General features: G+C 35.0%; 1 protein-coding gene and 2 long non-coding RNA genes across 3 annotated transcripts in view; 2 read left to right on the top strand and 1 right to left on the bottom strand.

The window, feature by feature from the left end:
• Positions 1-30,032: 30,032 nt before the first annotated feature.
• On the top strand, positions 30,033-30,983 carry LOC138338527 (uncharacterized). Its single transcript, XM_069289497.1, has one exon. The coding sequence runs from the start codon at positions 30,033-30,035 to the stop codon at positions 30,981-30,983; it is 951 nt and encodes a 316-aa protein (XP_069145598.1).
• A 3,479-nt stretch (positions 30,984-34,462) lies between these two features.
• Positions 34,463-43,561, bottom strand: LOC104649214 (uncharacterized). The gene is made up of 3 exons (XR_743181.4): positions 42,995-43,561; positions 42,567-42,648; positions 34,463-35,374 (listed from the first exon to the last, which is right to left on the bottom strand). It is a non-coding gene; the product is annotated as an uncharacterized lncRNA (long non-coding RNA).
• Positions 43,562-66,838: 23,277 nt separating this feature from the next.
• Positions 66,839-72,089, top strand: part of LOC101258593 (uncharacterized) — a 7,180-nt gene continuing 1,929 nt past the window's right edge. Inside the window, exons 1-4 of the long non-coding RNA NR_136341.1 lie at positions 66,839-67,003; positions 67,222-67,263; positions 70,901-71,005; positions 71,236-71,615. This is a non-coding gene — a long non-coding RNA (uncharacterized lncRNA). The remainder of the gene's footprint in view (positions 67,004-67,221; positions 67,264-70,900; positions 71,006-71,235; positions 71,616-72,089) is intronic.

Genomic DNA, 72,089 nt, shown 5'->3' with positions numbered 1-72,089 from the left:
TCAGTGTGACATTGGAAATTGACATTCTTAAGCATTTATTCATAGCTCACTTTGAACATACGTTCCATCATCATCATCATTCTCACTTGCACAGTGACATCATTCAGAATAAGATCATGAAAGATTAACATGAAATCCAGTGTCTTCCCCACACTAAAAAGAGGCGACTCACCGCTTAAAATGAATCTAGCTCATGTGAGCTACTCATTCTATCCAGTGTCTTTCCCACACCAAAAAGGGATGAAACCTGGTTAAGGGGAATCAATCTCAAGTCTTCACTAGACACCGAAAAGGAGTGAATCACGGCTATAATTAACCAAGAACATATCATGAGCATTAATCGACATAGATCATGTGAGATAAACATGAAATTCAATGTCTGCCCCCACACAAAAAATGGGTGGAATCACCGGCCAAAGTGAAACTGAACATACCTAGCTCGCTTACATAGAAACCACTAGATAGTTCCTATGATTGCTAGATATAGTGTGATGAATAGGGACGTTATGTGACTACTTATCCACCTCGGTAGTACCCTCGTATCATGAGACTTACACTTGCAAGCACATGCTCGTTACTAGGTTATCGGTGATGTGCTCACTTTCAGTAACATCTTTATGTTGTAGAGTTCACTCAAGCATTATGGAATCTTGCTTCTAGATTGAGATTTACTTACTCTTTTGATGACTTGTCATCCTTACTTTACATTGATGAAATGTGAATTGTCCTTATGTATCATCCTTACTTTACATTAATGAAATGTGAATTGTCCTTACATATCATCCTTACTTTACATTGATCAAATGTGAATTGTCCTTACATATCATTCTTATTTTACGTTGATAAAATGTGAATTGTCCTTACATATCATCCTTACTTTATGTTGATAAAATGTGAATTGTACTTACATATCATCCTTACATTACATTGATGAAATGTGAATTGTCCTTACATATCATCCTTAGGTGTTAATGAGACTACTCTCACACAATCAAACACCTTCATTCATGAGTACTCTTTTAACATAGTAGCTTAGGTGTAAGTAAGACTTGTCTCACTTCCTTTAACACCCCATTATGGTCACTTACTTAAATTAGACCCCTTTAATTATGTTATAACTCACGTTACTTCTTTATTTTAGTGTAGTATCTTCATTTCATAGTTTATGGACGATGAGCACTTGTTTCAATGAGTTACATATTTTCATGGTTCATTCTTGTTGATCATGTTTGGAGTTTTTCGAATGAATGTCTTGCCCTTGGTTATGGATTCATTAAGTTACTTAAGAAGTGTTTATAATATTATTTGATACTCTAAATACATGAGATTTGCATATGATTAGTATTGGCTCAACATTTGGATATTGAAGTACATAACCATTTTTGTTGGTATAGACCAATTTTATGTATGTTTATATTTAAATTGAATATGTGTGAACCTTTAGCTAATATTTCAATCATATCCATAAGATCCTATCAATTAGCATGCATTCGTTTTGAAAAAGTAGTGTTAGCCAATTTTATTGGCATCGAATAGTCAATTCATTCAAGATATGATTTTATAGTTCTCTTTTAAGCCAATTGTAGTTCATGATTTTAGGGTAATATTTTTAAGACACATTGGAAATCATCATATTAAAATTTGATGAATATAACTTCTTCATAAGGTCACAATCACAACAATACAACATTCGGACAAACATATCAACATTTAAATAATTACGGGTGTAACTAACAAATCGTCGATTCATGATTCACATTTTAAGCACATAACTTTATACGATCATAACTTGATAGGTTAATCGACATTCATAATTCAAGAACATTAAACATAATATCAGCCATCACCACATACAAATAACATGATCTCTAACCTATTCAATAGGGAATCTAAAAGGATACTAGGGAAAAGGAGTGCGACGAAAACATGGGAAGAACCGTAGTTTTCAAGATCATTGAATCATTGGTAAGAAATATATCTTGGGTAAAGAAGACCAGAAGATAAACCCATACCTTATATAGAATCAAATATACGACAATAACTCTAAAAAATCTTCAAAAAAAACTTGAAATCGCCCAAGGAAAGCCTCTAGCATTCTTACATTTTACGGTTTGCGTTTTACTGCTCTAGCATCGTGAGTTCTCAAGATTTGATCATGAATTATTGATTTAGGAACATATATTCAGTTAAAAAACTTAAGTCTTAATTAACATAATTGAATAACCAATTAGTTAATTACTAAAGCGCCCATCTTAAGTTGACTAAACATAGGAGAATGTTGCCTTGTCCAAATATCTAGAAATTGGTGTTGACTATGGTTTCGGTCAGTATTTTAACTTTTAACTAATTAATTAAATCCTTAATTTATATAATTCAGGGACCTAGGGAAATTAATAAAATACCCTTAAGTCTTTGGGACCATAGCTAACACTTATGGACCATTCTAGGTTAGGTACTAAGTTGTCCCCTTAACTAGTAGTAGGTTACACACGATTTGTCCTAGATTGTCGGGTGCATTAGGGGTCAAATTCTGTGAGTCCTAGGTTAGTTGTCTAGTTAGGTAGTTGGTTAGGACATAGAATTACTTAGGTTGTGTTGTCCCACATTAAGGGACATGCCCGTGCGTGTCATGCCTAACCGCACTAACTGAATTCTATTAGGGTGGTTTCGTAGTTCCGTTGGCTGGTTCCTTCACGTGTGATGCCTATGTGCTTTCATATGGGTTTGTTGCACTTTCCTAACTAATTTATCTTTATGGATCTATTGGTAGTGTTTACTTATTGTCCCAAGGACCCTTACCATGTCTTTGGGCACAACTTGATTTACATGATCATTTTAGATGGTTATGTGCTATGGTATTTAGGCTTGAGACTTGCATGCCTCATACCTTTTGTGAGTTGGATGAAATATATTTTGTTAGCTTAGGACTTCATTACAAATACATTTATTAAACATCAATCTTAAAATGGGGTATGACAACCCAAAAAGTATATCCCATATTTGTATATAGAAAATTTGCTAATATCTCTTAGCCAATTTTTCTATACTATGCCCAATATTTCTCAATATTGGACATTAGGGTGCCTATTTATTCCTAATAGTCTATACTAAGGGCATATTGGTATTTTCATTAGGCATATGATTTTCCGAAACATTACAGTTTGATTTAACATTTTGCACATGACGATTAACATGCATATTAAATTATTAAGTTAAAGGGCGTGCGTCATGTGGGAGAATTAAAATTTATATGGTGCACTAACTATAAATATCCTTACAGTTGTGAATTTTTCAAAGAGTTATGACTTTTTTCAATAAGTGTGACTTTTCCAAACGATTGTGATGAAAGCTCATGACTTTTCAGATAAGACACAAAAAAATACTTGTTCAACTACCCTTAGTTTACTATAAATAGATGGACTTCCTCTCATTATTCTTTAAACCTCTCCTCTCACTAGGTTATATTCCACTTCAATTATCATTATGTACATATTTTCTACATTTGAATTGTCACATTGAAAATTGTTCATGTGTTTCTATATATAATTTGTTTGTTTTCCATTTTGCATGACTTGAATTTAAAGATTAAGATTTGATAAATATTTCCAGCTAATTAGCATATCATTTCTCAATTTTAGGTTTGTATATACTTTCGTGATGAAGTTTTCTTTCAATTTATGTTTTTAATTGCATGTGTTTTAAGAAAGAATTGGAAGCATTGTATTTATCTCTTCGACATGTGTCTTCAACATGAATTGGGAATCATTGTATTTCTCTCTTTAATTTCTCTTTTTCTTTTTAAATTTAAATGTTTATTAATTATGATGTGAAAAAGATACTATTTGGGTGTTACACCCTCTGTCACGACCCAAATCCGGGCCGCGACTGGCACCCACACTTACCCTCCAATGTGAGCGAACCAATCAATCTAAACCTTAACATTTCAATATAATATCAACAGAAAGTAATGCGGAAGACTTAAACTCATTAATAAAATCAATAACTATTATTATCCCCAAAATCTAGAAGTCATCACCACAAGAACATCTACGATCAAATGACTAAACTAAGAGTATTCTAAAAGCTAAAAATACATAAGAAGCTAATCCATGTCGGAAGTTCAAGGCATCAAGACTTGAAGAAGAAAATCCAGTCCAAGCTAGAAGCATTAGCTCACCCTGAATTTCCGATGTAGTAAGACTGGCTTGAATTACTGTTGAGTCGAAGACGACGGCACATTTGCTGCACTCCACAAATAAACAAGAAGAAAACATAAAATAAGGGGTCAGTACAAAACACGGGTACTGAGTAGATATCATCGGCCAACTCAAAATAGAAAACAGTATATACAAAGTAATATCATAAAATCAACTATGATACTCAACATGTAGCAACAACAAGTACTATATCATTAACAATTACCATCAAGTTCACGCATGAGGACTCAAGCCTCAATACCATACTAATTTGGGAATTTATGTTCATACGATTGAGTATATTAACATCTTTCAATATTCGTTATCTTTAGTTCTCTTGTGTCGGTACGTGACACTCCGCTCCCTCATATTCATTAATCCTCTTGTGTCGGTACGTGACACTCCAATCCCCTAAATCTACGTGTCGGTTCGTGACACCCGATCCCCTAAATCTACGTGTCGGTTCGTGACACCCGATCCCCTAAATCTACGTGTCAGTTCGTGACACCCGATCCCCTAAATCTACGTGTCGGTTCGTGACACCCGATCCCCTAAATCTACGTGTCGATTCGTGACACCCGATCCCCTAAATCTACGTTTCGATTCGTGACACCCGATCCCCTAATCTCATTCTATCAACTCATCAAGCCTTCTCCTTTACCAAGGCATCATCAATCTCATTACTTTAGTTCATCAAGTCTTCTCCCTTACCAAGGCATCATCATTAAAAAGAGATTAGGTTTTTATCAAGATTTGGGATTCAATAACTTCATCATACTTAATATAATCACAATTATATAATCACGTTCATGCAAGCATACAATTTAGCACATAGCAGGGTTTACAATATTATCAATACATATCATTCGCTATTAAGAGTTTACTACGAATATCGTAAGAGAAACCTTAACCTACCTCCACCGAAGAATTGCGATCGACAAGCTATCTTCTCAAAATCCTTGCTATCCACTTCGTTTCTCTCTCTCTACTCGTTCTCTTTCTTTTTCTCTCTCTCTCTTTGTTCTTTCTTATTTTTCTTATTCAAACCCTCTTTCTTTTTCTCTCTCTCTTTGTTCTTTCTTATTTTTCTTATAATTAAGTGTAAAAGATGGCAATAATAACCGACTAATTAACTTAAGGTTATCTCTTTTAACCCCCAAGTAATTAGACTTATTAACATTAACCCTCTAACTTTATAATTAAAGTAGGAATAGTCCAAAACGTCCCTTAAAACGTGTAAAGAAATCCGACCCAGCATGGGATTGCGTAGCCCGTGACGGGCCATCGTGCCTGCGACGGTCCTTCCTGCTGTCCGTCACATGCTACAGAAACTCGATTTTAAGTGAATGGCCTATGACGGGCCGTCGAGCCTGCGATGGTCCGTCCTGCCACTCCGTCACGAAGTTCAGAGAGTCAATTTTGAGTACCTAATTTTAGATTTTCTAAGTGTTTTGAAACGAGACCCTGCGACGGTCCGTCGTGTGGTCCGTCGCTTCTGTCAGTTTTTCCAAAATTGAAGTCTGCTACTCAAAACGACTAAACAGGTCATTACAATAGATACCAATTTACCCATCGTTCGTCCCCGAACGATCACAAGAAGGAAGACAAGGGCGAAAAGGAGTACCTGAATCCTTAAACAGGTGTGGGTATCTTTCTCGCATATCGACCTCCTTCTCCCAAGTTGCTTCTTCAAGCGGCCGATTCTTCCATTGCACCTTGATGGATGCAATCTCCCTTGATCTCAACTTGTGAATTTCCCTATCTAGAATGGCAACAGGTCCTCCTCATAAGTCAAATTTTCATCAAGCAAGACTGAATACCAACGAATAATATAGTTTCCATCCCCATGGTATCTTTTCAACATCGACACATGGAATACCGGATGTACTCCGGACAGCCCTGGAGGCAAGGCTAACTCATTAGCCACCCCCTACTCGCTTAAGTACTTCAAAGGGACCAATGTACCTTGGGCTTAGCTTGCCTCTTTTACCAAACCACATCACCCCTTTCATTGGCGAAACTTTCAACAAGACTTGTTCACCCTCCATGAACTCTAAGTCTCTAACATTTCGATCTGCATATTCTTTTTGCCTACTTTGCGCCGCTAGAAGCTTTTCTTGAATAGATTTCACTTTCTCTATCGAATCCCGCAAAAGATCAGTACTCCAAGGTCTAATCTCTAATGCATCAAACCAACCAATAGGGGACCTACATCTCCTACCATACAATGCTTCAAATGGAGCCATATCAATGCTTGAGTGGTAGCTATTATTGTATGAAAACTCCGCTAAGGGTAAGAAGCTATCCCAATGGCCTCCAAACTCTATCACACATGCGCGAAGCATATCCTCCAACACTTGAACCGTTCGCTCAGACTTACCATCGGTTTGAGGATGGAATGCAGTACTAAGGTCCAACCTAGTACCCAATTTAGCATGGAATGTTCTCCAAAACTTGGAAGTAAACTGTGTACCTCTATCTGATATGATGGATAGTGGAACCCCATGCAATCGCACCACTTCCGAGATGTAAAGTTTGGCTAACTTCTCTGCATTGTAAGTCACCTTCACCGGAATAAAATGAGCAGACTTAGTTAACCTATCAACAATCACCCAAATAGAGTCGTACTTACCCATCGTCTTTGGAAGACCAACCACGAAGTTCATTGCGATTCTCTCCCATTTCCATTCCGGAATGGGCATCCTCTGAAGTGTTCCTCCGGGCCTTTGGCGTTCATACTTTACTTGTTGACAGTTTGGACATTTGGCAATAAAATCTACAATATCACGCTTCATTCTACTCCACCAAAAGTGTTGCTTTAGGTCACGGTACATCTTTGTTGCACCCGGATGTATTGAATACCTTGAACTATGAGCCTCTGTCAGAATAGTGTTGATCAAATCATCAACGCGGGGTACACATACCCTTCCCTTGATTCTCAAAACACCTTCCTCATCGATTTGTGCTTCCTTAGCCTCCCCTCGCAATACTTTATCTTGGATTCACCTTAGTTTCTCATCATCAAACTCTTTTCCCTTAATTTTGTCAAGAAAAGAAGATCTTGACTCCACACCAGCCAACAATCCTCCCTTCGCATTTACTTCTAACCTCATGAAGTCGTTAGCCTGAGTCTGAACCTCTCTAGCCAATGGACGTCTAGAAACTTGCAAGTGGGCTAGACTTCCCATGCTTCCCGCTTTTCTACTTAAAGCATCTGCCACAACATTCGCTTTTCCCGGATGATACAAGATAGTGATATCGTAGTCCTTTAGTAACTCCATCCATCTCCTCTGTCTCAAGTTCAAATCTTTCTTAGTAAAGACATACTGTAGGCTATGATGATCCGTATAGACCTCACACTTAACCCCATATAAATAGTGTCTCCATTGCTTTAATGCAAACACTACCGCGGCCAATTCCAAATCATGAGTTGGATAGTTACGTTCATGCACTTTTAATTGCCTTGAAGCATAAGCAATCACATTCTTCTCTTGCATTAGCACTGCACCCAAACCCGAATAGGATGCATCATAATAAACAATGAAGTTCTTACCCTCTACGGGCAAGGTGCGAATGGGTGCGGTAGTCAACAAAGTCTTGAGCTTCTGGAAGCTTTCCTCACACTCATCCGACCATACAAATGGAACATTTTGCTTAGTCAAGTTTGTCAGTTGGGAAGCAATAGAAGAGAATCCCTTGACAAATCGGCGGTAGTAGCTAGCTAACCCAAGAAAGCTCCTTATTTCTGACACATTAGTAGGTCTTACCCAATTCTTTAGTGTCTCAATCTTAGAAGGATCCACCATCACTCCATCCTTAGAAACCACGTGCCCCAAGAAGGACACTGCATCTAGCCAAAACTCACACTTATAGAACTTGGCATAAAGCTTTTTCTCCCTTAACATTTCCAACACCATTCTGAAATGCTCCTCATGTTCTTTCTTTCTCTTTGAGTATATCAGTATATCATCAATAAATACGATCACAAAGAGATCCAAATATGGCTTAAAAATCCCGTTCATCAAACTCATGAACGCAGCAGGGGCATTCGTAAGACCAAAAGACATCACTACAAATTCCTAATGCCCATACCTCGTTCGAAAAGAGGTCTTTGGCACATCCGTTGCCCATATTTTCAATTGATGATAACCGGATCTCAAGTCAATCTTAGAGAAGACACAAGCACCTTGTAACTGATCGAACAAGTCATCAATGCGAGGAAGAGGATACTTGTTCTTTATGGTTACCTTGTTCAACTGCCGGTAGTCTATGCACATCCGAAAACTCCCATCTTTCTTCATTACAAACAAAACTGGAGCACCCAAAGGAGATGCACTTGGTCTAATGAAGCCTTTGTTCAACAACTCTTGAAGTTGTGCTTTTAACTCTCTTAACTACGCGGGAGCCATTCTATAAGGGGGTATAGAAATGGGGCGAGTACCCGGTACAAGATCAATACAGAAGTCAATATCCCTATCTGGTGGCATACCAGGAAGATCTGCAGGGAACACATCCAGAAACTCACGGACCACCGAAACCGACTCAATCGGAGGCACTTGGGTAGTGTCATCCTTGAGATGTGCCAAGAAATCTAAACACCCTTTACTAACCATTTTCCTAGCACGAAGAAAGGATATGATACGCACCGGATTGGAAGTGTAGTCACCCTCCAACACTAACGGATCTGTCCCAGGCTTGACTAACGTCACCGTTTTAGCATTACAATCCAAAATCGCAAATTGCGGAGAAAGCCTAGTCATACCCAGGATTACATCAAAATCATCCATTTCTAAGATAATCAAATCTACATAAGTGTTGCTCCCCACAAAGTTCACCAAACAAGACCTATATACCTTTTCAACTGCCACAGACTCACCCACCGGAGTAGAAACACGAATAGGCATATCAAGTAATTCACAATGTAAATTTAGACCATTAGGAAATGAGGAGGATACATAAGAAAATGTGGATCCAGGATCAAACAATACAGAAGCCATGCAATCACAAACCAGAAGATTACCTGTGATGACAGCATCAGATGCCTCCACTTCAGACCGCCCAGAGAAAGCGTAACAATGGGCCCTATCGTTTGTCTGTCCATTGCCCCTACCATGTTGTGATGTAGTGGCTCCTGTTTGCCCATCACCTCGACAATTTTGGTGACCACCATTACCTCGACCACCACGTCCTCCAGAATAACGGCCTCTACCATGACCACCTCTACCTCTAGCCATTGGGGGTCTATAACTCTGTTTGGGACAATTCCTCCTAATATGTCCAGTCTCCCCACATCCATAACACTCTCTAGAGTCAAGCATAGGCCTCTCAGAGAAGTGTTGACCGATCTGAGGTGGACCCCCAACTACAGTCTGTAGTGAAGACTGAATGGGTCGAACTGAGTAACCTCCGGAACCCTGTCCTCTAGAGTAAGAACCATTAAACTCACCTCCCTTTCGAAACCTCCTTGATGTCGATGCCATGGTGAATTCATCTGGCTTCACTCCTTCCACCTCTACCACAAAATCTACCACTTCTTGGAAGAATTTTGCCGTAGCCGCTACATGTAAGGCTGAAATCCGCAAAACGACGAATCTGCTCTTGTGGACTGAAACAAAGTTGAGTGGCATATCTAGATAGTGCACAAAACTTAGCTTCATATGCATTTACCGACATCCTACCTTGCTCTAGGCTCAAGAACTCGTCCGTTTTCCTATCCCTCAAAGTCCGGGGGATATACTTCTCCATAAACAAGCTAGAGAATGAGGCCCAAGTCATAGGTGGTGCCTCCGTTGGTTGACACTCAACATGTGACCTCCACCACATTTTTGCATTCCCTTGAAACTGATAACTCACGAACTCAACACCAAACTGTTCTACTATACCCATCTTGTGTAGTAGCTCATGACAGTCAACCAGAAAATCGTAAGCATCCTCTGATTCAGCACCCTTGAAGACTGGAGGTTTCAATTTCAAGAACTTACTGAAAAGTTCATGCTGATCATTTGTCATTATAGGCCCAGTAGTCAGACGTGGAAACGTGCCTATGTCCAATGAGGCATCCATACGAGGAGCCATAGTGGCTGCATGTTGTACCTCTGAAACCGGAGGTGTTGGTGCAGAAAACACTGGAGGGGCCTGACCCTGATTATACAACCCACTAAGATAAGCGAGAACCAGATTGATCATCTCTGGGGTAGGTTGGGGGTGGCAATTCCTCATTTTGCACTTGTTCATTCTCCCCTTCCTCACCCTCTCTTACCACTTCCTCAGTCTGTGAAGGAGTCACCACCCTAGTATCAGACGGGCTAGGTGCTCGTCCTCTTCCTCTAGAGGACATCCTCCCACGACCTCTACCACGGCCTCTTGCCGCTACTCTTCCTCTAGCTACAGCCCCAGTGGCTGGTTCAGACGCACCCTGTTCCGCCAGTGCTGGTGTTGGCGCGGTTGTTGCTCTAGTTCTAACCATCTGCGAAATAGAGTGAAGATGGTCAGATACCAATTTGTATAACCTAGATACCAATTGGATCCAAGTAATAGCACGAAATAAAGAAAGAAGGAATGGAATTTTCCTAAAATCTTATAGCCTCTCAAAGAAAAATAAAGGCGTCCCCCTACCGTTCCTTAAGACTCTACTAGACTCGTTCTTGTGTGATGAGAACAACGAACTTAATGCTCTGATACCAAGTTTGTCACGACCCAAATCCGGGCCGCGACTGGCACCCACACTTACCCTCCAATGTGAGCGCCAATCAATCTAAACCTTTACATTTCAATATAATATCAACAGAAAGTAATGCGGAAGACTTAAACTCATTAATAAAATCAATAACTATTATTATCCCCAAAATCTGGAAGTCATCACCACAAGAACATCTGCGATCAAATGACTAAACTAAGAGTATTCTAAAAGCTAAAAGTACATAAGAAGCTAGTCCATGCCGGAAGTTCAAGGCATCAAGACTTGAAGAAGAAAATCCAGTCCAAGCTAGAAGCATTAGCTCACCCTAAATTTCCGATGTAGTAAGACTGGCTTGAATTACTGTTGAGTCGAAGACGACGGCACGTTTGCTGCACTCCACAAATAAACAAGAAGAAAACATAAAAGTAGGGGTCAGTACAAAACACGGGTACTGTGTAGATATCATCGGCCAACTCAAAATAGAAAACAGTATATACCAAGTAATATCATAAAATCAACTATGATACTCAACATGTAGCAACAACAAGTACTATATCATTAACAATTACCATCAAGTTCACGCATGAGGACTCAAGCCTCAATACCATACTCATTTGGGAATTTATGTTCATTCGATTGAGTATATTAACATCTTTCAAGATTCGTTATCTTTAGTTCTCTTGTGTCGGTAAGTGACACTCCGCTCCCTCATATTCATTAATCCTCTTGTGTCAGTACGTGACACTCCAATACCCTAAATCTACGTGTCGGTTTGTGACACCCGATCCCCTAAATCTACGTGTCGGTTCGTGACACCCGATCTCCTAAATCTACGTGTTGGTTCGTGACACCCGATCCCCTAAATATACGTGTCGGTTCGTGACACCCGATCCCCTAAATCTACGTGTCAGTTTGTGACACCCGATCCCCTAAATCTACATGTCGGTTGGTGACACCCGATCCCCTAATCTCATTCTATCAACTCATCAAGCCTTCTCCTTTACCAAGGGATCATCAATCTCATTACTTTAGTTCATCAAGACTTCTCCCTTACCAAGGCATCATCATTAAAAAGAGATTAAGTTTTTATCAAGATTTGGGATTCAATAACTTCATCATACTTAATATAATCACAATTATATAATCACGTTCATTCAAGTATACAATTAAGCACATAGCAGGGTTTACAATATTATCAATACATATCATTCGCTATTAAGATTTTACTACGAATATCGTAAGAGAAACCATAACCTACCTCCACCGAAGAATTGCGATCGACAAGCTATCTTCTCAAAATCCTTGCTATCCACTTCGTTTCTCTCTCTCTACTCGTTCTCTTTCTTTTTCTCTCTCTCTTTGTTCTTTCTTATTTTTCTTATTCAAACCCTCTTTCTTTTACCCTAATTAACATATAATTAAGTGTGAAATATGGCAATAATAACCCACTAATTAACTTAAGGTTACCTCTTTTAACCCCCAAGTAATTAGACTTATTAACATTAACCGTCTAACTTTATAATTAAAGTAGGAATAGTCCAAAACGTCCCTTAAAACGTGTAAAGAAATCCGACCCAGCCTGGTATTGCGTAACCCGTGACGGGCCGTCGTGCCTGCGACGGTACGTCCTGCTGTCCGTCACATGCTACAGAAACTTGATTTTAAGTGAATGGCCTGTGATGGGCCGTCGAGCCTGCGATGGTCCGTCCTGCCACTCCGTCACGAATTTTAGAGAGTCGATTTTCAGTACCCAATTTCAGATTTTCTAAGTGTTTTGAAACGAGACCCTGCGATGGTCCGTCGTGCCCATAACGGTCCGTCGTGGGGTCCGTCGCTTCTGCCAGTTTTTTCAGAATTGAAGTCTGCTACTCAAAACTACTAAACAGGTCGTTACACCCTCAAAATCAAACAGGTCACACTAAATCTTAATATGTATTTAATGAGTTATTAATTTATTAAACTAGAGTATTTTAGCATTAGAAGTCAGTTCGTATGTTTTGGGAGTGTTTGGAAGTTAAACGCCCAAGACGTCCGAAAACTAGCCGAAGTTGAACTAGTGTGTCGTAGTGTTTTGTAGTGATGTTTTTGGGGGATAGTATGATGTTTAATTTAAGTGTCAATGGTCCTATGCATGGAATGACATGTAAAGGGTATAAAAGTCCAAGAACAAAGCCCCAGGGACTAGCTTAATTGCCCCCGAGGAGGACTCAAACATAGGCCATAGAAGCTGCCATGCAACTTAGTATTGGAAGCGTCTATGCGACGCGTAGCAAGCACTTGGTGTGAAATTTTGCCCCTACGAAGAGGGACCAATACGCACCCTACTATCCTAAAGGAATTTCCAGAACCTAGATTAGGAAATGACATCGCATCGCAGCCAACTCCTAGATTTGGCAGCGTCGTTTTTAAGTCAAATTTGATGTTCGTAAAGGTTCCAAATAGTGAGGGGGTATTTTTGGAACTTTGAGGTTCATGTGTGGAATGATATAGGTAATTTTAAACCTTATTTCACCCACAATTTTAAAATCTAAAGGCCAAAGAAAAAACCTCTCCAAAACTCTTCCTCCAAAATCCTCCATTGAAAAAGCTTTTAAGTTCCAACGAAGAGGACCAAGTTCTTCACGTTTTCTTCAACAAAAATTTGTGGCTTTCTTCATATAAAGATATCCTAGTCATCCTTGAACCTTATTTTTTTCATGGAGCCTAATGGATTTTAACTTCAAACTTCTTTATTGCTTGACTCTATGTATTGGTCTTTGGATAAAAATGTTTTAATGATTAAAATGAGTTGTTGTTAGATTTTAATAATTATTTCAATGTCAAAACTCCAATGAAATTATGTCTATTCTTTTTATCAATTTTTAGCTTATCAAATGGGTTTAATGAGCATGATTAGATAATGTTAAAGTTATTGTTTCTTGAATGTTTAATTGAGTTTTAGCTACTGCTATAAAGTCAATTTTACATGGATTATTGGATAAATTGTGAATAGGTGGTAAAGTCTTGGAGAAAGGGTAAGTTGATATATCTTGGTTAAGTTATGTTGAAGTAACTCTTTAGTGGTATCCACCTTTGGTGGCGGTGTTTACTTGAAGATTATGAAGTTATATGTGTATTGTGAAAATGACCTTGAAGGAATGTATGGTATGTGAAGTGAAGTGATGATTTTATATGTACATGTATGATATGTGTTCGAAGGCTTAATGAGTATCTTGAAGGGTTTATATCTAAAAGAAGTATGTATTTGATATGTGAATTATGATAATGTGTAAATTGCTCAATGTGGGTATGAGCATGTCTACAAATCAATGTTTTGAATGATGATCATTATATGAAGGGTGTGCTCACATGTACTCACACATACACTTAAATGCATGAATGAAGTCAATAAATGAAAATGGGGGACTATAGGGTTGACACTATTCATGAGTAGAGTTTAAGTGTCTAGACCATCCCTATTATTCCTAAGTATGAAAAGGGGGGATTTTTGGGTGAATACTCTTCGTGAGTTGAGATTAAGTGTTTAGTAGCAACCTCACTATTCCCGATGATCTTTTCAAAGATAAGATGGAGATTGGATACATTTCGTGAATTCATAAGGGGTGTTCAATAGTTATCTCTTAACCTATAGTCAATTAATGTTTAAGAGTCTGTGGGTGAGTTATGCTTACGCCGAGAGGATTTGAAGAACGGGCGGGTACACTTCGTGAGTATATATGTTGTGTACAATGTACCTCTTGAGATTGGTGCTCCTCGTTAGTAGAAAATGAGTTACTTAGTAGAAATTTCCTTATATCTTTACTGTGCACCCGCATAGGTGTATCTATTGGAGAATCTTTGAAAATTTTAAAGAATATGACCGTACCTTAGGCGAGTAGGGATCCGTTATTTGGTAAGGGTAGTACCGGGGTTCCATGTCAAGCACTCATGGTCTATATTGGTTAAAGTTATCCCCCCACAAATGTATGTAAATGAAATAAGTGTTTTTAAGGGTGTACTACTTAGGGTAGGTGGTGGAATGGGATGCCACCTATCCATTGCACAAGTACACATTAGGAGAGAGTCTTTGTGTTCTTATATGAAATGTATAAATGGGTCATGGTATGATGTATGAAAGTAATATGACTTTATATCTAATGTTAAGGAAACATGTTTTGATATATGTTTTGCATGATGAAAGATATCTATGTGATGAACCTAATTTAAGGTAATTCCTAATGAACACTAAGTGTAAGTGGTAGTATGTGATGCTACTTTCACAGTGCACTAAGTGTGACTTGGGAGTTGTCTTGTAGGATGGTTCTTATGTGATGTTTCTAAGTATACGTGTGTTTATATAGTGTCTTTGATTATTGAATGGTGACCTTTATAAATGAAATGAATTATCCTTACGCTTTATAGTCTCAAAGATCTCTGAGTAGGTATTGAGGAGGTCGTATGGACGATCTCCTTATGTCTTACTAAGGGGATCCTTTGGACAACTTAGGATAGGGGTAGTTCATGTGTGATTTTACGTTCAGTGTAGCTATGCTCTTATGTTAAGAAAAATGAAAGTTTTACCTTATTTGTTAAATGATGACCTTATAATGTTTTGTAGCTTAATTAATAGAGGATTTTATCAAAATAGCATGACTTGTATGATTCTACTAAATTGTCCCTTTTTCATGATTTTGCATAATGTCATACTTAGTACAATGTTTGTACTCATCCATACTTTTCTATACTTTATAAGTATATGTTGGAGCCGTGTTTAAGGTTAGAACGCAAGATTGGGAATCGAATCTCTCAAGACTAAGTATGTCCTCATATATTCGAGGGCATAGTCTATGTTTCTTTAGTTTCTTATTTTAATACTTGTTATGTATTTTTTTCAATGTAAAAGGGTCGTATCTCTAAGATATTTATGTTGTGTCTTTAAGTTTCCTTGTGACTATGAGAATATCCTTTAGTATTTATAAAAGATGTTGTCTTTATTATTATTGTTGTGAAAAGTTTAAGTATACTTCCCATGTCTTATGTAATGAATGATATCTAAGAGGCTTGTGCAAGACCTTTGAAACATCGAGCACGCCTTGTGAAAACCTAAGGGTTTCCCTAACTTCTAGGATATACTTGAGGGTCGTAACATCGGGTATGAATCCAAACATTGTATAGATCTTAGATGTCAAACTAACATTGTTCCTATGCAAAATAAGTAATAATTGTTATTTTCTCTTATGTATTTCCTTTTTTCCGAAATTTTTGTTGTAGGAGTATTTTTCATTTAATTAAGATTTTAAAAGAACGACGAGTGAATGTATTTTTCAGGTTTATATAAGAAAAGATTATGGTACTTCTTACTTTAGTACAAATTGATTTAATTAATTTTCCATTCCTAGTCCATATTGGCTCTCATAAACAACATTTCCCCTTTATTCTCCTTCAATTTTTCAGTTTTTCTCCTCTACTCTATTAAAATTTATACTTTTGAATACTTACAAGTAAGCATTTTTTATTCTTTAAAATATTTTTTGTCAATTTTTTTATATGGGCAGATACATGTAAGGTTGAATATCGCACATGAAATTTAGGATATTTGATGAACATATTTTTATTTTGTTTTTTTTACTAATAAAACTATAAAAAAAATCTGCTTCAATTATGAATTGCATCAAATTATCTTATTTTCTGTGATGTTCTAGCAAACTAAATTTTCGCATGGTCATGATATTGATTGAGTCTAAACAATAACATATCTCTTTTGATAAATAAAGAAAATGAACATTTTCTAATGACACTTGATGTTATGATTTTGAATGGATTGTGATAAATGTACATAAATATAATGAAATGTAATATAACTGTTGATATTCGTTCCTTCCTTATTTTACCAAAGTAACTTAATTTCAATTTTTCTGTAGCCCTTTATTTCCATTAGTAGGGAGTCACATGCTATTTGGTAGAAAAATCATCCTAGGTTATAGAGAAGATGAACTTAGTAGGTCTCAAGGACTAATCTCTTTTTAAAAAGAGGTTGCTTAGGCAATCTCAAACCCCAAATAATTAAATTTTATAATAAATGGGTGGCTATTGGGATGAAATTAGATATATGATACGTGTTGATTTATTATATTAAATCACATAATAAGAATTTATGATCCTTTCCTCATTGTTTTTTTTTTTATAGAGATTCATTGTAATTACTCAAAAGGTGTTGATTTGGATGGACATAGGCAAATACAGGATATTGCACTCTAGGATAGTGATGTAACTGGTGCGTCAATATATTTGGATTTACGGAATTACATTAATGAAAAGTTATCTTACAAAACACAAAAAGGGAAGTGGTTTAATGGAGGAAGATAAAGAAACTGGATACCAAAATTTGAACTTCAAAACTCACCTCACTTTCTGAATAAACTTAATTTATAAATTATATAATTCAACTTGATAAGAACCATATTTCACTTGGGAATTTCACTAGTATAATATTGTTGTTGTTAGTGTGATTTGATCAAACTCTTTGCTAAAATAAAAATATTTTATTGCATTTGTATTAATCATTAGAAGAATGGTTTTTCTTTTATAATATTATTTAGTGTTTCACATGAGAAGAAGAAAAGTAACCACTATTATAAGTCTCTCATGCATAGTCGTTATATCTGAATCATTAAAAGATGTCAATCATCACAGTTTAGTATGAATGTAGGTTTAATTCCACTAATGTGTTAATGCCTTTACTTTTCTTTCATATTTTTTTTATTTTAATTTACTTTTGATCATTATTTTATGATTTTGAATGGTTGTGAGAAAAATGTATAAACTTTTTAGTAATATGGATTAATTTTTTTGTGTTTTTCCTACACTAAATTAAAATCTAATAACTATTAAAAATGAAATCATTAATTAAAAGTCCTATTTATTTATATAGGTATAAAATTTATTACAAATTCAGCTATTGCACATTAATTCTTTAGTTATAACATTATAAATTCTCTTAGTTGTTATAGTTATTGCAAACGTTATTCACGCTGTTTTACATTCTCTAGTTATAATATTATGCATTCTCATAGTTATTACATTAATGATATTTAGCTTTCATCTTTCCTTATATTAACATTTGACCAATAGTTTTTCATGTTATTATACCTCCTCTATATATGCTATAACACAGTGTTGAAGTATATGTACTATATTTTTTTTTGGTGTACGATAAACATGTGAATAAATATATGACTTCAGAGATTACCTATGGACGGTCAAATAAGTATATTTGATTTATGTACTCTATCAATCGAAAAGTCAAATATGAGAGCCTACAACACAAACGACATCTATTATGTTATTGACACATCCTCAAAGACCTATACTAGAGCCTCGTATGTTGAATAATGATGATTTTAGACCTAAATAAGTGTAAATAATTGGTTTTAGAAGAATTAGAGCGAAAAGGTCAAAGAAAGGTCGTGAAGTCTGACAACTAGCTAAATTGAACAAGTAGACGTCTCTATATTTGGTGAAGGTTTGGGAGTGTTATTTGAAGTCTAAAATTTTTATAAAGATTTTAAATAGGTTAAATATAGTATAGATTGTCCAAATATCTAGTCACGACTCCCCAAGGACCACTGGAAAGGTCCTTGAGGAGTACCCAAACTTGGGCGAGCAAGCTACCGAAGCAGACTGTGTACAACCAAGATTTGGAGGCCCTGCGCGTCGCGCAGCAAGCACAAGGAGGCAAACTTTTTGCCTCGACACGTGGGTCCTTAACAAGGTCCACTGCCCCAACTTGTATTTTTGAAAATAAATGTGAATTTAACCTGCGGAACGTAGCAACTTTAAAGATCCGCTCGCGTCATTTTTAAGATAATTTGACTAAAAAAAAGACCCAATTAAGTGAGGGATATTTTGGTTAATTTAAGGGATAACTATAAAACGTTTTACTGTCAGTTATTAGTCAGTTTTAACACCTAAATCAATTCCACAATGTTGAAATCAAAATTCACTGTCATCTCTCTCAAATTCTCTCTTCCTTCAAACCTCCATTGAAAACGATTATAGATCCAAGAAGAAGGTCAAGTTCTAAAGTTTCAAAATCAATTTTGTTTCTTTATCATCACTATGGTATGGTTTATTTAACTCATGGGATTTTTTCCCCAAGAGGTCCCTTTAAAAGATGATTTCGAATTCCCCCAAATATAGGGTTTTCTCTCACACATGGGTCTTCTTTGAAAAATGAAATTATGAATCAAATGTGATGAAATAAGATGAATTAATTTTGTTTAAGTATATATTTATGGTTAATTGATGATTTCCTGTAGGATTTACCTAGACTCATGTCCCTCCCCCAATTTCATGAAAACCTTGAATCGATATGGTGAATTGTGAAGATCATGAAATGTAGATTGACTACATTGCTGTTAATTATTTAATTGCTTATTTAATTTACCTTTTTTATGTAATTGATTATGTATTCTTTGTAATGTAAGTTTGAAGGCTCTTGAAAGGGCAATGAGGTATATTGATTGGTTCTTCTTTTATTCAATTACGAAGTATGAATTAATTAGATAGTAATGCTTCTGTGTCAATTGTGTCATTGTGATGTTGATGCTAAGTATTCCTCATCCCTAATCCTAAGATATTGAATTAGGCATGATCTATGTATGCATGTTATGGTACAATTATTGTATGATTTAAAGTAGTTTCTCATGATTAAAATAAAGTGTTAATTGAAAGGTTTATTCACTTATGAAGTGGTATCTAAAGTGTAAGGATTTTTCTCACTTGTGATGACCTATGAGCTAGATACGAGAAGAGACTAATGTGATCTGGTAATATAAAATATTATGATTACTAAATGGAATAATTTCTTAGCACCGAAAGAGAATGTAAATGAGGTAGAGTTCTAACTTTAGTAAGTCTAGCCTCCCACATGTGTTTCCTCATGTTGGTAAGTACGGATTCCCTAGTTATGTGTTGTCTCATGAGATGGAAACCTCCATGTCTGGTAAGTCAATGTTTCTAAAAACAATCTTCTTGACCCTTAACTATGTGCCTACATAGGACTCTAGCTTAGTGGATCAACCTAGATAGCTATATATGAATGGTTACACCTTAGGCAAGTGTTTACCCTCTCTTTTCGGTGTGGGAGTAGAACACTAGATTCTATGCAGCTCACATGGTCTCATGTCTGTTATTGCAATTGTCTCCCTAACCTTAAAAGTAAATGAACAATTTAATTATGTGAACACTTATTAGGATTGTCTTAAAGGCTACTACATAGGGTAAGGGAGGGTATGGGACTTCTCTACTCATTGTATATGTGAGATCCTCAGAGATGGTTCTATTAGTGTTCTTTTATTATTATGATTATGATTATGATTATGTTGCTAATCTATGATTAATATTCATTTATTAACAATGTCATGATGTATTATGAGAATATATTTTTAAGTACGAAGTTGGTAGCTTAATGTTATTCTAATCATATGGGAAAACATGATTTTGACTAAATTGTCCTTTTCACATGCATTGATGGTTTTGTGAATATAAATCATACTTAATACATGTAGTTTTAATAATCCTAATTTCTCCCTTTTTTCTCAAACATTTTAGGTTCGGGCCGTTGAAAAGTTCATGGTCGATTGGAAGAATCTTTTCCTAAGTCATTGGAGAGTCCTCATATCTGGGGATGTTTCCAAGGTTCAATCTAGTTATGACGTTGCTTTGTTTATAAACATTCATTCTTTAATTTATCATTGAGACAATTATGTAAGACTATAATGGTGTATTTTTTTGTATTGGTTATGTCCAAATTTTGGTACTCTTGTAGATAGTTTATATGTGAGATTAGAATTTAGACTCCTATATAATTTGTTATGCTAAAAGAGAAGTCTATGTAAACTTTGTATTCGAAGAGTCTATGTAAACTCCATATATAATATGTGAGAAGTCTAAGTATACTTCTATGTAAATTATGTTTTTCCGCAATTTTGACATTTGATGTGCTATGACATATGCTAAGGGCTAATCTTAGTCCTCTTAGAGGACGACGATGCCGGTTACGCCTTGGGGGTATTTTGGGCCGTTACAAGCTTAGTATTAGAGCATAAGGTTGATAAATCATAGTATTGATGTCTCACGAAACCACGTCTATGTAGGGTCTTATTCATAATCATGAAGCGCACCACATTTATGAATGAGAGACTATGTAACGCTTAGAAACTTTCACTCTCTTGTTATTCCTTAGTCGTGCCTAACAGTCTTAACTCTATCTAGTCCTTTCTTCTAATAATTTTACTGTGCTTATAGGCAATGAATACAAGGAGGAACAATGCTCGAACGCTCGAGGAGGAGAATTTTAATGAGGCGGTTCCCCCTCAAGATCCTCAAAACCCTCAAGTTCCTATTGAAGTAGGGGCTTGATATGCTCAAATTATACCTCTCTTGAAAAGTATAAGTTGTCGTAAACAAGTAGAGAATCAAACTAGTAGTTTTGGATCTATCCCATGAGGAAAATGATTTAGACTTAACTTCAATGTGCAATTATGTCTTTTTAGTCAAGTTTCATTATAAAAAAAAGAAACTAAAGGGGGGGGGGGGGGTTGTGAAACAGGTTTCTTTAACACTTCTAAAAGAACAAGTAAGCAAAAGTAAAATTGAGTTATTATCATGTTTTGAGACTAACTAGGGTATATGTGTTCCCCATAGGTTCATAACATTGTATTACTAGAAACAACAATTTTTCCCTAGTCTTTTGCATGTAAAGTGGTAAGTTATGTATCTCCAAATGCCTGTTCCGGCATCTATAGAATTTCACTCCGTACCTTGGACCGGCTAGGTGTGTATAATTTACTAACCCTTACCGTTACCTCATATTAGATATCATAATCGATGTATGACTTAGTTATTACTTCGCACCAATCGACACTAGCTTATTAGATAGTATCCCACTAAATCTATGTTGATAATTGTTTTCCTATTACTACCTCCTTGGTCCGAAAAGTAGCAATAAGGCTAGTTCTAATGCGTGCACTCATTGAAAAGACTTCTAAATTAAATAATCATATCATATATTATTATAAGTGGGAACAAAAAAATTTAAAACTTGAATTACGATTTTACCCTTACTATAAATTAAAATATTATAAAACATTTAACTATTTAATTTAAAGAATAAATTATTTCATTTTAATTAAAATGTTGATAGACTTTTGCACTTCCTTAGGTTAATTCCTAATTAAAATATCTAATTTAATAATACCTATTTTCTATAATATATATATATATATATATATATATATATATATATATTCTCTTTTTTGAGATTTTAAATGTCTAAATAATTTGATTATTGTTTTATTGTCTATCTACAATTACTATGATTAAATTAAATTATATTACATTGGTTAGTAAAAAGAGCAACCCTCCATCTCCCCATGTATAAGATCATGATTATTTCATTAAATATACAAATTCTTCAACTTTTCATCTTCTCTTTTAATTATTAATAATACTCAGTTATGAGTTAATGACATTAATAGTCTTTAATTTCTTATCTTAATATCAATTGTAGAGGTAAAGTTACGTCTCCATTTATAATTCCTATAAATATTTTTCTTAAGAAAACTAAATGGTGAGGCTCGTAAGCCACTTTTATATAAATCTCTAACTAATGGAGGAATATTTTTATTCACCAATTACCTCCTTTTGATGAGATTATTTCGGCTATTTTCAGGTACCATTTATGTTATTTTTTTGTTTAAATATGATAATATTATATAAGATTTTAATAGTGATATTTTGTATCCTACTTTCATCATTATCACTTTAGATGACTATTTTTTCAACTGGTTTGTTGTTTTATGAATTCTTGAATTGATTTGGAATCTTATATTTGTATATTGTATTTTGCCATGTAAAATATCATTTTTTCTTATTCATATTATATCAGCTCATAGATTATCACAATATATTATTCTACTTCTTTTATTAATGTGGATTGTAGGAACACGTACAAAAACTTGATGGGTATTGATGGAGTAACTCATTCTTCTTATTGAGATTTTTGTAGCTTTAATGATTATTCATCCATAATTTTGCTAGATATCTTGTTTGTTTACAATTTATTTTAACTTATCTTTTAATATTATTTTTTATTTAGATTTCAATTTCATAATCGATAAGCTAATTTTTAAAAACTAAGACATTTTCAAATTGATGTATGTTCAAATAGTTTATGTTATCGACGTATATCGTGAAGAAGACTCTTGAATTTGATAGGATATGGATGAAAGAGTCAATAAGAACTCGAAATATTATGTACTAATTTTGTATTTATTTTTTAATCTACATTACTATTGATCAACGTCTTATGAAGCATGTACACATTGTATTTTTTTCCTTCTCTATTTTTTCTGTGTTTTTTCATCTTTATTAGACATCTTAATCTAGTTTTCTATGAAGTCGTTAGTCTAAATACTTGTTTGAGATCAAATTAGCCATTTGTAACTTTATTAAAAGTTTGCTAACTATTAACCAAAGTTTAAAAGTAAAAAGTAGATTGCTTAAAAATATTTAATTTGAAGAATCAAAATGTGCCACTCATTGTTGTTTTATGGTTATACTATTAGTTAAGGGTCATGCAGTGAGTGCCTATCTATGTCATGCTTAGAGCCAACACATTGAACTCATTTTCACCTATTATTGCAAGCGCTTTCTAGGATGGATATTATATATTTTCAGCTATCATGCTTAATATTTCATTATTTTATACTTTTTACAAATATCGACATGCCGGTTCAACAAAAAATTAATTAGTCCCTTGGGGAAAAGAACATTGGCAAGAAAAACCCAAAAGAGGATTGTGAGGTTGGCTACTCATACTTCATCCTAACACTCACTTTCCATTTATCCCACCCCAACAAAAAGATCATGTCATTTTCTCCAATGCATAAAAAAATATAAGTACAGGGTGGTAGGTGAAGCTAACCTGAGATGCATAGCGACAATAATCTCTCAACAAGTGGGGGTCAAGTTTTTCGGAACCCGTTACATCAGTACTAGGGTCACCCTCGGCGGTGCAAACATCAATATCCGCACAACCAGTGATACTCCTCTCACTGGTCACCGGTATGGAACTAGACTCCCCAATAGCCATCTCTTGTGCCCTATTCTGGCATGCCTCCTCATCCACAAAAAATCCCTCCTAGCAGCCTATAGGTCCGTCCTCTCTTTCATCTATGCACGAGCATCATATTCTGCCTCATTTGTATGGCCATAACGGTGCCTTTTTGCATGACCGCATGTATTAGGTTGCAGATTAACAAAAGGATTGAACAAAGCTCCATCATTGTGTCCTCTTCTATCGCGATAGGCACACTATCCGGCTCTGTCCCACTCATCTCTAGAATGGCGTCAATATCCACTCGAAAACTTGACACTGCATCCTGAAGAGTAGTGAGTTCTATGGTAGGGGTTTGTCGTTCTAGCACCCATAACTTGAAGGCGTCAAGGCACTAGTGAACCGCCCAAATTTTCTACTCAGTCTAGTGGGCCACTCTTTTGTCTATTCGGCTATCAACCTCAGCAATAGATTTCTGCATCGCTATATTTGGCGAATTAGGGTCATAATCTGAGCCAATTGTCTCTAGACCTGTGCTAGGGGGACCAATACTTTAGATGGGGGCATGGACTGGGATGAATTCGGGGCTCGACTGGACGCACGGCTGGAATTAGCCGAGGTGGTATCTATAGATTCTGAAGTAGCGTGGTAGCCCCTTGGGAAAACTCTACTGTATCTGCCAAATTCTCACTCAATGGATGCATCCAACTCTAGTCCCGCTCCGTGGTGCCATTTCATTGGCCAACCTATATCAACAGTCCTCACAGGACTATGGAGTGTATCACAGTGCCAGATTGGCACTCCAGCATCCTGCATAAGTGGAAGATGAGATAAGAAAAAAGGTAAGTAGTAGAGTACTTGAAATCCATATCGTGTATCACCGTGATCAGCACCTTAGAAAAATCTATCTCCAACCCCGCCACCAAGGCTGCTACCACCGCCCTATCATAGGTAATGACATTATCATCATTTCTCGGTGATAGGCGGTGTCGAACCAACAACTAAAAGAACTTTGTTTCAAAGGTGAGGATGTCCTTCTTAATCAACCCTTGGGAGTCTAACACCCAGTCTAACCTCTCACTGTCTGTCGGAGATATTGGCGAAGCCATTTATTCATTGTCTCTCTCTACTTTGCGGTCCTCTGAAACACGCCACTTTTGATAATCTCCAACCTGTATTAAAATTCTGGAGTCATGGGGGCCCATTTTGTCTAATTGGTGGGTCCATATATGTACTGGAGGAGGGTGGCCTATGAGATGTCGAACCGGCACCACCAAACTAGTATAAAGGTGAGTTGTTCGTGTTTGGCAGGTTTTGCCCACCTATTGATAGAGCCACTGAGAGTAGCCACATAGTAAGCGTAGAACTCTCTGACTATCTACTCATTGTAGGTACCCATAATCCATGCCATCCAGTCTAACTTATTTCGGTTAAATAATCTTTGTACCTTGAGGATCCGTGTGCAATCTTCTGGTAAGAACAAGATGTTCTACTGTCACCAACCGTGTTATCACACCCTTCTCATTCTTCATTTTGGCATCCCCATATACCTAGTGTTGTCCATCATCGCACCACCTGTTGGGTTCATCAAAAATGGGTGCAGAATCATCTACTCGGGCTGCGGGTGCGGACTCTGTGCTAGTAGACTCATCAGAAGAGGCTTGGTAGTGACTCTCCAATCGAATGGCTACTTAGGAAATGTACCTTAGGCAGTGGCCGCATTTGACCCCGAATGTTTGGTCGACCCTGATGCAGATTAAAATTTGGAGTCTGATACTTCTTCAGAAATAGAGGTCGCCCCTGTCGGTTAGATAGTCAGTTTGCGTTTCTCATCAAACTGGGAGGCAGTAACTATGTTAGGAACCACCTTTCGGGGGGGTGCCCCTAGTGACTCTTGAAGCAAGTGTTGGGGTTGTGCCACCCAGGGAACGTATTCTAGATCTTTCTTGTTATTGTAGTTAGCAACCATCCAATGATAGGGGGCCACTAACTAGGACTTTCCCCTTGAGTAGATGATATCCTACGTAGGAGCCATTTGTACATGTAGAGTAGTTCTTAGTATCACTTCAACAATACTACACACTTGAAACATGTCGGGCGAAGACAATTTGAAAAATAAAAAACATAGTTTAGTTCTGGAGAGTCAGGTCGATGAGCACTAAAAACGGTCCCTCGATCAATTGATGGTCTGTTAATAGGGTTTGTCGTCTGACACTTAGAATTATTTAGCTTAGACAGAGAATCATACTTCTCAGATTGAAATGAAGAACGTCACTGTAGTCTACTTCCGTCGTCTAACACTTAGAAATAATTTTAGAGGTCAAGGAAATCAGGTACTGTGGAGGAAACAATGGACGTGAAGAACGGTCCTTCGTTTCAGACTTGGACAATTTTAGGTTGGTCAAATCGATGGACCCAATCGATGACCCATCGATCGATCAATTATTCGTCGACGGGGTATCGTATGGTTGGTTTGAGACAAATTTCATGCCTTTTATTCACTGTCCAATTGTTTGACATTTTTTGATATACTCATGTTTAGACAATCAACTATAACACCCACAAAACTCATTCATTATTCCTAGAGTTTCGTTTTAACATTATTTGTGCTCTAATTCATCCACATTACGAAACCTTAAGTCATAATTTCAAAAACTACAGATAAAGTGACATTTTAGACAGACTACAAGGCAACATAACTGCATTCTATCATTCAAAGGGACATACTACACATATTTTAGCATTCAATTTTAGTGAATTAAGTCCCACAATCAAGACCCACTTCTGGATTTATGGAAACAACTATGAACAAGAATTCAAAGTGTAATGAAATCGAAAAAACTTTAGTTTGGAGTGGTGCGGGGTTGAGATGAACATTCAAGCAATAACCTACGCTGCCAAACATAATCACTGTGCAAAGAACAATAGAGAGAAAAAAGAATTTGGGAAGAGAGAGTTTGGAGAATTTGAGGGATTCTAATTTTGAAGTGAAATGGAATATGGGTGGATGATGGTGTGTGGTAAAGGAAAGAAAATAAAAGGGAAAAACAGTTTTGGAAGGGAGTTTATCGGCCAGGTCGGGTCGGGTCAGTGGCAGTTTTGATCTACGAAACCTCATCGAGGGTCCACTGATTGCATCTAGACCTAGAAATTTCAAGAGACATACCTGGTATGTATCGACACTATCGACAGTCCTTAAAATGAACAATCGCCCGCCGATGGGGTCTGTAGACATATGCACTAGAATTTTTTTTTCTTCATATTTTTTATTTGGTCCGTGCACAGGTAATACCATTAGGCCATTCCTTTTGTGTCTTTATGGAGAATTTTGAGACACAGACCCTACACTAATCCATACACAACACTAGCACACAAGAAAAAAAATGAAAAAAGATTAAAAACAAAACGAAAAAAGCGACTGTTCCTACAAAGAAAATAAAACCTATTATTGGCTAGACGATAGAACTTGGTTGCCTCCCAAGAAGCGCTTGATTTAATGTTGTTTCATGACATAAGCTCCTTCATATCTAAGACTTCATCAAGGTGATAGGCCTCAACCATTTTATGGACACTCTCCGCATGCGCTAGGTAGATTTTAATCATTTGCCCCATGAGTTTGAACATTGTACCCTCCTTATTCTCCAACTCAACTTATCCATGTGAGAAAACTTTTGTGATGAGGAATGGCCCTGTCCACTTGGACTTGAGTCTTCCTTAAAACAAGTGTAGCCTAGAGTTGAATAAAAGCACCAAATCACCAATCGCAAATTCTCGCTTTTCAATCCTTTGATTGTGATACTTCTTCTTCTTCTTTTAGTAGATGACTAAACTTTCATAGTCTTTGAGGCGAAACACATCAATCTCATTCAACCCACTTAGTCTTTGTTCCACCGTTTCATTCCAATTTATCTTTAGTTTCTTCATGCGCACATGTCTTTGTGCTCTAACTCGACCATCAAGTGATAAACCTTCCCATATACAAGTTTGTATGGAAACATTCCTATGGGAACCTTATATGCATTTCGGTAGTCCGAAAGAGTATCATCAAGCCTTATTGACCAATCTGTTCTATTAGCATTCCCTATTTTCGTAAGAAATTGCTTGATCTTTCTATAGGACACCTCAACTTGCCCTCCAGTATTTGGATGATAAGGAGTAGCCATATTGTGGCGAACCCCATATTTCTCCAATATCCCTTTGAAAAACTTATTACAAAAATGAGAGCTTCCATGACTAACAATGGCCCTAGGTGTGCCAAATCTGGAGGAGATATACTTTTTCGAGAACGTGGTGACATTCTTTCCTTTGTTATTAGGAAGCACTATATCTTCCACCAATTTTTACACGTAGTCAACCGCCACAACTATATACTTCATCCCATGAGAAATCACAAACGGGCCCATAAAATGAATGCCCCATACATGAAATAACTCAATCACCAAAATACGATTTAAAAGGAGATCTTGCCTCTTCGAAATTCATTAATTTCGTTGGAAACGATCACATAATTTTGTGAATTCGTGAGCACCTTGGTGAGTGTTTGGTAAATATTAGCCGCACTGCAAAAATCTTATGTATAGTCTGGATACCGCTATGGTATCCCTTCTCTGTCTCAATAACACTCCAAGAGAAATCCCACTAGCATCACGCATCACCTCAAATGGTTTACTCCAATATGGGGAAATAATAGTGGATGTGGACACGAATTTCTCCTTTAGTTATCCAAATACTTTTCAACACGGTGACATTTGGGTTGTGTAATGCACCGGCCATCATCCAGTTATGTATGATGTCGTATTCTCCGATATGGAAGAGGTCGCTATTGAGGTCTTCATGGATGATTTATCTATGGTCAGTGACTCCTTTGATTGGTGTTTGAGTCATTTGGCTGAGGTACTCAAAAGATGTGAAAATTGCAATCTTGTGCTTAATTGGAAAAAATGTCACTTTATGGTGAAAGAAGGCATAGTGTTGGGCCATCACATCTCCGAGAAGGGGATAGAGGTTGATCGAGCTAAAGTCGACGTTATAGAGAGGCTTCTTCCACCCATATCTATAAAAGGTGTGAGATGTTTTCTTGGATATACAGGATTTTACCGAAGGTTTATTAAATATTTTTCAAAAATTGCAAATCCTTTATGCAAACTACTCGATAAGGAATGTAAGTTCTATTTCAATGAATCCTGTTGAAAAATATTTGGAGAATTGAAGGAGAAATTGGTGTCCGCGCCCATTATTAAGTCTCTTCAGCTCACCACTACAACTAATGGAGAACGAAACCCAGTTGCCCTAGGTAATCTTAACGATGCTCTGCCTCTTGAATGGATAGATATGTATTCTTCTTTTTCTTGTTGTTTTCTCCCATAATCTCAACTACGTATTGATAAAGGTTTCTTCTTCTTCCTCATGTTGTTGGTTCAATCTTGTTGAAACAATATCAATTAAAGCTTTGCTTGAGACAAAATTTCAGGTGTGTTCGTTCTTCTAATCGATTTATTGTTGTGTTGCGAATCGATGTGTATTCTTCTTTGTGCAATTGTTGTCTGTCCTAATCTCAACGACATATTGATAATGTTGTCTTCTTCTTCTTGATGGTTGCTGCAATCTGGTTGAAACAAAATCCATTAATGTTTTGCTTGAGAAAAAAATACAGGTGGGCCATTCTTCATATCGACTTGTTGTTGTGATGTGGATAGATGTGTATTCTTCTTTGTATTTTTGTTGTCATATTAAAGATGGTATTACTTAGTAAGTTGAGGTTCATTATGTAAATAGGAGAAATTAGAGGAGTAGTTAGCAAATAGGTAGTTAAAGTAGTTACAAAATATTCTTCTCTTTCCTGTATAAATACTAACTAAACATGTTAGTTACAGGTAGAAAAGACTTAACAGATTGTATAATGCAACGACGAGTTTTCTTCTTCTTCTGAACTTCTTCTGAGAATCTGCACATTACAGATTACTCAATCTTCATAGTTTTCATGGTATCAGAGCCTTTGGAGGCAGTAAATGATTGTTCAAATCACTGCATATCATCTACATAAGCAACAGACGAACCCATGGCAACAGTTGATAACGAGCTGCCTGAAAAACTAAGCCATAATCATTCTCTGTTCTTGAACACCATTGACAATTCTTGTCTATTGCTAAGTTCATTTCAATTGACTGGAGCTGATAACTACTCAGTATGGAGTCGAGTATTAAAGATTGCAATTATAGGTCGAAATAAGTTGGGATTTATCGACGGTTCATGTAAAAAGGAAGCATATGGTCCAAATCTAGTGAATCTGTGGGAAAGATGCAATGAAATTCTATTATCTTGGATCATGAATTGTGTTTCAAAAGAGTTACTTGGAGGTATTATTTATTCTACAAATGCTGCATCTGTATGGAAAGATCTGGCTAAACGATATGATAAAGTTAATGGATTTTGTATCTTCCAACTACACAAAGAAATTGCCACTGTGAGTCAAGGTACTAGTTCAATTTTAACATATTTCTCTAGATTACGTGAGCTGTGGGTAGAGTATTATAGTCTAACTCCTGTTCCATGTTGTGAGTGTGTAAATTCAAGAGAATTTGTGAAATTTGTACACAATAAGAAGTTACTTCAGCTTCTTATGGGGTTTAATGACTCATATGAACAAGCTATAGGACATATATTGATGATGATACCTCTACCTTCATTGAACAAAACATATTCAATCTTAATTGAAGGAGAAAGTCAGAGAACCATGTCACAAATCTCCAGTAGAGCTAATTGTTCTGAACTAAATGCCATATTCACTTCAGGAAACAATACTAATGCTATGGTCCCTAGATTAAGACCTTACAACAATTCTATCTATGATCCAAATGCATTCTGTGATTACTGTAAAAGAACATGTCATACACAGGCTGATTGCTATCAGCTTCATGGTTTTCCCCCAGGATTTGAAAGAAAGAAGAAGAATCCTAAAAATACATATCAGGGGAGAGGAGGCAAAATATTACTGCTCACAATGAAGTAAGTGATGTTGATATATATGTTAATAGAGGTGTAAATTCAAGAAGACAGGGTTATGGAAGAGGATCGATAAACACTGAACATGTTGAATATCAAAAAGGCATGACTATGATGCATGAACAATATAATCAGATCTTACACATGCTTGGACAAACTAATATGCAGCAAGAAAATTCTGAAGGAGCATCTACATCACATTACAATGCTAATGTAGCCCAAGCTAATTGCTCTTCAGTAGGTGAATCAGCAGGTAATGGAGCTGCTTTTATTGTAACTTCAACCATGACTGGCTGGATAATAGATTCTGGTGCAACAAATCATATGACTCCTAACTCTGATATTCTTACTCATAAACATCCACTTCCTAGTAATAAACCTAGAAATATTCAATTACCCAATGGTGAAACAAATCAAATTACTCATATAGGTTCCTGCAATATAACTTTTCAAAACACACTAAGAAATGTTCTTCTTATTCCTGAATTTAAATTCAATTTACTATCAGTTTCACAAATTACTAAGGATCTTAAATGTGTTGTGTGCTTCTTTCCTATTTTTGTTACTCTCCAGGACCTCTCCAATGGGGAGGTTAAGATGATTGGTATAGAACATGATGGTCTTTATATACTGCCTAACAAATCCTTATCTTCTCTCAACACAAATGAAAAATGTTCATCACATTTAGCACATGGAGACAATCACTTCACAGATTCACAAGCTTTATTGTGGCATCAAAGGCTAGGACATACTTCTTCCAATGTTCTGGCTCATCTATTAGATATTTCACCTAGTAAATGTTCTAAAGATCTGCATAATTGTATCATTTGCCCCTTGGCAAAACAACATAGATTACCATTTCCAAATAGTACTACTAGTTCTACTTCTCCTTTCCAGCTATTGCATATTGATTTCTGGGGTCCTTTTAACACCCCTACCTATGATGGACATAAATTCTTTGTTACTATAGTTGATGATTGTACCAGATTACTATGGTTGTTTCTAATAAGAATGAAGAGTGATGTTTGTGTTGTTCTGAAAAACTTCTTCATTTTTGCTAAAACACAGTTCAATGCTGTAGTTAAAATGGTTAGAACTGACAATGGATCTGAGTTTGTAAATGCTGAGTGTCACAAACTATTTACAAGCTTAGGTATTATTCATCAGAGAACTTGCATACATACACCTCAGCAAAATGGTGTTGCAGAGAGAAAACACAAACATATTCTTGAAGTGGCTAGAGCAATCAAATTCCAAGGGCATATTCCTATCAAGTTTTGGGGTCATTGCATACTTGCAGCTGCTTACATAATAAATTTGTTACCTACTCCAGTGTTACATGGTAAATCTCCTCGTGAAGTGTTTCATAAAACTAAACCTACTATACAACATTTGAGAGTTTTAGGGTGCCTGTGTTTTGCAAAGAATATGTATATACATGATAAGTTTCAACCAAGAAGTATTGTTCCTGTTCATATGGGATATAGTACTACTACTAAGGGTTATCTTCTCTACAACTTTAAGGAAAAACAGTTCTTCATTAGCAGAGATGTGGAATTTAGGGAAACCCCATTTCCATTTGCAGTTTCTTCTTCCACTGAATGACACTTGTTTCCTTTTGTCAAAGTTCCATTAGAAGCATCACAGCCTGTGTCTCCATCTTTTATGGTTGAGTCTACTAAATAGTCTGCAGAATTGTCTAATTCTCAAATTTTTGAGGTTAGAAGATCACAGAGGAGTACCAAAGCTCCTTTATGGATGCAAGATTATGTTGCTTCCGCTCATCTCACTCCTAGTAGACCTCTATATTCTATTGACAAATATCTTGGCTATGATTATCTGTCTAAGTCCTATCAGGCTTTTCTTTCCTCTTTTGGTCATGAGGTTGAACCTGGTACCTTTGAAGAAGCATATAAGGATCCCAGATGGGTTGAAGCCATGCAGGCTGAGATCTCAGCCTTGGGAACTCATCAGACTTGGAAGGTAGTACCTTTACCTCCACACGAAAAGGCCATTGGTTGTAAGTGGATTTTTAAAATAATATATCAAGCTTCAGGGGAGGTTGAAAGAATCAAAGCTCGACTAGTTGCAAAGGGATTTAACCAAAGAGAGGGACTGGATTATAAAGAAACTTTTTCTCCTGTTGATAAGATGGTTACAGTCAGAAGTGAGTTGGCTTTGGCTGCTGTTGAAAACTTTCATATTCATCAGATGGATGTGTCAAATGCCTTCCTTCAAGGGGACTTATTTGATGAAGTTTATATGAATCTACCTCAAGGCTTTCAGCTTCCTGAGGGATTTATTGTGCAGGGGGAGAAACTAGTGTGTAGGCTCACTAAATCCCTGTATGGTTTGAAGCAAGCCCCTAGACAGTAGAATGTGAAGCTCACAGATGCACTCATCAGATTGGGATTTACTCAGATTCATGCAGATTATTCATTGTTCATTAAGAGAACAAAAACATCATTGGTTATACTTCTAGTATATGTTGATGATATGATGATTACAGGTAATGACTTTAGTCTTATTCAACAAACCAAAGAAGTTTTGCAGGATGCTTTTAAGATGAAAGACCTAGGAGAACTCAGGTATTTCCTAGGAATTGAATTTGCTAGATCAAAAGAAGGGATTGTCATGCATCAAAGGAAATACTCTCTTGAAATCATTTCTGAAGCTGGACTTAGAGCTACTAAACCAGCTTTTACACCTATTGATCCTTATGTACAGTTAACTACAAAGGAGTATGATGAAACAAATGGAATAGGAAAGGAAGATAAGTTACTGGAGGATCCAACAGTATATAGAAGATTAGTTGGAAAATTGTTGTATCTAAATGTTATTAGGCCTGACATTGCTTTTGCTACAAAAACACTTAGTCAGTTTCTTCATCAACCAAAACAATCTCATCTCAATGCTGCACTTAAGGTTGTCAAATATGTCAAGGGACAAGCAGGACTAGGTGTATTATTAACAAGCAAGAATAACATACAGTTAAAGGTCTATTGTGACTCAGATTGGGGAGCATGCTTACACACCAGAAGATCTGTTACTGGATTCATTGTTATGCTGGGAGATTCATTTATATCATGGAAATCAAAGAAACAAGGAACTATATCTAGAAGTTCAGCTGAAGCTGAGTATAGAAGCATGGCAAGTGTTGTAGCTGAAGTAGTATGGATAACAAAACTATTCAAGGAACTAGGAGCTGATGTTGTAACCCTAGCTATCATTTATAGTGATAGCAAGTTAGCTATACAAATTGCTGCCAATCCAGTATTACATGAAAGAACTAAGCATATAGAATTGGATTGTCATTTCATAAGAGAGAAAATTCAGAATGGTCTAATTCATACTGAATATCTGCATAACAAAGAGCAAGAGGCTGATATACTAACTAAAGGTCTTAGCAAGTTTCAACATGAATATTTATTATCCAAATTTGGAGTATTGAATCTGTTCACTCCTACAAACTTGAGGGGGAGTATTAAAGATGGTATTACTTAGTTAGTTGAGGTTCATTATGTAAATAGGAGAAATTAGAGGAGTAGTTAGCAAATAGGCAGTTAAAGTAGTTACAAAATATTCTTCTCTTTCCTGTATAAATACTAACTAAACATGTTAGTTACATGTAGAAAAGATTTAACAGATTGTATAATGCAAAGATGAGTTTTCTTCTTCTTCTGAACTTCTTCTAAGAATCTGCACATTACAGATTACTCATTCTTCATAGTTTTTATGTCTCCCCTAATGTCAAAGACATATTGATAAAGGTATCTTCTTCTTCCTCGCGTTGTAACTGCTCGATCTGGAAGAAATGAAATCCATTAAAGCTTTGCTTGAAAAAATATTCAGTTGTGTCATTCTTGTGATTGAGCTATTGTTGTGCAATAGTCACCTCTATGTAACAATCAGTGAACCCATATATACTCAACTCACATGTGTATTCTTCTTTATGCTGTTGTTGTCTCCCATAATCTCAACTACGTATTGTTAAAGGTTTCTTCTTCTTCCTCATGTTGTTGTTGCAATCTGGTTGAAACAATATCAATTAAAGCTTTGCTTGAGACAAAATTTCAGGTGTTTTCATTCTTCTAATTGAGTTGTTGTTGTGCTGCGAATAGATGTATATTCTTCTTTGTGCAATTGTTGTATCTCCTAATATCAACGACATATTGATAATGTTGTCTTCTTCTTCCTGACGTTGTTGCTGCAATCTGGTTGAAACAGAATCCAATAAAGTTTTGCTTGAGAAAAAATTACAGGTGGGCCATTCTTCATATCGACTTGTTGTTGTGCTGTGGATAGATGTGTATTCTTCTTTGTATTTTTGTTGTCTCCCCTAAGCTCAAAGACATTGATAAAGGTATCTGCTTCTTCCTCGCGTTGTTACAGCTCGATCTGGTAGAAATAGAACCCATTAAAGCTTTTCTTGAAAAAATATTAAGTTGTGTCATTCTTGTGATTGAGCTATTGTTGTGCAATGGTCACCTCTCTGTAACAATCAGTGGACCCATATATACTCAACTCACATGAAAATTCCTTGTAATTACTAGTCTCTTAATCCTCCCCCCAGTAACCCTTTTCTTGATATCTCTTTCTGGTCAGATAGATACAAAGTTACTATCTTGAAAAATTGTATCTTTATGCTAATTTGCAGACACCCTCACCCATCAAAGATCTCTAAATACTCGAAATGCAAAATCTGACACATTACAAAAATTTTAAGAGCTAGAGACCAAAGAACATAATTTAATTCTTTGTTTTCTCTATTTTTTAGAAGTGTTAATTGACCAAGACTTCTCATGTTGAAGTGTTTGTTGGGTATGTAGCAAGAATTGATGGAAAATAGAGGGAAGGAGAGGAATTTGAAAAGCTTAGAACTTGAAAGGTTGGGAACTTGAAAAGTCCTCTAATGCTTGAATAAAAAAGACAATAGTCCCTCATCGGTAATGTAAATGAAAATAGGAGAGTTTAAATAAATAAAAACTCCTATTAATTATTAAAAGAGTTGGAAAGAGGGACCCCCCTTGCGCCGTCGTCGTCGTCGCTCGCTCGTTTCGGCTTCGGCTACGACTTCGGCTTTGGATTTGGCTTTTGCTTTGGCTTTGGCTTTGGCTTTGGAAAATGATCGATTGAGAGATTATTTTTTGGACAAATTTATTTTAATTATTTATTTAATTAATTAAATGGCCAAAAATTATTTTCAATTAATCAGTTGATAACAGAAATTAACCGAAATGTTTTCGACTTTTTAGTTAACCCGATTCGACTTGGATCCGCGCGCATGACCCGTTTTAAATTTTGTTATATTTAAAAAATTCCTGCCATTGTTCTGAAAAGTTGCAAGTTTCAGGAACAGTCAATACCATTTGAAAGTTTGCAACCTTTCATTAATGGTCCTGTCAATTCAGAAAGGGCTGCAACCTTTAAGAATATATTATTCTTGCCTATAAATACCATTCAGTCTTCAGATTATTTCCCAATGAATTTTATGATTTTCCTTCTTCTTAAAAAAACACATTTTTTCGTATATTTTCCTACTGTGGATTGATTCGCTGACAGTAGAGTTTTTGGTATCTATACTCTACTGATTAAGATCATTTTACCCTGGGAGGTTATATTCCATATCAAACCTCGGATACTAGAGGGGAATAATTTCCTTAAGGGGACACTGTGAATTCAATGGACTTGATTTTCTTTCTAAATCTTTAAAAAGAGTATTCAAGATTCTGGTAAGTTTTACAGATTAAATTATTTTTTACAAATAAATTTCTGTTCATCTTATTTACTGGTTCTAAAAATCATAGTTACTTCGTGTTTCTGTATGATTTATTACAACTAGTAATTTCTGATTTTCTTAACATAGATTGGCAACAATCTTAAGGAAATTATTTTAGATATGTGTTTCTGGTGGAGACAAAAATCATTGTGATTTAATACTCCTTTAAGTCATCAATTATAATTTATTGCTAACTTATATTGTATCAATTTTGTTTATCAGAAATGGAAAACATTGGTGTTACAGTGGCTGTTGCTGCACCAACCCGAACTCTTGTATCACAAGTACAGAAACCGGGTAAATTTAAAGGTGTGAATTTCAAAAGATGGCAGCAACGAGTATTTTTCTGGTTTACCACTCTTGGTCTGCAGAAATTTACAAGTGAAGATACTCCAGTACCTACTGATGATATGCCAGACAATGAAAAATTTATGATTGTTGAATCATGGAAACAATCAGACTTCCTATGTAAAGGTTACATTTTGAGTGCTTTAGAGGATGACTTACATAATGTCTATAGTGCAATAACAACTTCAAAAGAGTTATGGAATGCACTTGAGAAGAAATATAAGACTGAAGATGCATGCTTTAAAAAATTTGTGGTTGCAAAATTTTTAGACTATAAAATGGTAGATAGTAAAACTGTTGGATCACAAGTGGAGGAACTTCAACTTATTCTCCATGATCTGATTGCTGAAGATATGGTAGTAAATGAAGCTTTTCAAGTGGCTGCAATGATCAAGAAGTTGCCTCCTTTGTGGAATGATTTCAAGAATTATCTAAAGCAGAAGCGTAAAAAAATGAAGCTTGAAGATCTTGTGATTCGTCTCAAGATTGAGGAAGATAACAGAAATGCCGAAAAGAAGTCGCGTAAGAGTTCAACAATCATTGGATTTAATATTGTTGAAGAAGCTCCTACCAAAGACAAAAAGAGAAAAAAGTCCAACGGGCAGATGTCAGAACAGTCCAAGAAGAAATTCAAAGGCAACTGTTATAATTGTGGCAAGGCTGGTCATAGATCTTCTGAATTGTCATGTTCCAAGAGAGGACAAAAACAAAGGCAAAGGCAAAATTCAAGCAAACATCGTGGAAAAGATGGAAGATGCAGATGACTTGTGTGCAATGATATCAGAGTGTAAATTAGTTGGAAATCCCAAGGAGTTGTTTCTCGACTCAGGTGCTACTAGACATATTTGCTCTGCAAAAGAAGCCTTTGCAACGTACACTTCTGCTGAGTACGATGAAGATTTATTCATGGGAAACACAGCAACAGCAAGGATTGCAGGAATTGGGAAAGTAATGCTGAAAATGACATCCGGCAAAGTGTTGACTTTAAACACTGTTCTGCATGTCCCTACTATTAGGAAATATTTAGTTTCTGCAGTACAACTCGTTAAGAACAGGTTTAAGTGTGTCCTAGTTAGTGATAAAGCTGTAATAAGTACGAATGCAATGTTTATAGGAAAGAGCTACCTCAATTAGGGTCTTTTCAAACTAAATGTAATGGTTATTGACAGTATTAATAAAACTTCTGCTTCTGTTTACTTACTGGAGTTAAGTGATTTATGGCATGCCCGTTTGGGACATCTAAATTACAAAGCCTTGCGAAAATTGATTAATCTAGAAGTATTGCCTGATTTTAAATGCAATAAGTAGAAATGTGAAATTTGTGTGGAAAGTAAGTTTGTTAAACATCCTTACAAGTCTGTTGAAAGAAATTCTAAAACTTTAGACTTAATTCACACAGATATATGCGATATGAAGTCAACACCATCTCATGGTAGGAAAAAGTATTTTATAACTTTTATTGATGACTGCACTCGATTTTGTTATGTATATTTGCTTAATAGTAAGGATGAAGTAATTGATGCATTTAAGCAATACAAAAATGAAGTGGAAAACCAATTGAATCTAATGATAAAAATGATTCGGAGTGACAGGGGTGGAGAATATGAATCTCGTTTTGCAGAGATATGTTTGGAATATGGTATTATTCATCAAACTACTGCACCTTATACACCACAGTCAAATGTTTTGGCAGAACGGAAGAACAAAACATTAAAGGAAATGATGAATGCCTTAATGATCAATTCTGGTTCACCGTGAAATCTTTGGGGGGAAGCTATCCTTACAGTTAATAAAATACTCAATAGAGTATCCCATCGAAAAAAATCAATTCCATATGAGTTGTGGAAAGGAAGAAAACCCAACTTGAAATATTTCAAAGTGTGGGGGTGTTTAACCAAGGTAGAGTTTCCTTTACCTAAGAGGGTTAAAATTGGACCCAAAACAATAGATTATGTCTTTATTGGGTATGCTGTGAATAGTAAAGCCAGTCGATTTTTGGTTCACAAATCTGATAATCCTAAGATTCATGTTAATACGATAATTGAATCAGATAATGCAGAACTTTTTTAAAACATTTATCCGTATAAAACTGAAAGTGAGTCAACAAGTGAAAGACCTAAACGACCACGAGAAGAATCAATGGAAAATATTCTAACTAGTGAGCAACCTAGGCGAAGTACTCGACAACGAAAATTTGTTTCTTTCATACTAGATTTTGTAGCACTATTGCTTGAAAATGAGCCTCAAACATTTAAAGCAACTATGTCTTTGTCAGAGTTAACTTATTGGAAAGAAGCAGTCAATAGTGAGATTGAATCAATTTTAAGCAATCACACTTGGGAATTGACTGATCTTCCTCCAGGAAATAAACCTTTAGGATCAAAATGGATCTTTAAAAGAAAAATGAAACCTGATGGGACTATTGACCAATATAAGGCTAGACTGGTAGTCAAAGGGTACAGACAAAAGGAAGGTCTGGACTACTTTGACACATACTCTCCAGTAACAAGGATAACATCAATTAGGATGTTAATAGCACTAGTAGCAGTGCATGATTTTAAAAACCACCAAATGGATGTAAAGACAGCCTTCTTAAATGGAGAGTTAGAGGAAGAAATTTACATGGAACAACCTGAAGGGTTTATAGTTCCTGGCAAAGAAAAGAAAGTGTGCAGACTTGTGAAGTCACTTTATGGACTCAAGCAAGCACCCAAACAATGGCATGCTAAATTTGATCAAATAATGTTGGCAAATGGATTTAAGATTAACGAATGTGATAAATGTGTTTACATTAAAAACGTTATGAATCATGAAGTAATTGTTTGTTTGTATGTTTATGACATGTTAATAATGAGTAAAGAAATTGACGATATAAATGCTACTAAGCGCATGTTGTCCTGCAAATTCGATATGAAAGACTTAGGAGTTGCTGATTGGATCTTAGGGGTCAGGATTATCAAAACTCCCCAAGGACTAGCATTATCTCAATCTCATTATATTGAAAAAGTATTGGATAAGTTCGATTACTTGAATTTCAATGTAGTCAAAACTCCAATTGATTTAAGTTGTACATTTAAAAATAATGAAGCTCAAAGTGATTCTCAATTGGAATATGCCAGGGTGTTGGGAAGTTTGATGTATATTATGAATTGCACGCGACCAGATATAGCATGTGCTATTAGTAAACTGAGTCGGTACACTAGTAATCCGAATCAAACTCACTGGATGGCTATGAAACGTGTGTTGGGTTATTTAAAATGGACACAACATTATGCTTTGCATTATAATAAATATCCTGCTGTGATTGAAGGATATAGTGATGCAAATTGGATCACCGGGTCAAATGATGTAAAATCCACGAGTTGTTATGTATTCATGCTTGGTGGAGGAGCTGTCTCTTGGAAATCTTCCAAACAGACATGTCTTGCTCGCTCCACAATGGAATCTTAATTCATTGCTTTGGATAAGGCTGGTGAAGAAGAGGAATGGCTCTGAAATTTTCTAGAGGATATTCCATTCTGGCCAAACCTGTTGGACCAATTTGCATACATTGCAATAGTCAAGCAGCATTAGGTAGGGAAGGGAGCGTTATGTACAAAGGAAAGTCTCGTCATATACAATGTAGACATAAAACCATAAGACAACTGCTCTCTAGTGGAATTATCACAATTGACTATGTAAAGTCAAACGATAATGTGTCAGATCCACTAACGAAAGGCTTAGTGAGAGAGGCAGTAGAAAGATCATCTAAGGGAATGGGTTTACGGCTTAGGACAAGTCAGCATGACGGTAACTCTATCTAGCGGACTGGAGATCCCAAGAGCAAGATTCAAGGAGAAAAACAAAGTTGTGGCTGACGGTTCGACATTGTCAATTAACTCAATCCATTCTCAAGATGAAGACAATGTTCAGGAAAAGGTTAAGATTTTAAGGCTTGTTAATGAGGTAATAAAGCTTAAAGTTTTTAATGATTTGCTAAGATTGGTATATTTGACCAAATAGTGTATCTACGAGATGACAAGGTTAGAAATTACCTATGTGAGTGTGAAGTGGAAGCCACTTCAAAGATAATTTTATGTCAAAAGTCTATTCTCTATACACTCATGAAACCAGGAGGTGTTCATGGCTAAAACGAACACAATTGTAAGAATCATAAACAGTAAAGGGTTAATTGTGTGACATATGGTTGTCTAGGTATACACCAAAGTTTGACGGTTCAAAGATATCACTTCTACCGATTGACCGAGTATATCCGACAATTGTTCACTACGGAAAGTCCAACGGGAAACCTACTTATCTAGATGCAATTAATCCTTGCTTGTAAAGTACACAATTGTCCGTGCATTACTATGTTATAGCTTTTCCCCATCAATGTGGGGGATTGTTGGTTATGTAGCAAGTATTGATGGGAAATAGAGGGAAGGAGAAGAATTAGAAAAGTTTAGAACTTGAAAGGTTGAGAACTTGAAAAGTCCTCTAATGCTTTAATAAAAAAAGGCAATAGTCCCTCATCGGTAATGGAAATGAAAATAGGAGAGTTTAAATAAATAAAAATTCCTATTAATTATTAAAAGGGTTGGAAAGAGGGACCCCCCTCGCGCCGTCGTTGTCGTCGCTCGCTCGCTTCGGCTTTGGCTTTGGCTTTTGCAAATGATCGATTGAGATATAATTTTTTGGACAAATTTATTTTAATTATTTATTTAATTAATTAAATGGCCAAAAATTATTTTCAATTAATCAGTTGATAACAGAAATTAACCGAAATATTTTCAACTTTTTAGTTAAACCGACCCGACTCGGATCCGCGCGCGTGACCGATTTTAAATTCTGTTATATTTAAAAAATTCATGCCACTATTCTGAAAGATTGGAACTTTTAGGAACAGTCAATACCATTTGAAAGTTTGAAAACTTTCATTAATGGTCATGTCAATTCTAAAAGGGTTGCAACCTTTCAGAATATATTGTTCTTGCCTATAAATACCATTCAGTCTTCAGAATATTTCCCAACGAATTTTTTGATCTTCCTTCTTCTTAAAAAAACACATTTTTTCGTGTACTTTCCTACTGTGGATTGATTCGCTGACAGTACAGTTTTTGGTATCTATACTCTACTGATTAAGATCATTTTACCCTGGGAGGTTATATTCCAAATCAAACCTCGGATACTAGAGGGGAATAATTTCCTTAAGGGGACACTGTGAATTCAATGGACTTGATTTTCTTCCTAAATCTTTAAAAAGAGTATTCAAGATTCTGGTAAGTTTTACAGATTAAATTATTTTTTACAAATAAATTTCTGTTCATTTTATTTACCGATTCTAAAAATCTCAGTTACTTCGTGTTTCTGAATGATTTATTACAACAAGTAATTTCTGATTTTCTTAACACAGATTGGCAACAGTGTTTTGATAGATTTGCAGATTTGCCTTAGTAGTTTAATCAATCGAGGTAGGATTCCTACCTTGTTTTATGGAGTGTTTCTCTTTGCAACCTTAATCTGCTGCAATTCTTCATTTTTTTCGGTTCTGATCTTACTCCTTCTCCTGCACTTGAAAAGAAAACGTAGATGAATTTGAACATGTGTAATACTTAACTTTAAGAAAGTCTGAAAAAAGAGAAAAATATCATGTCCATCGGTTTATAGGTATATATAAAATTGTTGTAATTAACTCTACTTTTTTGTTCTAAAAATCTGCAACATCAACTGGAAAAAGAGAAACTTAATCAAAAAAATTAGTAACTATAACTAGGAGGTGTTTTTCATTTGGTCTTATAGATAGAAGTTATGTTCATTTTGTGAGAAGTTGTGTGGATTCTGTGATTTTACGAGTTAGAGACCAGATAACATAAATTAATTATGTTTTTTTCTCTATTTTTAAGAAGTCATACCTGTCTGCTCGTGACAAGTTTTGTGTTAATGGACCAAGACTTCTCCTGTTGAAGTGTTTTGATTGTCGTGCAGATTTTCCTTAGTAATTTCATCAACCAGGTAGGAGTCCTACATTGTTTGTATGGAATGTTTGTCTTTGCAGGCTAAACTTGCTGCAATTATCCAATTTTTTTTCCGATTTTGATCTTTCTCATTCTCCTGCACTTGAACAGAAAACATAGATGAATTCGAACATGGGTAATACTTAACTTTAAAAAAGTTTGAAAAAAGAGTAAAATGTATTATGTCCATCAGTTTACAGGTATATATAAAATAATGGTAATTAAGTCTACTTTTTTGTTATAAAAATCTGCAAAAACAACGTGAATAAGAGAAATTTAATCAAGAAATTTAGCAACAACGACTGGGAGGTCTTTTTCATTTGGTCTTACAGATAGAAGTTATGTTCATTTTGTCTTACAAAGAGAAGATGTGTGGATCTTATTGTAACTAGTTGTATGGATCTTAGAATTTTCTTATCCTTTGTTTTTCAATCTATATCTTTTGTCCTTATAAAGGTTATGGTACCTAGTTAAGGAGTGGATGCAACTTGTTGATCATCGTCTCGATGAAATGTACTTACTCGGTGTGCAAACATTTTTGGATTGTGATTTTAAAAAAAAACAAGAGATTAATATGAAATATGATGTCCCTGTGTCAAATGTTACAACAACTTTAGGAACTCTTAAAACAGTTGAGACACGTTTGCTAGTACATGGAATAATTCGCAGTTATACTTTTTGGTATCACCATGGAGAACGTTTGGGTGAGCCATTATCAGAATCATAATATGAAGATGAAGAACAAGATGATGATGCAGTAGACGAATGTGAGAGTGAAGATGAAGTAGAAGAACTATTAAGAGTTTTATATCCTAATATTGATGGAGGAACTACACATACTGATTGTAATGACTTACTTGAGAGGAACCAAATGCTAATGCAAAAAAGTTTTACAACCCATTGAATGATTTTGAGATTCCATTGTATCAAAATTTAAAAGCTTCAAGGCTTTCCACTTTTATGAAGTGTGTTAGTTGACATGTTGACTTTGATGATAAGGGCGAAAAGATGGAAATCGACCAGATTTGACAACTATCTTTTTGAGATTTGTAAGAAAGATAAAAATATTGTTAAACCAGAAGCAATTCCTAAGCATGTGCATTTTGTAAATTAAATATGTTTATTACTTAAAGGCGTTATATGTTATCATCGAAAATGGTCTTTGATAAATTTTGTAGGCTGAAATCAAAGAAATAATTCAAGCAGATCCATCTCTACCTCCTATAGAGATTATTGAAAATTGTTGTGGACCTCAAACTCGTAGCCGCGTATTTAGATTTGGGGGTCGATTAAAGGCAAAAGACATGAAAGGCGGAACTTTTTTGAAAGCTGAGTTGTTATGTGCGCTACATTCAACTCGAGAAGATATCAAATCTTTGAATAAAGAGAACATATCCTTGAATGAGGAAAACAAGTCCTTGCATAATCGTTTGTCTACCTTAGAAGATGCGATGAATGAAATCATGAAAATGAGAGAACTTTTCATGTCTCATCAATTAGATGTAGCAGCTCCAACATCGCGCGTTTCGATTGAATGACCACTACATTTTAAGCTAACCAAGTTAGTAACAATATACCCATATTTTTAATTTATTAGTTGAAATGTAACCCCATAATCAATGTGTGATCAAATATGAATATATGGGTCTTTCAATGTGAAAAATATTCCTGTGACATTTTTTCCAACTGCCAGTAATATGGAATAACAAACTAGATTCCTGTAACATTGCTGATCTGTTTAACATTTTCTGCCCAAATGTTGTTAATCTAGCTCATCTTTTATGCTAGTACTACTTATAGAATAGTTAAATTTAAATTTAAACTGTTAATTTAATTGAAAACAGTTGGTTAGAGGTGGAGATACGTTGAGGATAGGTGACGAGACAAAACGAGGTAAGGCGAGAGATGATCCATTGCCTTAAGCAGTTCTAATGGTTCATATTTAAGCTTTATTCTCTTAGTACGTCAGATTGAATTAGTTGGAAGAGAATATTATTGCCTCGTGAATTGTGATTTAGTCTTCACCCCTACTTGCAAGGATATGTTGTATCATTTCAACAATCATCCTATAATCAATGTCAATCTTTTTTATTCTAGTCACTGTATCCTATACAACAACGTTCTTTAATTATTTTAATCTATAAATACATGCCAGAGGAGTGTGATCTTTGTGACCCTAAAAGTCAGGTGGTATGCTCATATCAGTTTATTTAAAACTGACTCAACAGAAATACTATATCTCACATTGTTTTATTCTCTGCGACTGTTGCTGATCGATGGATTCCCATGCCTATAGAGCAGCTGCCTGCATTCAAAATAAATATTAGTGTATGAATCATGACCTTTGTTAGTCAGGTGGATTATTTATTCTCAGTTAGTTTAAATTTGTAGATTGGAGATATTTTAAGTCCTATTACAAGAGCTATTTGTGTTGTCACACATGACTCCTCCTGCTCCTCATTACTAGAGCTATTCGTGCTGTCAAACATGACTCCTCCTACTCCCACATTCGTGTTTAGTTTGTAGCCCGACTACGACGGTACCCATAATTGTTTGCACCACCTACTTGTCTATAGTTGTATGCAAATTTAGTGTTTGTTTAGAGAATAGTTAGAGCTACATTCGAACATTTCAATTTAAGAAAAGTCAGTTAGATGAGGATACGAGTGGAGGTGAGTTGACGAGACAAGACGAGATAAGTTGACAGACTGATGCATTGCCTTCAAATAAAAATAAGAAGGCATAACATCTAGATGAATTAACAACAACTGCGCATATAATTTATGATGACTCTGTTTTTTGTTTCCCACACAACTTCTTAACGACATAATTTTTTTTTAATTTTCTACTTGCTGCAACAAAATGTTGCAAGCTACCCTGTTTTAATGGTTTCTGCCTAGATGTTGTTAATCTAACTCGTCTGTTTTGCTAATTCATTCCATTTGTTTATATTATCTTACTTATGTTATTTTGTGGTTCTTCAAAATATATTTTGGGTTCTTTTCTAATGTATCTCAAAGTTTTCTAATATATTTTTCTTATTTCTTAAAGTTTCTACTGATGTTTCTGTATATCACTTGACAAAGACTATTTTTTGCCAGACTTTTTTCATACTTCAGTGAAGAGGCAAGTTTAGAAGATCCACTAACACGTTACTAGTAATCTGCTATTAATGTTTTGTGAAACATTGGATGTTATCCATGTATTTTTGTTAAACAAAGATAACGAAACTAACATCATAGGAGGTTAACTAATTTATTGTTATTAATCGCACTGCTATTATCTCTATCTTCTTATGCCCTTTTACTATATCATCCATTTTGTATCCATATAGTTTAGTAATTATTTTTGTATTTGTTGATGAAAATAGATTCTTGTGATATTAATGTCTCTTGGATCAAAGGTGGCTGGTTAGACACTACACTTATTGATTGTCTCTAATGGTCAAACTAGGATTAAAGTTGTTGCTCGTCTTTAAAGCTGTTTTAGGAGCAGATTGCTGTTCATTTCTAAAACTAATCTAGTACTAGTTTTATAAGGTCGTTATAGTTGTTCTAGGAATAGATTTATCATAGTCTCTAATGATATTTTAGAACCAGGTCATACTCGTCTCTAAAACTATATTAGGACCACATTGCGTACAGTTCCAAAAGAGTATTAACGAAATGAATACCAATGATATAATTGGTCTAATTGATACCAGGTATTTTGTACCTAAAAGAATCTCATGACTAGATATTTGGTCCGTCGCAAAATTATTTAGGGACGAGAATTTTGAACTCATCCTTACATACAAATAGCAACTGTACATTCTAGGACGAGTGGCGACAAAGTTTTTCTTGTCTCAATTGCAAATTTGACACAAGATTTTAATTTCAGGGACTAGAATTCCCTTTCTTAAAGACAGTGTTTCTTGTAGTGTATGAAAGATACATGGTTATGATATATGATGTTACTCTTACATGAATGGTGATCCTTATAATGATATGTTATTGAGTTATATTGTTATATGAATCAAAGCTTTACTTATGGTCTCCTATCTTATCTACTTGGTTATGTGGGGTTATGGGCTTCACATGGCCATTGCACTTGTAGGTTGGGGATGAGATCATTGGTAAGTGTTTTGTGTGTTATATTTATATGATTTATTGAATATGAATTGTGAACGTGACTTTATGACAATATGCCATCAATTATGATCATGATTTAAGTGATGGAATTGTTACTTGTATATGTTATATGGTATGTGCATTGAGGACTTTCATATTACTTAGCATGTTTTCTAAAGAATGATAAATGATACTTCTCTATGTGTTATGTGCATATACCCATACTTAGTACGTGTGTCGTACTAACCCCATTACATTATTTTACTACAACTGTAGCTTCCGGCCATTGAAGTAAGTAAGTCTTTTAGAATAAGCTTGGAAATCTTTCTCAATGTCTTGGTATGTCATCATGTTCGGGACGCTATCATTTGTATTCCAGCCTTATGAAGACTTTAGTAGAATTTTAAGAGCATAGATTTTCATTATGTTCTTTGGATGCCTTTCTACTAAGGCCTATATGACATATTGATTATTATGGTATTAGCACTCTTAGATGGCTTTATATATGTTAGACAAGTTCTACAACACCGTATGAATATTGTGTATGAAGTCTAAGAATACTTCAATTAGTATATTATAGGTTTTTAATCTTTCTGCAATTTTACTATCGCATGTTATGACGAATGCTAAAAAGGGGCTTGTTTGTTACCTCTGAGTGGTAAACAACAACGTTCTCATCCGCAGTCCAGATTCCGGGGATGATAAACTTTGTAGCAGAGCGTGAGGTTAAATATTGGAATATTAAACTTTGTGACAGAGCATGAGGTTATTATATGGAATCTTAAACTTAGTATCAAAGCACGAGGTTAAATACCCTTAAGGTCAATGTCACACTAAACCACATTACCTAGCATCTTGTTCATGGTTGTGAAGCGCGCCTCAATCGTGGACGAGAGTCTAAATGATTATTAGGAAACTTCTCTTTTCTTGATACTATTATGTCCTGCCTCAAGATATTTCACACTATGTGTCTTTTAGAATATAATCCCTTTCTTGTGTGCATAGGCGACGAACACAAGAAGGACAGCCCCTAGAAGAGTAGGGGAAGAGATTGCGAATGTGGGAGCTATTTTTGAAGGTAACCAAAATGCTCCTGAAGTGCAAGTTGCTGCAAATGATCAAATTCTGGTGAATCCTCCAGTTATGACGGATGGTGAGGTGAGGTCATCCCTATTCAAAATGTCTCAAGCCATCACCACCCATGCTCAAGCAATCACAACTCAAGCTAATAGGGAAGTTGTACCTCGAGAGAACCATGCTAGTACTAGTGCTAGTTTTTTAAGAGATTTTACTAGGATTAACCCTCCCATGTACTTTGGATCAAAAGTTGATGAGGACCCAAAAGATATCCTAGATGAGGTCTACAAGATTTTGTTTCCCATGCGGTTGAGTACTATTGAGAAGGCTTAACTTGCTTCTTATCAACTGAAGGACGTGGTTCAGAAATGGTACAATATGTGGAATAATAGTAGTTATTTTAGGAGATGATCCCGTGACTTGGGAGATCTTCAAAGGCCTTTCTTGACAGATTCTTTCCAAGGGAACAAAAAGAATCTATGGTAGAGGAGTTCATCAACCTTCGTCAAGGAGGTATGACTATTAAGGAATACTCCTTGAAGTTCTTAAAGTTGTCTAAATATGCTTATTCTTTGGTTTCTAATGCTAGGGATGATATGAGCCATTAAGTTATGGGCATGTCCGAAGAGCTTGAAGAAGAATGTCGTGCAGCCACGAATCATGACAATATGAATCTTTTTAGGTTAATGGTTTATGGTCAACAACTTGAGGAAAGTTCCTAAGGAAGAGAAATAGGGAAGTTAAGAAGGCAAAGTCTTTTGAGAGTGGTTCTCCTAAAAGTAGGTTTGATGTTCAAGACAAGCATAAGTTTAAGAAGAGGTTTTCCAATGAAGTTCCTTCAGATTTCTCCAAGAATCACAACGATATAGGTTCTAATCTTAAACCTCTAGAGGGGAGAAATGTTGATCCACCAAGATAAAGACCAACTTGCGGTAACTTTGGTAAGAAGCATGAGGGTGAATATCTTTTTGGAACTAATAGTTGCTATGGTTGTGGCAAAGGCCATATGGTGAAAGATTGTCCTATTGTGAGAAGAGAAGATAAGGATAATAGTAAAACTCAACCAAACGGTCCTAATTCTGAAGCTCCAAAAAGGAATCATTTCTATGCACTCAAGGCTAGGGGTGAACAATAAATCTCTCCCGACGTTGTGATAGGTATGCTTTGAGTGTTGGGAATGCAATGTTTCCAATAAGAAATAAGAATGAGAATCAAAGATAGTTAATAAATCTTCTATGACAAATCAACGTTATAGCTTGGCCAAACTAAGCATTGAATTGTTCTTATAGGCTATTTTAAGGATAAAAGTTGGGTAGCTTAATATAATGTGATTACTATTGTATACAAAAGAAGTTTATTGACTTGGCTAGTGAGAAAAATCAAAGACTCGGCATAGCCAATAAAGATTGGCTTATAAAGACTTCATGCCCAATTTAAAAAGAATGGAAAAACAAACATGTTTACTAAATACGTGCATGTTTTGCTAAAAGATAGTACAATCTAGTGTTTTAAGAAGATGTTTTCATGATCTACTCTTGCACTTATGTGAAACTTGTATGCACATGCTTTTTTGAGATTTTGCTGTTTTTTTTAATTTTGAGAAGATTGATAGAATGGTAACTCCTTGATAAATTTAGAGCTTATGATAAGGTTGATAAGGAAACTCATCACTATGTGTTATGAATATGTAGCTCCTATATGTTTGGGCATCAAAAATTGAGTGTTAAGTGTAATGATATTATATGTGCTGGTTGTGCTGCTAGTAATGAGTCTATTCTTTACCCTCCAAAAGATTTTAGTGTCATTTGGGGACGAATATTCCTGGAGGAGGGATAATGTAACATTCCAAAAAATGTACTTGTCTACTAAAGAGCCTATTATGTTTTGAAGAATATGAATTGAGGTATATAGGTATCCCAATGCCCAATATTGAGTAATATTGGGCATATTAGAGAATATTGGCTTAAGGGTGTTAGTCAATTTTTGTATGTATTCACAAGTAAATTATAGCTTAAAAATACCCTTTGATGTTAAAATACTCTAATCCAAGATTATTTAGGAATTGTACCTGCAATGAAGATCCTAAGCTAAAATTATTGAATTCTTAGCACATTCAATACGAGGCATTGAAATATCAAGCCTAGGTACCATAACACATAATCATTTAAAATTATCATATGTAGATTAAGCATTGCCTAAGGACATAGTGAAGATCTTTGGACAAAAAGTGAACTTTCTAGAGTTCATGGCGAGGGAAGTGCACATCAACACATGTGCAATCGACCAACAGACAAGCCCAACCGATTCGGTTAGGGCGGTTAGAGGGAAGACGTGTCGGATCAAACCATGTGGGGACGAGCTCCATAACTTATAATAGGTCCTAACTAACTAACCTAATTATCTAATTAACCTAGCACTAATTAAAATAAACCAACTAGTGCGCCTGAAATCCTAAGACCTTATCGGGTGACACTAGCCGAATAACTATCTAAAGTAATATCCTAGTACCTAACCTAGGATGGATCAAAAGGGTTAATTATGGACCTAAAACTTAGTGGTACTTTAGTAATTAACCTAGTTAACTTAATTAATTAAATTAGAAACTTAATTATTTAATTTAAATTGTCAAAACAGAGACCCTTAAGCAAATTTTCTGAATTTAACTAGGTCAAATGCTCTCCTATTTTTAGTCGAATTAGGAGGGACGTTTTGGTAATTTATGTGAAGGGTCTTTACTCTAAATTATGGGACGACTATACATTGATATTATGTATGTTTTAGACCACAATTACATGTCCCAAATTAGAATCAAACAAAATTCTCTTAATCTCTCAAGAACGCTCTCTTTTCCAAACAAAATTGAAGAACTAGAAAACAATAAGGAAGAGGACAAAGATTTAGAAGTTTCCAACCAAGATTAATGGATTCTTCATCTATAAGGTGTGGGTTTTCACTCTTGGTATTCCTTTACCCAAGAGGTCCTTTCAATATAAGTTTCAAGAACTTCAAATATTAAGGTTTTTACTATACAAAATGGATTTTCTTCATAACCCTAGATTTATGTTTTTCAATTAAAAATAAACGTTTTCTACATATAATTTTGCATGAAACTTTAAGTAATTGATCGATAATGTTTGAATGTCATGTGTTACATGATCTTTTTCTAAGTTATGGTTTCGAATGGGTTGTTTCTAGTGTTTGATCATGTGAAAACGTTAGTGTTAGAATTTAATGTTTGAGTGAACCCTTTATGACCTGCTTAAATTTACCTACGCTACGCCATGATCTTGTACATGATTTTATGAGTTGTTCTTGATTATTTCATTGAGAATTTCACTGAGTGTTATTATGAATATTGCATGATAAATAAGGTTCTTGGAAGTTTTTGATAAAAGAAATTAAAGATTATTACAAGAATAGGGACTTAAAATAAGCACTGATGAACTAGATATTGGAAGTGTCCTTTACCTAGAGGGAAGGTAGGTTCAGAATAATTCTCATGTGATTGAGGCTTCCATGTAATGTGGAATTATGGGTCTCTAATACATCTCCTAGTTCTGGAACTATGTTGCCACCATAGGTTACTGGCAAGTGGATTCACATAAGAAAGCTAGGTAGTATTCGGTTCTACTTTTGCTAGTAGACCACCTATTTTAGGTGTGGATAAGAAACTGGATTCCATGTTTAGCTCACATGGTCTACGTTGGTTAATGACTATGTTCCCTCATGTAAACCGAAAGATGAGTAAACGAACGTTGACTATGGTTACTTGAGGAGTTGGCTTAAAATAGGTTGTGTTATGGGACGCTACCTAGACATTGCACAAGTTGACTCTAAGGGAAGTCCTAGGAGATTGTTCAAATGTAATATGATAATATGAAAGATATATGTTTATGATATATGATGTTACTCTTGTATGAATGTTGATCCTTATAATGAATATGTTATTGAGTTATAATGTTATATGAAGCAAAGCTTTACATATGGTCTCCAATCTTATCTACTTTTTTATGTGGGGTTATGGGGCTTCACATGACCATTATATTTGTAAGTTAGGGATGGGATCATTGGTAAGTGTTTTGTATGTTATGCTTATATGATTTATTGAATATGAATTGTTATGGTAACTTTTTGAGAATATTCCTTTGACTATGATCATGTTTTAAATGATGGAATAGTTACTGGTATATGTTATATGGTACGTGCATTGAAGACATTCATATGACTTATCATATTTTCTAAAGAATGATAATTGATACTTTTTCATGCATGTCCCTATGTGTTATGTGCATATACCAATACTTAGTACATGTGGCGTACAAACCCCATTACTTTATTTTACTACAATTGTAGGTTTCGGCCATTGAAGTGAAGCAATTCGATTTGAAGAAGCTTCGAACTCTTTCTCAAAATCTTGTTAGGTCCTCATGTTTGGAACGCTATCATCTATATTCCAGCTTTAGGAAGACTTAAGTTGAATTTTAAGGGTATTAGATTTCCATTATTTTCTTTGGATTCCTTTGTAATAAGTCTTATATGACATATTGATTATGAGTATAGTGTTTTAAGGTACAATGCAAAGTAAAATAAGTATATGTGCATAATGACTAATAGTTCACTGTAATATCCTTTATAGTCTTGTCTTAAATATGTTTATGTTGTACTATACTTCTATGATGGTATGTGTTGCCTTGTATAGATTGTATGTGTGGTCTTTTTGTGGCCTCAAGTGATGCATTGCACGAAATATCACTAGAGGGTTACTTGGAAGGTTAATGAATTAAAGGAAAGACGGCTCACTGTTAAGGTATAAGAGCTCACTTTAAAGTGATCTCAATTATGGCTTAAACTCTATATGTAATTTTATATGATACTTTGGACTTTGATTATGTTTCTATGGAGTATTTTAATGATATAAATGCTATTGTACAAAGGTTTTATGGATATTTTCTCAAAATAATATGAAGTGTGATTTCAAGGAAATGTCCCCTTTAAATGCATGGTTGTCATACTTAGTACATTCTTCTCTACTTTTTACACAAGTCTAAGTTATGGATTCCGAGAATATGTATATGTGATTGAGGACCTTGATATGTTATTTCCATGCTTAAGAAAAGGAATTCCTAAGTGCAAGGATGTACTAATGTATTGCTTACTGTAAACTTCTTATATATTGTATACTTGTGTTTTATTATATAAGAGTCGTGTACCTAATGTATTCTAATGTTGATTGAGTCTAACTTGACAAAGAAAATTAAGGTCTTAATATGAAATATGATAATATATATATATATATATATATATATATATATATATATATATATATATATATATAGTAAAGTTTCTAGTATATGATGTGCTATGAAAAGTTTTAATTTTTCGCTAAATTTACTATGTCAATGCGATGAATGATAACTATTGGTTTATATAACACCTCTAAGAGGCCAATTACGCCATGTTACTTCTAGGGGGTTATCCACGAATGTGACACAATAAGAAAACATTTCATTCATCAAGGAATTCACATGATGGCCTTGGAAAGACCGAGGGCCTCACATACTAACATCTTAAAAGTCTAGTCGTGCAATGTCTAGATAGCGTCCCATTCCACTACCTAAACTTCCTAGTACTTATAAAACACTAGCATGTATCCAACATGATAAGAATAGGCAATAACTTACAAGCACCATACTAGCTAGGCATGGAATCTGGAGTCTACCCTACTCCGATGGAGGGTGTTCTATTTGCCATGGGTAGAACTAGGACACATCCCATATAGGCACATGGTTACCGAATATCATGGTATTGTATGCACTCTAGTCTCAATCTCAAAAAAAGATACATTGTACTCTAGTCTCCTTCTTAAGTAGAGCTACAAACCATAAGTTATTCACTCGGTGCTAACCTTTGTTCTCAAAAACTATGTTCAACAAAAAGGGGCATACAAAAATGTTTCTTAATAATTACGTAGTCATAATGCACCTACCAAATATGTGTCAACTTGCTCTGCCACTCAATTGTCTATAAGGATAGTTCATTCTCAATCTGCTTTATACATAAAGGTTCCATATAATAGCCATGCTTAAAAGGGCACCATCTTAGGTCTAGCGATCCTAGACTTTCATTCAACACTCATAGATAAATATAAAAGATAATGTTTCATAATCCTACTAAATCAAGATGTTCGTACATATATCAAGTATGGGACACAAGTCTTCCTTGAAAAGAGAAACACATCTTCACTTATATATTATATCATTCTATAAGCACATAGGCATAACCTACATCATCTATAGGTCACTATATTCGCTACTATAATGTCATCAATAGAAAAATCATAAGACCCATATATTCATGTAGGAAGAATCATGTATCAACTCTAAGACTGCACATACAAAGACATATTTAGAGTCTAACATTATCACCTAACATAAATAAAAGATTACATACTATAACCTTAAACACAAATAGATAGATATAATCATACTTCACATAATTCCACTATACAATTCATCATAATATATCAAGTAGTTGTCGACAATGCCATGATCCTAATCATACATAACATAACGCCGACGAGGCCACATAATTCACAAGTAAAGCACATAGCACCGCCACCATAATTATGCCATATATCACAACATAATTCAAGACCCACATTGCATAAAATAAAGAAAATTAGGGAAGCATACCACAAATCAAATTTCACCGCTTCAATCCATACCTAAATCATCCAATACAATACACAAAGGGCCTAACCTATGGCCATCATCATCAATTAAGTACACAAATCATACTACTCAATTAATCTAAATCAATGAAGTTAAGATTTTTCAGTCTAATACAACCTATACATTAATTCAACACAATTCTTACATCATTCAGTAGCCCATAGAAAACTACACTAGAATTCATAAGCATTCAGGCAAGATCATAACATCCAAAATATAGCCAATTTGAAGACATAGTGTTTTTCATGGATTCGTGAATAATTTAGGTTAAAATCATATAATTAACATAAATTTAATCATAAATCAATTATCTACAACATTTTATGCAAAGACCCATGGATAGAATTTAATTTACAAGATTTCATGTTTTGGATCATCATTGAAAATCATTTGAATCGACTTCTTGAAGAATGAGATTTCAAGAATGAAGAACCATACCTTAATTGTGACAAAAATACCACATGATTGATGGATAAAAACATGGAAAATCTATCTTCTTCCTCGGAGCTTCAAAACATCATTAATAGAGGTTTCTGGAGAGAAACTATGGAGATATTTTGTTTTTGATTTGAGGGATATGATTTGAAGGGTGAATTGGTATTTAAATAGGGCTAATAACCGCCAATATTTACCCCCTAAAAAACCCGAAATTCCCCTACACTTGTAGGACATTTTAACCAACTGAAACTCAACTTAAATTTCTAAAATTATCATTGGGAAATAAGTCTTCGACGCGGAGCTTTTCTTGCATCACTTATTTGAATTAAATTTTGAACTAGTGGAGTTATCCATGTGTACGCGATGCGGAGAAACATTTTTTCTCTTAGTAGAAAAAGTTCGCAACGCGTACCGGTTTCCAGTAAGTGCAAGTGATGCTGCCTTGGGCAACTTGCCAGCTCAAGGCATGGGTCCTCCTCTACGACCCTTTCATTGATCTTCGGGGATTTTTGCACGGACTTTTCGACATCAATTACTCTAATATATTTTTTAGGTACCTATCAAACAAATTTGACCTAAAAAAACATAAAATATGACGAAAAACACCAAGACACACAAGGACATCTTAAGGCAAAATGTTCGAACGTCTTGGACGTTCCTGGACATTTGACCTCCAAACTTCATGAAGCTTTAAAAACTGCCTATAAACCCTATTATAATTCATATAAGGACCTAATAAGCTCATGAACCACATATAAACATATAAACACGCATGAGGAACATAGGTGACTAGTCGTCAAACGTCTTTGTCGTCCCTTGATGTTTGACTTCCAAGGCACCTAAATCTTCAGAAACAGCCTCATAACCACATTATACACCATTTAAGTACCTTAGACACTCATGAAAAATATGTTGTTGTAGTTTCATTTAAGTCATTTTAGAGGGTGTAACATGCCACAATTAAATAGGTGAATTTTGAAGACTTTAGATAGTCTACATGCTTTCTAAAGTCAGGAACCTCGACTCCCAAATCCATCATTTTTGGATTCGCCTGCTTTCTACTGACACGCTTCGCAACTCTCTCTATGACATTCTCAATATATGCTCCTAGGGGTGTTTGTGTAACTAGGATAGCACTATCGATCATCCATGGTACTACAACCTACAATTGATTAACCCTCACATCTGCAGAATAGCCTAGGTTCCCCATCTTCATAATCATACTCTTAATATTCCGAGCGAGCAGAGACATAGAAGAAACACTTAAAATCTTGGAGGAAGTGAAAGTAATTGAATGTCTAGAGTCTAATGTGGAAAAATATGTCTTTGTAGACATAGAATCAACATCCATCTACGAGGATGTATTTACCGAAGGTGATATTCTCTTGTCTACATCCTCCTGAGTTTACTCAACCTCTGTACACCAGATTTTTGTGGAAGATTTATGAGTAACCTCGATGTACCTCATCTCATCACGAGGAACTCTAGCATAGTGGCACGACTCTATGATCAAGACCGAGAATGGAAGGGACTTCAGGCGCTGAATTGCCCTCATGGCCATCTCTAGTTCAATAATAAGTACAAAGTAAAGCCGGTTCTTTGCAATGATTTACCATAAACTATCTACCTTTGAATGACGTAGGAAAGATCTGTTCTGTGAAAGCATGATGGAGATCCTAATGAACCCGAACATGTACTATAAAACTACATTCAATTCCTTTTTCTACATCTATGTGTCCACTTTGATCCATGTCACACTGATATAAAAAAAAGGGCAAGCCAACCCTAAAGCTCATCTAGTGACATAGAAGTCTCAAGACCCTCATACTTGTGCTCGAATCTGATTACTCTATCAAGCAGAATATTTATGTTATCGCTGCTTGTCACGACCAGAGAGTACCCCCTAGTCGTAGCAGGCATACTCGATTTATAGTAGATCTTATACAATATTTTAGCCTTCATTACATAAAACCATAGAAAATGGTATGGAATTTAAAACATTCTTTAAATTATAACTCGAAAAGGATTACATAAAAGCGGAAGTGTTTCTAACATTATTGTCTTAAACCATCTACGATTGACATGAATAAAAGTCCAGCACTCTAATGCTTTCACTAGCACTAGAGATAGAATAAAGAGACTTACATGTTTTAAAGAAAAACAGGGTAATATTACCTACCTAGGCTGCCCTTTATTTGTCGGTAGGCCTAGGAACATTTATTTTTCTTACCTTGTTAATAAAATTGTTTGCAGGATCACAGGGTGGCAAACCAAACAACTGAGTTACGGGGCAAGGCAATTCTTACAAAGCATGTACTATAAGCTCTCCCTATCCATCTACTTTCTGCAGTAACTCCCCCAAAGACTATTCTTAAGCAAATTCAAATGCTTATGGCTGATTTTTTCTGGGGGTGGAATAGTGACAGGAAGTAATATCATTGGGCTTCTTAGAGGAACCTAAGCTTCCCTTATGATGAGGGAGGAATAGGCATGATGAACTTAAAAGATATTTGCAAGGCTTTCCAATTCAAACAATGGTGGAATTTCAAAACCAAGAAAACTCTATGGTGTGCTTTCTTGAAGGCAAAGTATTGCAAAAGGTCTAATCCAATTGGCAAAAAATGGAACTTTGGGGATTCCTTAACATGGATATATGTGGATGAACATACCACTAATTGAGCAACACATCCAATGGAAGTTACACGCTGCAAATTGCTCATTTTGGTGGGATAATTGGTTAGGCAGTGGACCGTTAGCACAATTAACCACACCCAACAGCAGATTCAATAACTCCAAAGTGGCAGATTTTTGGGATACAGGGAAGTGGAGCTGGAGAAGATTGTTGGAGCAGGCACCAGCCAGCCAGCTCTCCAAAATCCTAACTACAGAGATTTCCCCCTTTCAACACCTACCAGATCAGGCTTTGTGGAATCTTAACAACCATGGTGGCTTCACTTGCTCATAAACTTTGGATGAAATAAGAGAAAAAAGGCTAAGAAGCACTTTAATTCACAATTATGGCATAAAAACATTTCTTTTAAATCTTCTTTCTTATTATGGAGAACCCTTAGGGGTTAACTCCTTACTAATGATAAACTAATAAATTTTGGCATTGAGCCATCCAATTGTGTTTGCTGTTTTGAAAGATCATGTACGGACTGCATAGAACATATTTTACTCTTGGAATTTTGCAGCCAAAGTCTGCAGCAGTTTTGCAGCAACTGCAGGCATGTTGCCAGACTTTTCTTCTCTGTAGGTACTGTTGCAGCAATGGTGTACTGCCACACGAAAAAATGCAGCCCACAAATTGCTCATGCTAGACACCCCAATATTCATTTGTTGGATCCTTTGGAAGAACAGATGTGTAGCTAAATACGGAGGCAAAACGACCAACATAAGTAGGGTCAAATATGCCATATACAAGGACACCTACAAGATGCTTAACACTGTCTTTCCTCAAGTTAGATGGCAAGCAAAATGGACAAATTTAATCCAAATGAGTGAGAGGTGCGTCTACGACATCAAGGTGAACATGGTGACTTGGATTAGACCTCAAGATCAATGACACAAAGTAAACACGGATGGCAGTGCTATCACCAACCCAGGAAGGTTCGGAGCTGGTGGTATCTTGAGGGATAAAAATGGCAGGTTGGTGATGGCTTTCACAACACCACTTGGAGAGGGTACTAACAACAAGGATGAAATTGAGGAAGCAATTTTTGGTTTGACTTGGGCAATTGAACTTGGATATAGGAACATAATATTGGAACTAGACTCCCAAATGGTTGTGCATTGGATCTTAAAGAAGTCTCTCCCTCAATGGAGCATTATCACAAAGTTGGGAAGGCTACAAAACCTCATCTCTCAAACCCAAAACTTCAAATGCTTACATGTTTTCAAGGAAGCTAATTGGGTGGCTAATGCACTATCAAAACACAGCCACAAGATAAATTCTTCACAGGTTTACTTCAACAACCAGCAAATTCCTAAGGAATCAAAATCATACTACTATCTTGATCTTTTGCAAATGCCTAGTTTTAGAAGGAAAACGACCAAAAGGATTAAGGAACCTCCTTGATTATCCTTGTGTCTTTTAAACTTAGCTATAATTAGAATTATAGCTACTTTGAATTAGTTAGGTTATATTATGGGCTTTCTTTTAAAGGGAGAGTCTCCCCAGTTTATGTCTTCTATATGCTTTGTATTGAGAGGAGTCCTCTCACTAGGTACTTAAAATTTGATTTCATCTTTGATGTAAGGGGAAGAGTTAACTTCCTTCGGGAAGTCAACTCTAAACCATCTTAGGTAGGAGGTAAGGTTTATGCCCCCGTCCTTGAATTATGTTTTTGTTATTAATGATAAAGCCTGGGGGTGTTGCTCAGCCCCTACCCCTCCAAGGGTTATTCAACTAAAAAAATAAAAATAAAAAATAAAAGTCCTGCCATGCAGCCCACATAAAGTCTAGACATAAAAGTAAATGTCATAAAAGGAACATGAAGGTTTGTCCTCGGACCTATGAGAACTCACAACATCCTCACTTCCTCAAAGTCATTGAAACTCTACCCTCCAAGAAACTCAAAGCTCCAACCCTACATTTTTTTAAAGAATGTAGCAATATGCGTAAGTATAATGGTACTAATTATGAAAGCTAACATATCATCAAAAGAGTATCTCTGATGGTTAGTCAACAAAAGACATGAGCATAAGAGAAAATATCATAATAATAAGAAAAGTGTCATATAATAACAAGTCAACATATGGCTTACATAAATTCATAATTCAACCATTAATCCTTCATATTTAAGTGAACTACATCCCAAGCCACCTCCAAGTATACATGTGAAAGGCCAAGGTAACATCCCATTATACTACATAAGTAACCCTATTTGGTCATAACCCACCTTTGTACGTCAAACATAAGTTTTCATGACATAAGAGCACTATATCCCTACATCACCTCAAGGCACACTTGTGAAAGGCATGTGGGACATTCCATTCTATTTCATACTAAGCATATATTTAAGTTGTCCTTTTCTAAGTGTCACTATTGACCTACTTTCATGTTTTACAAGGAACTATCATCTAATGTTTAAAATAACATGGAAACATTACAATCATACGATCAAAGTTATTGGAGAAAGGTTATAATCTTACCAACCTAGCCACCATTCACCCATCCTATGAAGACACAAGTTATCTATTTATAGGGGAGTATGATTCCTCAACCCTAAGCTACCATGAATAGTCTAACTCAAGATATTATGAATTTAACCTTTAATGCAAGTCAAGCTACCATTAGGAGAGTATAAATCATATATCCTAAATCTACCATGACAAGGTCTTTGTCCTAGCCAAATTAAATTATCATGAAGGCATTATAGTCATTGTACTTCAAGCTACCCCTAGGGGAGTATCAATCCTTCATCCTTGGCAACCAATCCTATTTTGATACAAGTTACCATGAAAAACATTCTACCAATACAAGATCAGGAAAAAAATGGGAAAGCTTAACTTCTCCACCCTAAGATATCATGAGATATATCATAACAAGCTACCATGAGATCTACCATCACAAGCTACATAATTTAACTCTCCATGAAGTAGTCATAAGACTCAATCCCATGCTTTTCGTTCTTGTTCTTATCTTACCAAGTTACCTACACAAGAAGTGTTCATACAACACAACTTCAAGCTATTTTATTTTATGATGCTTTGATTTATTTTAGGTTCTTAGGTAAACCTCGAATTCATCTATGTGAGAGAAATTTCTTCCCCTTGATTATTCATATCTAAGTGTAGTCTTACCATGTTGACTTTCACGTCAAACACGTTACAACAATGGCTATAAGCCAAATTTTCCATACTAACTTTATTCTATGATGATCCATGTCTAAATCACAAGCTATTTATTCACCTTCATTATTAGAAGGTAATTATAGATAAACTTAATCATAAAGGTTCATTTACAATGTAACATTCAAGAAAATGTTCTTGTCTAGTGAAGAGTCTTTAGGTTTTAAGAACATGTATCTTGGGCATGTTAGGGAATATTGGCTTAATGGTGTTAGCAAATTTTTATTTATTAACAAGTAACATAAAATACCTTTGATGTTCAAATGCTCCAATCCAAGCCTGTTTAGGAATTGTACCTGCAATGAGACCATAAGCTAAAATTCTTAATTTCTTCTCTTACACACATTAGGTACGAGGAATCCAAGTGTCAAGCCTAGGTACCGTAGCATAAGATCATTTAGAATGATCACGTTGATTAAGCAGTACCCAAGGACATAGTGTGGATCCTTGGGACAAGAAGTGAATTTTCAAAGTTCAACTACAGAGTGCACGGTTAGGAAAGTGCACAACAACACATATGCAAGCGTTCTACAGGATAAGAGACCAAGCGATCAAGCCCAACTGATTTGGTTAGGGCAGTTAGGGGGCCGCCATGCGTTGGGGCAAGCCACGTAGGGCCGAGCTTCCTAACCAATCCTAGGCTCTAACTAACTTACCTAACTAGCTAATTAACCTAGGAATTACTAAAATGAGCTAACTACTGTGCCCGAAATCCTAAGACTTAACCTTGTTACACTATCCGAGTAGCTAACTAAAGAAACATCCTAGTACCTAACCTAGGATGGTCCAAAGGGGTTGGTTATGATCCTAGTTACTCAGGGGGTACTTTAGAAGTTAACCTAGGTCACTTAATTAACTAAATTACAAACTTAATTAATTAATTTAAATTCATGGTCAAACCTGAGACCTTTAGAAAGTTTTCAGATTTTCACTATGTCAAATGCTCTTCTAATTATAATCAATTTAGGAGGGACATTTCGGTAATTTTTTAATTGATTGATTTAATTAAGTAAATAAGTCTAAGTTGAATTAGTCAATATTCTGTTCCTAAGACTTAGACTCACGTTTATCCAGTGAAAACTCACGACTAAAAAACAGTGAACAAACGTAAGAAAATAAATAGAAAAAAATACTCTCGTTTTCTCCTTAGGCGATTTGAAGGGATTTCTTCAAGATTTTTGTGCTAATAACAGGGTGATCTTTGTAGATTGAATTCTACAGTAACGCATTGGTTTCTCTCTTTGATATCTTTCCACTGGAGGCTTTTGAAACATTTTGAGATTAAGAAAACAAAAACTAGGGTTATTCCCAATGAAATATGCAAATGTTCATCTCCCTAGTTCTCCCTATTTCAGATTCTAGTAGTATTTATAATGAATATCTCGAGAATGTTGTTGGTATGTGGTGATAACTCATCCTTATGTGTAGGTTTCTGTGATATGATAATGTTGAATGAGACCTATAGGTTAGATCCGTATGATTAGAGAATCATTTACATGCGATAAAAATGTTATAATCCCTAATTGTGTTTAAAAATATTAAATTGTTATATGTTGTTTATGAAATTCGGTTTACTGTTGAAAGGATTTAAGGTTTTGATTACTGTGAATGGTCACAGTAGATATGTTTGTATGTATTTGGAATGGAATGTTTCCAAGATGAAATAAGAATGAGAACCAAAGATAGTTAATGAATCCTCAATGCCAAATCAACTTTATAGCTTCGCGAAACTAAGCACTGAATTGTTCTTATAAGAAAATCAAAATTTAAAAGTTGTCTTGCTTAAAATTATGAGATTACTATAGTATATACATTAAGTTAATTGAATTGGCTAGTTATAATATCATGACAAATGTATAGTCGTAGTTTGGTTTATTCCAATAAATTGGCCAACAATATTATTTCCAAATTATGTAATAGAATTAGCCAATGATTAAGTCATACCAATCTTATATGGCCAATGTAAATTATGATGTTTCTTGTAAGGCCAAATATATGCTAAATATTGACTTGACTAGATGTAACTCAATGAACTCATAACGTAGGGTATGCCAATGATTGGGACAAGTCCTTACATACCTTACCTGAATGAAGTTGTGAACATAGTAGCACATTGAATAAGTCCTTATAACTTTAATAAAGAATGGTACAGGACTACCAAATAACACTGAACAAGATAAGGTGAGTAATGAAATCACTAAAAGCTTATCATTTATGAAATTGACCTAGAATGGGGTACACCTAAACAATTATCTTAAAGATACTCACATAAGAGGGTGTTAGAAAAATAGTGAGACAAGTCTCACTCACATCATGATGATAATGTAACATTTAAGTTCACATTGATTAAGTATAGAAAGGTATGACAATTCATTCATTGAGATAAGTATGAGTCAACTCTAAAAGTTGTAAAGTATATAAATAGAGCTATGCACCGATAGACTAGTAATAAGTTTGTGCAAGAACATGTAAGCCTCATTAGATGATACTACCACCAAAGTGGATAAGGGTCTCAAAATTCTCCTAGTCTTTGAACTATGTCGCCATCATAGGTTACTATCTAGCAGATCCACCTAAGAAAGACAGGAAGTACTTGGTTTCACGTTAGCCGGTGAACCACCACTTTTTAGTGTGGGGAAGACACTGGATTATATATTAGCTCACATGATCTATGTCAGTTAAATGCTATAGATTTCTTTAAGAAAATAGGAAAGAAAGAAACGACTAGAAAGATAATGGGTGTTAGGATAGGATGACCAAAGGGTGAGGTTAGACTAAGTAATGATGTAAGTCATTCTTAGTAATTGCATAGAAAGGTCCCATTGGAAGTCTTAAAAGAATATCATAAGTCAATATAGCATGCTCAAAGTGAAAATGAGATAAAAGAAGAAGAAATGTAAGTTCAAAGTTAACTAAGTACGCAAAAGCATAAGAATATCAAATCATCAGTGTTTGATAAGAATGAAGTTTTAATAGTCATTGGTTTTTGTAAATAAAGGGAGAAAAACATAATGAGTAATCAATTGGAGTATGAATGTATGCCTTAACATCTTTATATTATGCAAATGATCAAAGAATGGGGTTAGCCAATAATGATTGGCTTATAAAGACTTTATGCCCAATTTAACAAGAATTGAAAGAACAAGATGTGAGTAGGGTAGTCAAATCATTTCCTTCGTCTTTTGGATTACTTACTTGGTTCATTGTAGGAATGACACTATAATGACTAATTTCACTAGTAAGTAAAACATAGGATTAAAGGATATCATTGAACTAAACAACAAAAATAAGAAAATACTGAAAAATATATTGAGTCTGGGAGAGGGAGCTCTCAGCCTATGGGGAGCAAAAATATTAAATTTTTCGTGAGTTGTTCAAAAATTATGTTCATGATTCCAAGGTCTCATGTTCATATAGAAAATGAGCTATGTTCTTTAAATGCGCGAAAATATGTCATATTCATAGCATGATTCATGGCATGTTGCTATAGGAAGAACTTTCCTTTAATATGCATAGTCCTTATGTGTTTATGTGCATACACCTATACTTAGTACAAGTGTGTACTAACCCATATACAATTACTATTTCTATAGGTACTGGTCCTTGAAGAAAATTGAAGATCAGTTGAAGCTATTTGGACTAGTACCTCCCAACATTGATAGGTCCGGTAGAGTTCGAGGATGCCTACACTTTATTTTCTAGCTTTAATAGATTATACATAGATAGTGTATGTAGTCCCTAGAATTTCCTTTCAAGCATTTGTTCAAGATTTTGTATTAAGGCCGGTTTGGCAACTATTAATGATATTATGAATTCTTCATTTCAATTTTTCAATTCGTAGATGGTGTTTTATTTTTAGCCATTAGTATATCACTCATATGCAAGAATTATATGAATTATAAATATACTTAAGTAATGTTTTAAATTTTCCGCTAAATTTAACTGTATGATTGTAATGATAGCTATGACGAGGCTTATCTGCGATTTTTGAGAGGTTAACAACCCCTGTCTCATCTAGGGTCTAGGTCCCGGGTGTGACATACAACTTTACAAGTCAAGATCATTCTTTTTCAATTTTACCTAGCTCAATTCATATATATATGATCCTAAATATGACCAATTAGTATTCAATTTAATTGAATTTAATAAGATCATTCTATATCCTTCAACCTTGCCTCTAATGGCCATAACCTAGAATGATCACCTTCATCAACTTATATTAGGCTTCATCAAGGAATTCACATGAAAACATCATATAATAATCATATAAATATAATTCAAACATAATTGAATGTTATCCACTAGTTTGGGGTATTTTGGATTCAAAATAAGGGACACTATAGGGGATGGATGGATGGAAGATTCTATGGATGATTTATATTCACATATATTTTATAAATTATTTAAAGTAAGATTGAAACCTAACTAAAACTAGACATTGATGCTGCCTCCTAAGTCTCTTCTTCTTCAATGGTGATCTTAAGAAAACATTAGGGACGGAAGAGTGTAGTTTTGAAGCATGAAGGATAAATGGCTACTTAATTGTTTTATGCCGAGATTTTGGACATCTTGTAGGTGACCATTGACTGTCACCATTGATGGATCATCAATCAATTGATGGTCAATCCTGCGATCCGTAAATGGTGACTAAGGAGGTTAAATGGATATAAATTCAAAATTCTAAGTGTCAAATAATGGAGGCCATCGACGGTTTGTCAATCGATTGATTTTCCGTCGATTGATACGTCAATGGTGCTATTTTTTTATAGCTTTTCGACAAATGTTTGGGTCCTCCTCAAGGACCCTTAGGGTGGTCATTGGGGAGTCTTCCGGAAGGTTTTGACCCTAAAAGTATCATTTAGTTGATAGGGTAACCTCCCATCATTTTATACTCCAAATGAAACTTCAAAATAAGGCAAACATTCTAGAATATAAAGGACTACTTTTCAAACATCTTGGTCGCTTCTTGAAACTTCACTTCTAAAATAACCAAACTAAATTAATTGCATTAGATTAGGTATAGAAACATCATTTTAACCGTGGAAGTTATTATACCTCATGTATGGCTCTAGCATAGGTCATACGATTTTTGGGGTGTGTCAATACTCCCCCCACTACACAATTTTAGGCCTATTGCCACACTTATTATGGACTACACTAGTAAATTGTTGCCTAAAATAGTTCAAGAAACTCTTTTAAAGTGTAGCAAAAATTTTGAACTTTTCGCTACAATAATTTTGGCAACACTTCAAAAGTGTTCTCTTTAATGTTATAAGGTACACTTTATAAGTGTTGTTAAAATATGATAAAATTGGCAACACCTATTTACATATATGGCCACACTTCTAAAATGTCCTATTTTTATAATTGAAAAAATAACATTTCATAAGTGTTGCCTTAAAATTTTTTCACTAAAATGTTATATTTCCTCCAATATTTTTAACTCTTCCTCCCATTTTTATTGGAAAAAAAATGAAACATTGACCAAAAATTTTTACTTCACTTTCCTCTTTCAGCTTTCCTTTTCACGTTTCTCTTTTCAGTTGAAGAACTGGTCGGTTCCATCATTTCGATAGAAGCTGAAGAACTAAAGGTTCAAGGTGAAGAGAGGTGAAGATAACTGAAGAACTTGTTCTCTTTTCCGATACAAGCTGAAGAGTCGAAGAACTGAGCAGAAGAGTTGAACGATTCCTTGAAGAGTAAGAACGATTCTCTTTTATGAAACTTACATGATTCTTACCTGAACTGTTTGATTTTTAGCTGAAATGGTATTTCTAAAATAGTCTTCTTGTTAGCTGAAGTGTTTGATTTTTTGTTTTGTGTATAGAAGAAATGAATATTGTTTGGTTGTTCATGATGATGAATTTATGTTAATTTTTATCTCCGTCACACTTTTCTTTCATGTGTCTCACCGAAGAACACGATTTCAAAGAGATTTTGTTGGATTAAGGTTTATCAGGTAAGAAATTTCATTTTTAAAGTCTAAATTTTAACTTTAGGGTTTTTATATTCTTGTGTTTTGTTGCAATTTTTGGGAGTGTGACTTGTATATTAGTTTCATCAGTTGATTTTTGGAGCGTAGCTCATATATTAACCTCCCTATATAAACATCTTTCTTGCTGTTAGGGAATGAAAAAAAATTGGAATTTATTTGAGCAAAAACATTTAGATTTTCCTTTGCTTTTCATGTTAATTTTTTCAGATGCTTAAGATTTTGCTTGTTCTTATTTTGATTGCTGGTACTATTTCTTGTCCATGTTTAAGATCTTTCTTTCTATAATTTTTGTTCTAATCTGTGGTCACTGCTTTTTTTGCCGTGCTCTCCTTAATCTTGGTTTGTTCATTTGTTAATCATAATGATTTTTCCTTGTCTCTGTTAGATGCAACAATTTTCTTCTTTTCGAGTATATGTCTTGAAGAGTGAAGAAGACATTTTGTTATTTCTCTAATGCATTTTCAAATATAGATTATTAACTTTAGTTCAATATTCTGAAATATTTTGGGATCACCTCATAGTACGAAGTTGTTAGAATCATTTTGTAATATTGAACTTTTTTGTTCAGCCTAGTTAATTCAGTCATTTTGACCTTAAGCACAAAAGCGACCCTCTTACTAGTATGGGTTGGCTTCCTATTTAGCTCAAATGTTCTTCTCTTCAAGTATGTTTTTAATTGACTTAAATATGTCATTCTCTATCTTTTATTTTGTGGTTCTCAAAGTATCTGTGGCTAATGCAAATATTGAGATAATTTCAGTTTAAAGTTCATGTTTAGTTTTGTGAGATTTTTATCCTTGTTTGGACAGTGCTTAAGCATGATATTTTTGAATTTGAATCTTCATTTATTTGCCCTCGTAATTTTGTGAATCACTAATTTTGATACCTCGTGTAAAGTGAGAAGTCATTTTCCTTCTGTTGGTAATTCCCAAATAATGATAACCCATTTAGGTGATTAAATTTCCTCTTGTTTTCATTTATTTATTACAAGTTTTCGTAGTTTTGGTCCTTGTTTTATATTTTAAATCGTCTGTATTGTTTGCTTCTTTCGCATATCAATTCGCCAATAAAATGAAAGTCAGTTTGAATCGTCTATATTGTTTGCTTAAAATCTCATATGCTAACTTCCTTTTGATACTAAACATCGACTTATTTTCACAGAATTGGCAGAATCATCTTATGATTGTATTTTTTTCTCTTTTTCTTTTTTTGGTCTTTTCCTACTATTGTATTGTATATTTGGTTGGTGAGGGTTGAGGTATTTTATTTGTTACTTAAGGATTTTCTATCTCTTTCACTCTTCTGGAACCTCTCGACTGTATTTTCCTCGACTTTGTCTAGTTGTTCTTTATTCCAATCATCCTTTATTTTGTTTGTTGATGTATTTCCTTTATTGATGTATCAAATTGTGAAGGTATTTTTCGTTTTTTTTTGGTTATTAGTTTGATCCTGCAAAATAAATCATTATAGTAATTATGATTAGAAATAGTAGAGTTAAGTGTCTTACCTGGATTCTTCCAAAAGTGTGTCGGTTCTGCTTGTAGTATTCCTTGTAAACTTTCCATTGCTCATCTCACAGCTCATTTTCCTTCTCCATATTTGGTTGTTGATTTATGTGCTTGCTTGGTAGTGATAATTGCAGTGGCAGAGTCAATAGGGATATCATTTTGAGACTGATTTTTTCTTAATCAAGCAGAAAATGATTGGATAATAGTGTAGGAAGTTGTTTCAGCCTTGGGAGTTGACAATGATAATTCATGTTCTATGTTTTTGTAAATTTGGAGTTGTTTGATCAATGTGTTTCATCTTCCCCCTTTTCCAACTTGAGTTTGGAGATATAATGATGACTAACGAACTGAAAAAGTTTATATTCCTTCATATATTTCTATTTTTTTATGTTCCAAGCATACTGTCCTTTTATTCAGAAAGAAACTTCATTATTAGGCTTTATTATATTTCTGTTTTTTATGTTCCAAACATACCATATGTGATCTTGATTAATAAAAATGCTTCACGGAATGTGCAATCTAGTAGAATATACAATAGAAGACATGCTTTCTATAAAATTATTTTGAAACTAGTAACATTTTTATTTCAAATAGTACTTAGGTACTACTGGTTTTTTTTTTACATTGTAGCTGCCTAGTAAAGTTGCAATGTAAGAAGAGATTTCTCATTGTTCATTAGCCTTCCGAAATAGCATGCTACAGTTTTCTATTTTTCCTCTAAAAGAAATAAAACGTCTTGTTGCCTGTATAAATATACTAAATGTGTAGTTTTATACTTTTTCATACGAACACTTCGATCATTTTTTTTCTAAACCATGAAATCTTCTCTGCTATTTCTGGTTTTGCTGAGCGGAATCTAACATTATGCAGACACCAAAATCAAGGTATCTTGAACCTCTTAAAATTAAAATTACTATATTTCATCCTTGAAATAATGACATTCAATGTCACACAATTTTGTAGTTATTATTATGTATTTATTAGATTCTAGAATGGTAACAAGGTACTCGAAACTCAAAACCCACAATAATTCTGATCATCCCATAACATATGATTCAGATTCTTATTGTTTGAGGTCTCAAGGCGGATTCTCAAGGTGTGTTTATCATTTTCTTGAGCTTCTTCATCTTGATATTTTTCATTAATGTTTTTTTCTAAAAAATAGCTACCCTTAGCAGTAGAGGGTATTGTTTTTCTGTGTAGTATTGATCAATAATGCCCAATATGTGGCTTTATTTGGATAGTTAGTTAGCTCCTTAGTTTGCTTCCCTATTAATATGTTTGCACCAAAAGAATTCAAACCTACAAATGAGTTGCTGGAGCTTTTGTACTAGATGTTGCATTTCCAATGACTGCTGTAATTTTACATCTTTACTGCTAAGTATTGATGAATAATTTACACTATGTGGCTTCATTTGACTGTTGTAGTTTTACTTACTGACTGTATTTGTCCATGAGTAATATCAGTTCTATGAAGATATTTGGCCATTTAAAATATGAAAAGAATGTGGTGAGAATGTATTTAATATCTTTGAAACTTATTAACTTCACCCTTACTATATTGCACTATTGCCCTCCATATTTAGCCGCGCTTTATTTAATCCATAAATTCTAACTAATAAAATAGGAAGGGAATGAACCATGATCTTTTGAGCCTTATTATAATGCTTCACATTCCACGAGCTCATAAAGTAATTTTCTTGAGCAATGTGCCTATGAACTTTTCAAAAAAGGCGACAAAGAAGTTCCATATGTGAACTTTAAAGGGATTGTGTATTTTACTTAATTTGATTTCTAATTTAGATACGTATTTGTAAATTTATAATGTAACTATACATTTTTCTATAGATGATTACTTTTGCATATTTGTGAAGTAGTTAATGATTTAATGATTCTTATAGGAATTGAAATGTCCCATCCAAAGATTGGAAGTATTTAGCGTGGTGTAGCAAAGAGTATATTGTTGGTGTTAAATCATTCCTTGATTTTGCTTAATACATAGATAACATTTATTCGAAAATTTGAATTTCATTTTATTGTACTTTATTTGAACATAATGATTGTTTTAAAACTTCTTTTGATATAATGTGTAGTGTGCAGCCAAAGACAACAATGAAGAACCATCAAAGCCTGAAATGTTTATAGCAACTCGTACCAAGACAAGAAAGGAAATCCAGGCCGATACCCAAGTTGCAATAGTAAATTTTTTAAAGAGGATTAGAACGAAATTTGATTCAAACTTAAATTTATATATTGTGGGGGAGTTTGATTCCATTGAATTTTGTCAAGTACGCCTTCTTTTTCTTTCTCATTTTCTTCATTTTGTTCAAGTGCGAGGAGGTATTAATTCTTAGTCGATGTCTCTATCATATGACTTGAAATGAAATAGTACTCATAATTCACTATGGATGCCAATTTTTTTCAACAGACTGAACTTCAAAATCGCCAAAATTCAGGGGAAACAGCTGATGATGCATTTATGGCAGTGTTTGGAAAGGAGCATGCTGGTCGACTTAGATACTGTGGTAGATTAGTGACAACAAGTTCTTTTATGAAAGATAAGGAAATTTACAATTTAATACAAAAATATGCCAATGAAATCACTTCTCTAAGGGAAGAATTCAGAGAAGATATGCGACATTTATTCACTCAATTGTTGAAAACAACCTTGGATTGAATTTTCAAGACATACCAGGGTGTGTTGGATCTAACCTAGCTTCACCTATCGATGTAAGTAGTGCACAAGCTGTAAGATGCACAAATCTTCCACATTATTCCGGATCAGCTCATGATTTGGTTTTTCAAAAGGTATTTTGTATTTCACATTCTTTTTTAATTGTCTGAAGTTAATTTACTATATTGAGTCTTAGAAAGTTCAGTTTGTTCTTTTTTTATCACTTACTACATAATTTTAGATTGTAGTTGTATACTTTTTCCCCTGTTGTTTACTTCTTTGAAATGTAATAGTTGTTGCGAGGGATGGTTTTATTTTTGAAATAGTTTTGTTGTGTTTTCGTTAGTGAGTTTGTTGTCACTTGTTGTAGTTAATTAAGCTCTTCTGTGATGTGGTTTGAGTTTCATCTTATTGATGTTTCTTGTTGCTGCTTGTTCTTGTTGTCTTCTTTAAATTTCTTCTCTCTTTTTTTTGCTTGGTTTACCTTTTGATTTGTTGTTGGAAGGAGTCTGAGCAGCTGTCAGTACATAAAAAGCATGTAAGCTAATAATTAGGAGTTTTTCTATGTCCATGCTATGTTGAATTGTCCTATAAGCTCGGGTCGTGAA

The sequence above is a fragment of the Solanum lycopersicum genome, chromosome 9 (genome assembly GCF_036512215.1).
Source record: "Solanum lycopersicum chromosome 9, SLM_r2.1".
NCBI classification, from domain to species: Eukaryota; Viridiplantae; Streptophyta; class Magnoliopsida; order Solanales; family Solanaceae; genus Solanum; species Solanum lycopersicum.
Note: the sequence above shows the minus strand (reverse complement) of the source record. Positions and strands in the feature narration are given on the sequence as shown.

Bases quoted from the DNA above. Each gene is read 5' to 3' on its own strand.
- LOC138338527 (XM_069289497.1), top strand. From the start codon at position 30,033: ATGGCAACAGTTGATAACGAGCTGCCTGAAAAACTAAGCCATAATCAT.